The 69010-nt window shown below is 38.6% G+C and overlaps 4 protein-coding genes and 2 long non-coding RNA genes across 6 annotated transcripts in view; 4 read left to right on the plus strand and 2 right to left on the minus strand.

Moving 5' to 3' along the window:
* LOC103430706 (cystathionine beta-lyase, chloroplastic) overlaps positions 1 to 1881 on the minus strand; it is a gene marked incomplete at its 5' end in the record, with an annotated part of 18320 nt that extends 16439 nt beyond the window's left edge. Inside the window, one exon of the mRNA XM_070811714.1 lies at positions 1863 to 1881. Coding sequence (XP_070667815.1) covers positions 1863 to 1881 — 19 coding nt within the window. The remainder of the gene's footprint in view (positions 1 to 1862) is intronic.
* LOC139191152 (uncharacterized) overlaps positions 1 to 3971 on the plus strand; it is a 4010-nt gene extending 39 nt beyond the window's left edge. Inside the window, exons 1-6 of the mRNA XM_070811715.1 lie at positions 1 to 89; positions 641 to 707; positions 1532 to 1601; positions 1923 to 3361; positions 3548 to 3893; positions 3941 to 3971. The exon at positions 1 to 89 is cut by the window's left edge and continues 39 nt beyond it. Coding sequence (XP_070667816.1) covers positions 1927 to 3361; positions 3548 to 3893; positions 3941 to 3971 — 1812 coding nt within the window. The 5' untranslated portion in view covers positions 1 to 89; positions 641 to 707; positions 1532 to 1601; positions 1923 to 1926. The remainder of the gene's footprint in view (positions 90 to 640; positions 708 to 1531; positions 1602 to 1922; positions 3362 to 3547; positions 3894 to 3940) is intronic.
* Positions 3972 to 7269: 3298 nt separating this feature from the next.
* On the plus strand, positions 7270 to 9067 carry LOC139191075 (uncharacterized). Its single transcript, XR_011575211.1, has 3 exons — positions 7270 to 7397; positions 7949 to 8015; positions 8840 to 9067. It is a non-coding gene; the product is annotated as an uncharacterized lncRNA (long non-coding RNA).
* Positions 9068 to 31058: 21991 nt separating this feature from the next.
* Positions 31059 to 38862, minus strand: LOC103423742 (condensin-1 complex subunit CAP-D2). Its single transcript, XM_008361822.4, has 16 exons — positions 38602 to 38862; positions 37460 to 37782; positions 37166 to 37326; positions 35886 to 37068; positions 35546 to 35737; positions 34446 to 35084; positions 34130 to 34306; positions 33764 to 33831; positions 33451 to 33673; positions 33268 to 33367; positions 33045 to 33160; positions 32911 to 32968; positions 32134 to 32285; positions 31845 to 32046; positions 31526 to 31702; positions 31059 to 31441 (listed from the first exon to the last, which is right to left on the minus strand). Exons 1-16 carry the CDS (start codon positions 38732 to 38734, stop codon positions 31338 to 31340), a joined length of 4008 nt encoding a protein of 1335 aa, XP_008360044.4. The 5' UTR covers positions 38735 to 38862; the 3' UTR covers positions 31059 to 31337.
* A 14663-nt stretch (positions 38863 to 53525) lies between these two features.
* Positions 53526 to 54452, plus strand: LOC103414406 (uncharacterized). Its single transcript, XM_008352794.3, has one exon. The coding sequence runs from the start codon at positions 53526 to 53528 to the stop codon at positions 54450 to 54452; it is 927 nt and encodes a 308-aa protein (XP_008351016.3).
* A 4510-nt stretch (positions 54453 to 58962) lies between these two features.
* On the plus strand, positions 58963 to 60187 carry LOC139191557 (uncharacterized). The gene is made up of 4 exons (XR_011575612.1): positions 58963 to 59169; positions 59253 to 59350; positions 59434 to 59531; positions 59707 to 60187. It is a non-coding gene; the product is annotated as an uncharacterized lncRNA (long non-coding RNA).
* The last annotated feature ends 8823 nt before the right edge of the window (positions 60188 to 69010 follow it).

Here is a 69010-nt window from a genome sequence, read left to right on the forward strand (position 1 = left end):
CCTAAGGAGGCTCGGAGTGCCTCGTTTGAACAAAATGGACGTCGGGATCGTCGGGTTCGAGTTTGGCCGAAATTGAGGAATTTTGGAAGGTATGATCTAGTTGTTTTTAGGCCCTAAAACCTTTCCAACGTGATAGTACATGTTAAATGCTTCATTTTGGTATAAAATGCAAAGAAATAGGTTGAAAAACGAAGGAGAATAGTGGATTTGAAATTTTTCCAGAAACCGGCGAACAGTCGCCGGCGACCGGTGACTCGCCGGAGAAGACAGGGAATCTTCCGTCAAGTTTGACGGAATATTCCGACGCCGTTAGTTAACTTTAACGGAAACCGTTAGTTTTTAACGGAATATGCTAGGATTTGACGGAATATTCTCTAACGCCGTTCACTGTAGTCGTCAGTGTGCATGCCACGTGGCCGCGCGTGGGCCGCGCGTAGGTCCGTGCCACGTCAGGCGCGTGGGGGCGCGTGAGGACTCCAAAAATTATTTTAAAAATATGGGGATGATCCTGAGGTTGTGTAGGTCACTTTGGTATATTTATATACCCAATTTGAGCATCGTATGAAGAATTAATTACCTAGTTTGGTTTAGGTGCGTTAAATGTGCGTTAAATGATTGTTTTAAGTTATTTCACTTCTAGGTGGAACTTTTAACGAGGACGAGCACATCCAGGGGCGTCAAGGGGGTTACGACCCGGCGACATACCAGTGAGTGGGCATTTGTTTTTATATATACCTATATACTCGATTTCCCCAGAAATCAAATTTAAATGAAAAGTATATTGAAATGAAATGAAATATGATGTGATTGCCATGCATAGAATATTATGGATATTATGAACTGTCGTATGATGCATATATGTATGATGGTGCTGTGGAAGCACAGGTAAGTATTTAATTAATATTATGATGATGATGATGATATATTGAGCTCATATCCTGCACCATGGTTTAGTGCTTATAGTATTCACCGCATCGCACGCTCGCCTTGGATCCAAGTAGATGCTGGTCGTACAGTCCACGCGGAGTGGGTACGACGGGCCAGTCGTAGAGTGTTAGTGAGATTATGACTGGTGGGTGACCTTAGGTTATTGTATACAGATGATTGATGAGAGAAGCACTAGAGCGAATATTACCATGAGTCGTTCAGACTACATTAGGTAGTTCCGACTTATGTGCAGAAGGCCGGACAGGTCACGCGGAGTGACTCCGGCAGAGAGTGAGATTGATAGATGTTGAGCTCTAGGTTCAATCGTTCAGGGCTATTAGAGGGCCTCCGATTGATTATTTCTTTTACCTGATTATATTATGTTAATGCATTCATACTAAACTGTTGAAATTGGCATGGTACATTCTTTATTGAATCTGTTATAAGATTGATGATTGAGACAGTTGAGATATATATGCTATATACTATTTTTCTGGGAAAGTATACAGGTTTTCCAAAAAGGGGTTATAATTGTGGATTTATGAAATGATTTGGAAAAGATTGATTTTCGCCCACTCACGTTTTCTGTTTTTCGCCCCTCCAGGTTCTAGTTGATAGTTGAGGCGTTGGTGGCCTACGAGGACTGCTTCGGCGTTCTGACAGACTAAATAAATGTAGGATTCACCCGAGGGTGTTGTAAAATAGTTATGTTCCTACTTGACTGCACCTAGATGCTTATGCTCTGTTTATGTGTGTTTAGTACACTCTTATGCACATAGAATGCTAGGGTGTAAATAACTGAAATTAGTGGTTTTCGTTGACTCGTATTTTATTATTAAATCGTTTCCGCTTGCGTTATGGTTACGTCACACTTACGTGACGGCCAGCACGTCCTAGTCTTCGGGTTAGGGTGTGTCAGTTTGGTATCAGAGCATAGGTTGCAGTCCTGTATAACTAATGAGTTCTTCTATTGATTTTGTTATGTTTTCTGTCAGAATTATGCCGCCTCGTAGAGATCCTCGCCGTGCTGCTGAGCCTAATTTCCCCGATATAACTCAGTTAGGGGCAGCAATGGCTCAAGCTTTTCAGGCTAATATCCGTCCTCCTCAGAGAACGCCCGTAGAGACGATGTATAATCTGAAATTGGAAACCTTTGAGGGAAATGAAGGTTATGAAGGGGCAGAAAAGTGGTTGGATCGAATTGAGCAGACCTTTCAAGTGATGCAAAGTCAGGGAAACCTGCCAGCTAATAGATGGGTGGAGACTACCACCTGGTTTTTGGGCCGTGAGCCAGCTGCGTGGTGGATAAATCAGTCGAGGCACATGGCACCTGAAAGGGCAGCCGAATGGGAGGTATTTAAGGAAAATTTTATGAAGAGATTTGTTCCTCCGGAATATATAGATCGCAAGAAACAGGAATTCACCAGTCTGAAGCAGAGAAATATGTCTGCACATGAGTACTACAGGAAGTTTACTGATTTATCCCGTTATGATTCTGATTTAGCGGGTAATCAAGCAGAAATGCTTCGTCGTTTCAAGCTAGGATCTAAGAAGAAGTACAGAACGTTTGCCAATGCACTTCCCTGTGCCGATTATCATGAGTATTTTGAGATTCTGGTCCGGATGGAAGACTCTGATAATCTTCCGGACAGTGAGGATGAAGAGGATAAGGGTAATGGTCAGAAGAAAAATGAGAAAGGTAAAGGTGTTTCCATTCCAGGACCTCGTCAGATGCAGAATTTCAAGAAAAGTGGAATGAGTTCGAGTTCTTCCAGTGGTGGATTTAGTGCCACAGGTCCGAGGAGAGGAGGTGGTAGGTTTGGTAATGGACCTAGATTTTCTGGTCAGAGAGGCTTTAGTGGTACTGGTAGTTCGGGTCCTCCGTTATGTCGCCGTTGTAATTTCCGACATCATGGGGAATGTAGGAGAAGCAGTGGTGCATGCTTTACATGTGGTCAGACAGGACATAGAGCTATGTATTGTCCCCAGAATCAGCAGAGGCCCCAGCAGCCTGTTATGCCAACATCAGCACCGACTCAACAGAACTTTAATTCAGGCAGTTATGGCCAGGGTGGTCGTGGTGGTGCTTATCACTATCAGGGTGATGCTGCTCCTTATGCTCCGGGACAGTATCACTATTCCCAGGATCCTTATTTTCAGAGTGGATATTCTCAGGATCAAGGAGGTTATACTTCATATCCGTCTATGCCAGCTAGCGGATCTCAGTGGTATCAGGGGGGTCAGCCCCAACAGAGCGGAGTTGCTGCTAGTAGTACAGGGTCGTTTAGGCCGCCTGCCCAGGCAGGTCAAGGACGTACTCATCAGGGACGAGGTAACCAGAGTGGCAGAGGTCGTGGAGGACGACAGCCAGCTCAGGGACGTGTTAACCACATCTCGCTGCAAGATGCTCAGAACCATCCAGACTTGATTATGGGTACGTTGAATGTTCTTGGTCATTTTGCTAGAGTCTTGATTGATTGTGGTGCTACACACTCTGTGATTTCTCATACATTTGCTCAAATAACGCAACCTCATCCTTCACCTCTAGGGTTTGATTTAGAGTTTGCTATGCCTAGAGGGGATAAATGTTATGTTGATAGTTTTTACTCTGGGTGTCCAGTGATGGTAGATAATGTCATTATGCCTGCTAATCTTATCCCGTTAGACATCGTGGATTTTGATGTGATTTTAGGGGCGGATTGGTTGCATTATAATCGCGCCCATATAGATTGTTACGGGAAATCAGTTACTTTTCTTCGTCCTGGACTACCTGAGGTTACATTTGTGGGTGAAAGAAGTGGGGTGAGGCATGGTGTTATTTCAGCCATAAGGGCGAAGAAATTGTTATCCAAGGGTTGTCAGGGATACTTGGCACATGTGGTGTTAAATGATGTTGATTCCAGTAGTGTGGAGGAAGTCGGAGTAGTCAGACACTATCCTGATGTATTTCCAGATGATTTACCTGGGTTGCCTCCAGATAGAGATGTGGAATTTTCGATTGATTTGCTTCCAGGTACGAACCCTATCTCTTTGACTCCTTATAGAATGGCACCAGCGGAATTAAGAGAGTTGAAAATTCAATTGCAAGAGTTAATTGATAAAGGTTTCATTCAGCCTAGTTCTTCACCTTGGGGAGCTCCAGTGTTGTTTGTAAGAAAGAAAGATGGAACTTTGAGATTGTGCATTGATTACAGGCAATTGAATCGGGTGACGATTAAAAACCGTTATCCCTTGCCTCGTATAGATGATTTGTTTGATCAGCTCAAAGGTGCCTGTGTGTTTTCTAAGATCGATTTGAGGTCTGGGTATTATCAATTAAAGATTAAAGATGAGGATGTTCATAAAACAGCTTTCAGGACTCGTTATGGGCATTATGAGTTTTTGGTGATGCCATTTGGATTAACGAACGCTCCTGCAGCTTTCATGAGATTGATGAATGAAGTATTCCAGGAATATCTTGACAAGTTTGTTATTGTTTTTATTGATGACATCCTGGTATATTCTAAGTCGAAATCAGACCATATTCGACATCTTAACTTGGTGTTAAGGAAATTGAGGGAACACCGGTTATATGCCAAATTTAGTAAATGTCAATTTTGGCTGGATCAAGTGGCATTTTTGGGACATGTGGTATCAGCTCAAGGAATTCAAGTGGATCCTCAAAAGATAGCAGCAGTGGAAAATTGGGAACAACCTCGAACGGTCACTGAGGTGCGGAGTTTTCTTGGTTTGGCAGGTTATTATAGACGGTTTGTTCAAGACTTTTCTATGATTGCCTTGCCATTAACGAAGTTAACCAGGAAGGATGTTAAGTTTGAGTGGGATGAAAGTTGTGAGCAAAGTTTCCAGCAGTTGAAGTATTGCCTTACTCATGCACCTGTGTTAGTACTTCCTGATGATAATGGTAACTTCGAGATCTATAGTGATGCTTCTTTGAATGGTTTGGGTTGTGTTTTGATGCAGCATAGTAGAGTGATTGCCTATGCTTCTAGGCAGTTGAAGACTCATGAAAGAAACTATCCGACTCACGATCTTGAGTTGGCAGCTATTGTGTTTGCTTTGAAGATTTGGAGACATTATCTCTATGGCGAGAAATGTAAGATCTTTACCGATCATAAAAGCCTTCAGTACCTTTTCACTCAGCATGATCTTAATCTTCGTCAGAGAAGATGGTTGGAATTGTTAAGTGATTATGATTGCACGATTGAGTACCATCCGGGTCGTGCAAATGTGGTAGCTGATGCTCTGAGTAGAAAGCCTCAAGGGCGACTTAATGCTTTGTATGCCAGTCGTGTTTCTCTTCTGGCAGAGTTGAGATCTACTGGAGTAGAGTTAGAATTGGAAGAGCAAAGTGAAGCTTTTCTTGCCAATTTTCAAGTCAAGCCAATTTTAATTGATCGGGTGCTTGCAGCTCAATCGTTGGATGAAGAAATTCAAGAATTGATCAATTTAAGAAATGAAGGGAAGAAGAAAGATCTCAAGATCCGAGGATCAGATGGTATGCTTATGCAAGAGAACAGGATGTATGTGCCTAATAATGAGGAACTGAAGAAAGAAATCTTGGATGAAGCACATTGTTCGGCTTATGCTATGCACCCAGGAGGAACTAAAATGTATCATACCATTCGACCATTCTATTATTGGCCGGGTATGAAGAGGGAGATTGCGGAGTATGTGAGTAGGTGTATTGTCTGCCAGCAGGTTAAGGCTGAAAGAAAGAAGCCGTTTGGGAGATTGCAACCACTTCCCGTTCCCCAGTGGAAATGGGAGAATATAACGATGGATTTTGTGTATAAGCTGCCTCGTACACAAAATGGTTTTGATGGCATTTGGGTGGTTGTAGATCGACTTACCAAATCAGCACATTTTATTCCAGTAAGGGAGAAGTATTCTTTAAATAAGTTGGCTCAGTTATTCATATCGAAGGTTGTAAAGTATCATGGTGTCCCAGTGAATATTATTTCTGATCGAGATCCAAGATTTACTTCTAAGTTTTGGATAGCTTTTCAAGAAGCTTTGGGTACTAGATTGCTTTACAGTACAGCTTATCATCCACAGACAGATGGTCAGTCAGAGAGAACTATTCAGACACTCGAGGATATGTTGAGATCCTCTGTGATGCAATTTGGTGATTCTTGGCATGATCGTTTGGATTTGATGGAGTTTGCCTACAATAATAGTTTTCATTCGAGTATTGGAATGTCTCCATTTGAAGCACTTTATGGTAAAGCTTGTCGTACGCCATTATGTTGGTCAGAGGTCGGTGAAAGAATACTTGAGGGCCCAGAGATTGTGGATGAGACTACTCAGAATATTCAGGTAATTAAATCTAACCTGAAAGTGGCCCAGGATAGACAAAAGAGCCTAGCGGATCGACATACCACGGACAGAATGTATAATGTGGGCGACTATGTTTTTCTGAAATTATCGCCTTGGAGAGGTGTGGTTCGCTTCGGAAAGAAAGGAAAGCTAAGTCCCAGGTACATTGGACCTTATGAGATCACTGAGAGGATTGGTGAAGTTGCTTACAGGTTGGAGCTACCTCCAGAGTTGTCTAAGGTACATAATGTGTTCCATGTCTCGATGCTTCGGCATTATGTTTCAGATCCTTCACATGTGATTCCTCCTCAACCATTGGAAATTAATCCGGATTTGACGTACGATGAGGAACCAGTGACTATACTGGATTGGAAAGATAAGACTTTGAGGAATAAGACCGTGAGCTTAGTAAAAGTATTGTGGAGGAACCATTCAACGGAAGAAGCTACTTGGGAGACAGAAGAACGGATGAGAGATATGTATCCGAGGTTATTCTATGACTTTTGATGTTCTGGTTAGTGATTGGAATTTCGAGGACGAAATTCTATAAGGAGGGGAGATTGTCACAGCCCGTCCCGGAATTTTAATTCCGAGGATGTGAAATTACAGAAACGCCCTTAAACGGGATTAAGGTGCGTAAATTTGGTATTTGTTTTACACTAAGATCTTAAACTAGGGTTTAGATTTACATTTGTTTGGTCTAATAATTTTGTATTGGACTTAGGTGGGATCCCCACCTCCTGAAATCCTTCCCCAAAACCCGTAGGTTGTCTCTCTCCCTCTTTCTTCCTCATCTCTCCCTCAGAAACACTCTCTCTCTCTTACTCTCGAACTCTCTCAAGCTCTCGGACAAACACCAAGAACAACCACAAACGTGCACCAACGTCCAATCTAAGATCATCTTCGTGATCTTGGGAACTTCACGAGCACGGGGGTATAAGTTTCAGGTAAGTTTCATTTCTGAAATCCTAGTTTCAAAACACCCCGTGAATTGACACTGTTCACGAACTTAAATTGGTTGTGTTTTAGGCTAAAGCAAGATCACCACGAGTCTTAGGAAGTCCTAAGGAGGCTCGGAGTGCCTCGTTTGAACAAAATGGACGTCGGGATCGTCGGGTTCGAGTTTGGCCGAAATTGAGGAATTTTGGAAGGTATGATCTAGTTGTTTTTAGGCCCTAAAACCTTTCCAACGTGATAGTACATGTTAAATGCTTCATTTTGGTATAAAATGCAAAGAAATAGGTTGAAAAACGAAGGAGAATAGTGGATTTGAAATTTTTCCAGAAACCGGCGAACAGTCGCCGGCGACCGGTGACTCGCCGGAGAAGACAGGGAATCTTCCGTCAAGTTTGACGGAATATTCCGACGCCGTTAGTTAACTTTAACGGAAACCGTTAGTTTTTAACGGAATATGCTAGGATTTGACGGAATATTCTCTAACGCCGTTCACTGTAGTCGTCAGTGTGCATGCCACGTGGCCGCGCGTGGGCCGCGCGTAGGTCCGTGCCACGTCAGGCGCGTGGGGGCGCGTGAGGACTCCAAAAATTATTTTAAAAATATGGGGATGATCCTGAGGTTGTGTAGGTCACTTTGGTATATTTATATACCCAATTTGAGCATCGTATGAAGAATTAATTACCTAGTTTGGTTTAGGTGCGTTAAATGTGCGTTAAATGATTGTTTTAAGTTATTTCACTTCTAGGTGGAACTTTTAACGAGGACGAGCACATCCAGGGGCGTCAAGGGGGTTACGACCCGGCGACATACCAGTGAGTGGGCATTTGTTTTTATATATACCTATATACTCGATTTCCCCAGAAATCAAATTTAAATGAAAAGTATATTGAAATGAAATGAAATATGATGTGATTGCCATGCATAGAATATTATGGATATTATGAACTGTCGTATGATGCATATATGTATGATGGTGCTGTGGAAGCACAGGTAAGTATTTAATTAATATTATGATGATGATGATGATATATTGAGCTCATATCCTGCACCATGGTTTAGTGCTTATAGTATTCACCGCATCGCACGCTCGCCTTGGATCCAAGTAGATGCTGGTCGTACAGTCCACGCGGAGTGGGTACGACGGGCCAGTCGTAGAGTGTTAGTGAGATTATGACTGGTGGGTGACCTTAGGTTATTGTATACAGATGATTGATGAGAGAAGCACTAGAGCGAATATTACCATGAGTCGTTCAGACTACATTAGGTAGTTCCGACTTATGTGCAGAAGGCCGGACAGGTCACGCGGAGTGACTCCGGCAGAGAGTGAGATTGATAGATGTTGAGCTCTAGGTTCAATCGTTCAGGGCTATTAGAGGGCCTCCGATTGATTATTTCTTTTACCTGATTATATTATGTTAATGCATTCATACTAAACTGTTGAAATTGGCATGGTACATTCTTTATTGAATCTGTTATAAGATTGATGATTGAGACAGTTGAGATATATATGCTATATACTATTTTTCTGGGAAAGTATACAGGTTTTCCAAAAAGGGGTTATAATTGTGGATTTATGAAATGATTTGGAAAAGATTGATTTTCGCCCACTCACGTTTTCTGTTTTTCGCCCCTCCAGGTTCTAGTTGATAGTTGAGGCGTTGGTGGCCTACGAGGACTGCTTCGGCGTTCTGACAGACTAAATAAATGTAGGATTCACCCGAGGGTGTTGTAAAATAGTTATGTTCCTACTTGACTGCACCTAGATGCTTATGCTCTGTTTATGTGTGTTTAGTACACTCTTATGCACATAGAATGCTAGGGTGTAAATAACTGAAATTAGTGGTTTTCGTTGACTCGTATTTTATTATTAAATCGTTTCCGCTTGCGTTATGGTTACGTCACACTTACGTGACGGCCAGCACGTCCTAGTCTTCGGGTTAGGGTGTGTCATTTAATGTTATTTATTATTTTATTATCAAATTGGATTATTATTCATTAATATTAGGTTTTATTATTCCATATTATTTTTATAATTACTTAAATTCTTACAATCATTTTCTTTACTTCCTATTTAATATGTTTCCGTCACTACTATATTTTTTGGCCAAAAAATAATTGCCTAATTTCCATGAAAAATAAATATAGGTATATTTAAGATGTCCAGTGGAGTTACTAAACGTGATCCAGCTTGGGAACATGGAAACCCAATAGATGGAAACAAACATGGCACAATTTACAAATATTGTGGTCGGGTAATGAAGAGCGGTGGAGTGACACGACTTAAGTACCATCTTAGTGGATTAGATCCAAGAAATAATGTCCAACAATGCGATAATGTCCCCCCAGAAGTGAAGGCATTCATCACCACATTATTTAAAAATAAAAAACACCAAAAGGAAAAGAAAACACATGGAATGGAAAATATTCGAGCTGGGCTAGGAGTAGAAGTCATTGGCCAAGTGGTTGACAGTGATGATGATGACGATGAGGATGAATGTGATGATGACATGGGACCTGAAGAACAACGCAGTTTCAAACAAGCATTACGTGCCTCCAATTAGTCAGCATGGGAAAGAGAACACCTTCATAAAATTCCTAATAGAGCACAAGGTTCTGGGACAAGTGGTGGTGCACAAATGAGACAGGGAGGCAGTCTTAGAGAATCACAACCAACACCACCAATAGCCCCAAGTTTATATAAGTCATCCAAAGCACGTCAAAATAGTGTTTGGAGTTATTTCACTGGAGGTAATGTGAATGAGGGAATGGGGCATCTAATTAGCAAGTTCTTTATCAATGAAAATGTCCCTGTTGAGAAGACATCATCACATCATTTCAAAAATATGGTATTGGGATGTCAACAGGTCGGTGTTGGAGTACAACCTCCCACTTCCTATGAGGTAAGAAACAAATATTTGGAAATGGAGTATAAAGACATTGGCTAGTATGTTAACAAGTTGAGGTCAAAGTGGGAAACTAATGGTTGCACAATCATGTGTGACGGATGGACTGGCCCAACCAGATTATCTATCATAAACTTCATAGTATACTACAAGGGAAAGACAATTTTTTTAAAGTCTGTTGATGCTTCAGACCATATAAAGAACTACAAGTATATTTACAAATTATTGAGGGATGTAATCATGGAGGTGGGAGAGCATAATGTTGTCCAAGTCGTGACCGACAACGGTTCTGCATTTGTCAAAGCTGGAAAAAAGTTAATGAAGCATCATAATGTGTTTCGGACATCATGTGCAGCACATTGTATTGATCTTATGTTTGAGGCAATGAGGAAGAGAGAGAATATTGCTACTATCGTAAAAATAGCTAGAACGATCACAATCACGGTTGGTTATTGACAAAGATGCGTGAATTTTGTAAAGGAGAAATTATTCGTCCAACTACCACTCGATTCACCACCAACTATATTGCATTAGACAGCCTACTTAAGAAGAAAGCAGGGTTGAAGCAACTATTCACTAGTGACGATTGGGCCAACCACAATTTTAGCCGCTCAAATGCAGGTCGTATGGTGGAAAGTATAGTGCTTGATCATGCTTTTTGGACTCAATCAGAACATGTGTGCCAAGTGTTTGAACCTCTTTACACGGATCGTTGACACAGAAGTGTATCCTACTATGGGGGCAATATATGAGTTGATGCGTGTGGTGAAGGATGACTTGGAAAGAAAACATGGTGCAAGGTGGGTCATAAAGATAATTGATGACCAATGGTATTAAACATTATACCACGATTTACATGCAGCAAGTATAAATTATGTCATAATTTGCAATTCATTTCTTTAGTTGCATAAGTATTATTTCTCTTATTAGAGTATGTGTTTCTTTGAACATCATATTATTTGAATCCTCGATACCAATACAAACCAGGTGTTGGAGATGATGGTACCCTTATATGTGTTGTACATAATGTATACTCTAAATTAGACCCTGCATCACCAGCAGTTGGCCAATTTGGAAATGAGGTACACAATTACTTAAATTATAATAATTACATTGTTGGATTAAACTAACATGATTTATTGAATTCAGCTAACATGGTTTAAAGATGCAAGAAGACCTTTTGGAGAACCAACATCAGTTGCTGCTCGAACAAAAATGTCTCTTAGTCAGTGTAAACATATTTCACTATCAGTTTATAATAGAATTTGTTGGAGTTATTAGGCTTATCAACATTGTTTTTCATTATAGCTGAATGGTGGATCATGTATGAGACTGATGCACCAACTGTGAGAAAGTTAGCAATCAAAGTATTATCACAAACAATTTCCTCATCTGCTTGTTAAAGAAATTGGAGTACATTTGCACTCATACACACAAAGCAAAGAAATAGGTTGGCTCATAGTAGGTTGGCAAAATTAGTTTATTACTACTACAACATAAAGCTTCAAATTCAAGATAAGGAAGCAGAAATAGATCATGTCGACCGTGGTGATCCACTAGATATGTTTGATATTGTTGCTGAAGATGATGATACATAGGGTAGCCAACTTTATCAATGGATTAGACCTCTTTATTTAGATGATGATGAAGGCAACCCAGCTCTAAGAGTTGCTAAAAAAGCACGTAATAAGGGATAAATGTAGAAAGAGTTTTAGAGGAGGAGGTGGGATCTAGCAGCGCTGACTCTTTGGAAGAACTTTTGCACCCAAGAGCAAGAAACAGTAGAATTCCACCTTCTTCCAATCTTACACAACCACAAGATCCTGCTGATACTAATGATAGCTCTACTACAAGATCAGGAGACTCACCTACCACCAGAGGTGGGAATGATGAAAGATATAGTGGAGCTGGAGGTAGTGGTGGATATGGAAACTATGTTGGACCACCTCCTGGATTTATGAGTCCCTACACTGGTGAGGCAAACTTCACGCATGCAACACAGGATGAGGACCAGGGCAGTAAGCGGGTAGGACCAGGAATTGGTGCCATAGGAAAGGACTATACTCGTAGAGAAAGAGGCAGGGGGACTTTGTAAGGTCAAGAAGATGACTCGTAATCTATAACTTCGGACTATGTTGGAGTAGGAAGTAGTAACTATGGTTATACTCATAACCAACCATTTCTCTACCCTTCATATCCCATTCCTATTGAGATGGAATCGAGTGACTCATGGAAAGAATCTGAGACTCAATCTTCAAATGATTTTGCTTATGGACAACGTCAACCAATCTCGAATCCATATGGATGGCATGTTAACAATTACATGAAAAACTATTTTGGGGATTTATCATTTGATGACTACTCTTCACAATATACTTACTCGACACATAGAGATGATGAAGATAGTGAAAATTTTGAACCTCATAAGAACTCTATATAGTACTGAGTCACTCATGTATCTTACCATGCAATGTATAAAGTGTAAAATATTGTACTAATTCATTATATATAAATGATTCTGGTGTGTTTAAACTTCTTTCATTAATTACTACATATTTTCTACACTCACAGTGTTTGCCAGCTCGCTATATAATCAACTTAAATCAGTTAAATCCATCATGCAATGCATTTCCTTCCAATTTTTTGTGATAAACTAATAGATAATTAACTAAATAAACATCCTGCAAAGTTTCAATAAAAATTTCCAAGTTTTTCTTACAATTTCCGTGGTTTTTATTCAATTTTTATCGATATCGATAATATCCCGATATTTCCATCGAAATTTCCGTGTTTTTGGACTACCGATATTTTCGATATCATCAATATTTTAGACCTTGGTGTTTGGTAAAACTTTATGTAAAACAGCTGTGACTGTGTGAAATAACCAAAAAGAGTATAATACTAGATGTGCTATTAATTTAATTTTCTTAACAAATAAAAGTGAATCACTAAATATTCTTTATTTTCAAAAGAAAAATATTTATAAACTTTATCTTAAATATTAATTAGTATGACAAACTATTTCAATTGAAATATTTTAGACTCAATAGCTTTCATTAGTACAATATTGTTAACATTTGGTCATTAATCTTCTTCAATTCATTCGATCTGATGGTTGAAATTTGAAAAAGACGTGTGAAAAGTAAAAATGAATGTGTGGATAACAATATTCGAAATAACTTTGGCCTTTACTTTTCCCTTTGTTTTATTATTTTTATTCTATCATGATATTGATTAACAGTTCTAGTCTTCTAGACAAAACTAGGAACAAAGCCCGTGGAAAAATGGAGGAGGACGGAGGAAAACCACCTAGACCGCTCCATCTGACGTGCTCCGAAGCCTTATCCTTAGACCCGCTCCTCAATCCACAGTCCATGTGTCCTGATTCCACACTTTATCCCAGTGAAGACAACAGCACCGATTCGAAAACCCCTCCGATGAACCAGACCGAGATTTTTTGAGCTCTCGAAGTGGTTAAATTTAACGCGAAGAGCAAGAAATACACTCACAGTTTTAGCGGATAGAGCTCAAGATGTCGTGAGATTGCTGCGATTAGGGCTTAACAGATTCGGATTTCGATTAGGGTTCGTCGAAAAGGAACGAGAATCGCTAGGGTTTTTGGTGGAAGCTTGAATAGGGCGTGCCAGAGACGGTAGGATTGCCAGAAACTTTCATTAAAGGGTCACTGTTCACCCGTGTTTTAAAGGTTTGCACAGAAGCTGAAAGCCAGTTTTTCAAAGCTGCCTTTTGCTGCTTCTATTTTTTGGCTTTTTTTTCACCCAAAACTGTGAAAAAAAGCTGAAGTTGGAAGTTTGCCAAACACAAAAATGCCCCCAACTTTTTTTAAAATCACCTCAACCCCAAACCATACCTTAGCCTCTTAAGTTGGAAATGATATATAAGTATAGTCTGACATTGTTCATTTAAAAATAAGTTTTTGTAGGGCTATAATTCTGGATAAGGCTATATTTAGCCTTTCAGTTGGAGATGGCCTAACTCAATTAAAATAGGGAGCCTTATATATAGACACAAACATGTCATATTTCAAGGAGAGACAAAATACTGAAACAGTACAAAACGAAGCCTAAAAAAAAGATGAAGACTTGAGAAAATTACAGTCTATGCCATCGATGATAACTCTTCTTAACAGCCCACATTAACCGCTACTCGACAAAATTACTGAAACGAACCATTTGCCTTATTCAAAACACAGAACTGATGTTAGTGGCATAGTCAGAATTTTTTTTGAAGGATGGTCAACTTTAAACAACTATAAGATTAAAAGATAATAAGAAAAACTCATAGAAAAATAACAATCTTTAGTCTTAATAGGTATTCATAAAACACTCTACTAAAATTATAATTGTCCTCGACGAATTATCATAGTCTAAAATCTTCTCACAATCACATCATTGTTGTGGAGCCTAAAATAATCCTAAAAATCCTAGAGGCGGCACGTGGATTTTTGCTCAAGAAATACAAGATTGCCCTTTTTAAATAGGTAGCTTCTCAGATACTCTCATGCACAGCTCCGCACCCTTGAAAGTCCAAGCAGCTGAATATGACCCCACATCTCACCTGCCCATGGCAAGGAAAAATCAAAGATCATAAAAAATAAGGATTAGTTAACCAAACCCTATCTTTAATAAATTCCCAATTGAAGATTGACTCTATTCAAGTAAGTAATCCCTATTTAAACCAATTAGGGATATTTACACTATTATATCAAGATATTATTTCCTATTTAATATCTTGAGAATATTTCTCCATAAAATCTTAGCCAGGTGTAGGGTAAAACCTAATACCATGGCCGGCCCCTCCTCCCATAAATACCTCAATCTTCACCAAATTCGGTAAAATGTTGCTATCCCTAAAAGCCCTAAACACTTACTCTTTTTCAAATAAACTAATTTAGGCATCGGAGATCCATTGGCCTAACCCCCCCTCCCACCTCATGGGTGCATGAGGCTTAGGTCATTGATCAGAGGTGTTGATTATTTTGCAAGTGCATTTTTGTCAAAGCTATCGACAATGGAAATTTGTATCGACAATTGTCAATATTATCGAAGGTATCTTTCTCGATATATATTACCACATTGTCTTTCTCTATATATAAGCAACAAATCACAAAGAAAATTGTAAACTAAGAGTTAAGAATTACCTAATTGATTTGTTGATTAAAAAAATCCAAAGATGAATTGGCAAAGGCTTGTTGTCTAGGAGTTGGAGATGCCCGATTCTTTGAATAGAAGTTTAAAAGTTTTTAGTTGATGGAGGAAAAGTTTACAGTTTAATGCTAATTGGTTGATTACATTTTCAGTTTGTATAATTGCCTAATTTTCTAAATATTATAAATGTAGTAAATAATGAAAGAAGACAAAAAGGTAACAAATAACTCTACCATATTGGAACTCTTCTATTGACTAACAAATAAGGGTTAAATTGTTTTAGTGGCCACAAGGGTCAATATATAAGAATTTATCAAATCATTAATAAATTATATTATAATACATACTATTTTAATGATAACCTTTAAAAGGCCAAAAGGGTCAAATGACCACCCTAATGAAAAGGTGGCTCCGCCCCTGACTGATGTGATTGATTCATCACCCTCCCCAAAATTCATTGCAAAACTCTCTCATGCAAAATACCACAAAAACCTAAATGCACTCAGTAGATATTTTCATACATTTAGGAAGTAATTAATGGAGTTTAGGCAAATTTCCACAAAATTAGTTACATAAAAACTCCTGAATGTGACATTTGCTACAAAACAACAACACTTTGTTACAAAAACAAGGTAACTACTACTCAAAAACTTTTTTTTGCATGATCACTTTCAGATCTTTAGTTTATTTTTGGTGAGAACCCAAGTTTCCCCACTGCATCAGGTTTTTGAACAAAGTAATTGTCGAACTAAATGGCTCCTTCAAGGATCATATTAAACAATGATGGCTTCATGCAATATCGTCTTCGAAAATGAACAGGTGGATACATAGGAGGGTTATTGAAATAATGATGTATAAGAAGTTCATGATCAGTGTCTTCGGCTTGATGATGTACCTCTATGTTTAGCATTTGTCACTTTCTTCCTATAAAATCTTTGTCATTCCTCGTGCATAGTCATCATCATCACCATAGCTTGGTTGTCATCGTTGGAGGATGAGCTATCATACCCTTGTTGTGCCATTGTAGTTTGGTAATTGGGAAGAGTAATTTGAGTGTTTAAAAGATGTATGTAGAAAATAGCATAAATGTGAAAGAGAGAGACCTCGCTTGTATAGTGAGAGAATAAAAAGATAGATAACAATCCAACAGATGAGATTGAGATAAGAAAATCTAATCTAATAATTCCAAAGACTTGAAATCTTATCTAGATCACAAATAATTGATCTTGACACAAGCATGACATAATCTAATAAAGAAGCCATGACATAGGCATGACGTAATCCAATAATGAAGTCATTCCAGTTACATATTTTGAAGAAAAAATTTGGCGTCAGAATTTGATTTTTTTTTTTTTTTGTCAAAATGTTCGCAAAATATTTTACGACAACATAATGTTAAATTAATAATAAAAAAAAAGTTTCGCACCTAATCAAATTATCACATATAAACTATAAAATAAAATAAAAATTTCTTAGGGAGACGAAGATTCCATTTAAGTCCTTAAATGAGTACTCAAAAGTGGTGGTGGGAATCCCTAAATAGGAACTTCCATTGAAATACTTTAAAGGCAGAGAAAAAATATTTCTGAATGACATGGTGAAGAAGTAAGAACAAGAAATTTGTAAGCTAAAAAAGACATGGGTTTTATCAATGATGTTGAACCTGAAAAGAAAAATGAATCTTAGGAACCTCTTCATCATGATAAAATTGATTATGCTTCTGATTCTGAAACCAAAAGTGAAAAGCTGGACTCAGCAAACAATAATATATGTGAGAATTCACTCAATTCCTCACCGGATATACTCTCTATTTTCACATATATTTTTTTACTACACTCCTTAAACTACGTATATGTGAGAAGATTGATGTAAACATGTAGATTAGTACTCACGTATGTTATAACAAAGAAGGCACTTTCTGAATTTTATTAATACAACCATGTATATGATCTCATGAACAGAATGCCACTACTTAGAAGCGAAAACCAGGAATTCCATATGCTCATATCAATTTCAAACTCCACATATTGAAACACATAACAATCAAGATAAAAGTCTAGGATTGTAATGGGGCTAAGGTATTGGCTAACAAAGAAAGGTTAATGATAAATAAAGGTTCTTAAAGTGATAGTAAGCAAAGTAATGAAATCAACACTTAGAATTCAACTTTTGATTGCAGTACCCAACTTTAAACATAAAGGGAAGATTCGTACAACTTTAGGGTCATATTCACATTTTTGGACCCTTCTTCAACAACCAACACTTATGAACTCATTCTCACTTCTTCTCAACCTCTTATTCTTTTCTCCTTATTTTTCAACGTTTTTCTTCTTTCTTTTTTTTTAAACATAAAACATAAGCACTACTTCACCGGATTCAAAAGAACAAATCCTTCCCCCACACTTTTTTTTTCTGCAAATCGTAAATCAAAAGGAATTCCCAACAAGTCATGCTTCACTATTCTTTAAGAATAAGGGTATGGATATTCCTATACTAGGCTAGGTAGGGATAATGCATGCTAACAAAGAAAATAGGCTAAATAAGACTCAAAGGGGTTAAACCTACAATACATATGCAAGGGATAAGGCTTTTTGGCTCTGGTGGTAAACAACTTCATCTTGTTATTTGTGATGCAATCAATTTTATGCTTTGAATGAAACAGGTATGAGTTCTAGTATTTGGAACTAAAATGATGAAAAAAAAATTCCAAGTAGCAACCAAGCAAAGAAATAATGAGATAATGCAACGACTTTAGAAAGCAAGAATATCATAGATTAATAACTCTCCAAACAAAAAATAGGCTCAAGTCTCACAGGATTATAGCGTTAGATTGAGCTTCTTCCTTCAAGCATGTCACAAAAATTGATTTTTTTCTATGAGATTACATGTGAATTCGTAAATGACAACTACAACTAAGTATTAACCAAAGAGCATATCAAACTTCCACCCATGTTTGTAACTTTCTTTAACAGTCATGCAATTAAAAACCAAATCCTCATCATTATGTTAGAAGGTACCCTAAGACACAAACAAGCAACAAAAACGACTCTTTTTGGTATTTTCTCAAGCTTTTTTTATTTTTTTTTCAAATTTTTTTTATATGACACACAAGAAAACACTTTAAAACGGTGAATAATAACGTTAGTAGTGATAGGTGGTGAAATTAGAAAATAAGTCATGAAAAGCAATATGTTTACACCTCCCCCCCCCTTCACACTTAAACCAAACATTGTCCTCAATGTTTCAAAAATAAACTTAAACAAGAAAGCAATAAAAGATAACTAGCAAACAAGACAATCATGGCAAAGTAAAAACAATAAAGAGAAGGATAAAAGAGAGCAAATATGGTTGTAGGAAATGGAAATTCCAATATCTCTTTATTTGAACACATGGGTTGCCTCCTAAGAAGCGCTTGCTTTAAAGTCTTCTAGCCGGACGACACGTCCAATTAATCCTCGCAAGGACCAGCGGCATGAAGTTGATCTTTGAATGGAAGTTGATACTTGAAATGATTTGGTCATGGTTTAAATTCTAGAGTGGGTGCCTGAATCATTGAAATCAACAACATGTTAGTAGAAAACGAAATTGAAATTTGAGGAGGTGGCTTACCTGTGTTCTACGACAAGAACTCAAGGACAAAGACTACTTCGAAAGTTTCAGGAATGTTGCACTGGGCTAGATTTGGTGTGAGAGCAATGACTTGTCCCATGTCATAAAATCCAACTTCTTTGGGGATGGTTGTCTCAAATACATCCTCTTTGATGAATTCTAGATATTCCCTAGCCACTTCTTTCTCTTAAATCCTTCTTCTTGTTGTACAAAGCTCTTTAAAAAATGCAGCATGTTCTAGAACTTGCTTTATTGTTCCAAGAATCGGGATATTAACTTGGAACTTTGGAAAGGTTTCGAAGATGTCTTTCTTTCCCTTTTCTTTCTTAGATTGCAAAAACATGTGAGGAAAAGGTACATTTGGTAGAATAATGTTAGAAAGAATTGAATTCGGAATAACCTTACTAGAATTGGATGGTGGTGGAGCTAGGGTAGTTGCGGCAATAGGGTTAGAGATGATTGGGTGATGCGGCAAGGCCTTTTCTAAGCTTGTTGTGGTTGAATCTTCCTTCTCCTCTTTGGGCAATAGCTCATCTTTGTCTACTTCTATGCTATGGTTGGACACCTTCAAATCACCTGCAACCTCTATACCACTTCTCAAAGTGATTACTTCAGCGATTTCAAAATCTCTCATCAAATTGACACTGGTTGAGCTGGAAAGTTCGTGTTGTTCTCGAATTTGTCCCATGAATTTTGCAATCTGTCCAATTTGATTCTTCACGTCCCCCATCTTTTTAGCTTGGTCTTGTAAACCTTGAGTCAAAGAACTTAGTGTTTGAAGAACTTGATCGTAATCCATTGACGAACCTGAATTTGGTTGGGATTGTTATGGGAGAGGCTATGGTAGCTACATAGGTGTTGAATAGAACTCCTCAGATGGATGCCAATATCCTTCTTGTTGAACTTGTTGAGGTTCCCTCCACATAAAATTTGAATGAGCTTTCCAACCTGGATTGTAAGTGTTGGAAAACAAGTCATTCCTTGATTGATTATGGCCTTGATAACCCCAAGCATTGACACTTTTCCAACCTCCATTCTCAATTAATTGAGGATTTTGATATGTTTTATATCCTTGCCTATAGGACACACCAAATGTAGGGACACTTTGCATTGTGGACCTTTCGATATCTTGCTTCTCTAGTACTTGAATTAAAGATATAAAACTAAATCAAATATCAACAGTAAAAAAAGAAAAAAAAAACTGAGTGATTAGCAATTTTACTAATCCCCGGCAACGGCACCAAAATTTGATGTGGTAGAAACTAACACACTAATTAAACCTCATAAATTATGCAATCGTAGTATGAGTAAGTATGGATCGTTTTATTTCGGGGATTAGAAGGGATGCTAATCAACACAAATTAAACTTATAAAACTAAAAACTAAAATAAACTAACATTAAAACAATGACTGAGGGAATTTTGGACGAATTTAATGAAAACAAAAGTAAATGGCAGCAAGTAAATTAAGTTGTGAATGAAATATGGGTAAGAGGATAGCTAGAGAATTTTTCTCCACACATGAAAATATGCATACAAATCGATTTTCAGTTATTCTTTCTATAAACCATAAACGACAATGCCTGAAATTAACTGTGAACAGCACTAATTAACTCTCAAATTTTCCTAAGTTCATTGAACTCAGCGACGCAACCAAATTATTCTTCTCAAGTTCCCTAACTATGAAAAGCATGATAGAGATACATCTCAAAGATCATTAAGTTCTGTGAAAATCATAAGCATTGACAAAGCATTCGTAACTATGAAAAGTATGATACTCCTGCCAGGAATTTACTTAACTCAATCATGACTAGTGACTTTTACTACTTGCAAATATAAGTTCATAACGATTATATAAAATTCCCTTATATTCTAGCATCAAATCTCTACATGCAAACTAAGTATGCACGCTTAATAAACATACAAGAATAAGTTCTCTATAAAGTAGATAAGTAAATCGCATTCATATTTTATGAAACAATAACTGGATGTAATCAATTTATATAAAACATATGATCATGGATTCGAATTCACCTCTAGCTAAAAAGAAACTTAGTTACACATGTTCATCATAATTGGAAAGCAATCTAAAATAAACATTGAAACTTAAAACAAAGATAGAAAGAACTCCGAAAATTCTAGCAACTTTAATGGATGAATGGTAGGTATGGCACACTCCTCCCCCCTCTAATTTGCGGCAATAATGTATGTATTGGGTAATGGCACAGCTGAATCCCAGGAGGAAAAGGATTAGGTTGTTTGAATTATTTTAGGACTCTTGGAATCATATAGGAAGTGTTGGACTATGATAAGGATTTCTCCTTGCAGCTGGAGATAAGATAAGGTAAGATTGGATAAGATAGAATAAGATAAGGTTCCTTTCCAACTAGGATTCTTCTTTCTTGTGTAATTCCTTGTCTTCCAAGCCTCAACTTTAATCTCACCAAATTTTAGCACATATCTAGCACCATTTAAACACCAAAAACGTCAGCCCATATGCTATCCAAGCCTACTGTCCAATCCAAGTCCAAAAATGCTCCAAATTGCTCCATTTTGCCATTTATTGTCATCTTTACCAATTGGACCTACAATAATACGAAAATAACATAAATTACCAAAATAAATGGAAATTAACGAAGAAAATGCAAAGAAATAAGATAACAAAGTCGCATAAATATACTCCTATCAATTTTCAGTAAATAATGAAATGTTCACAATAATGATTAAACGGCTAAAAGATTTTTTGATTTTAGTGAATTTTTACAACGATAATCTATGATTGAAAAATTAAAAAATAAATGGTTCGAATTATAAAATTACTTTATGGAGTGGGTCGAAATGAGTGGTTAACACCGATTCAAATTACTAACTATTAAACATTTAAGGGTTTCTATAAGAATATGTAATATTTGTGACACACTCTAGAAAGGTGACAAAGCCATAAAGTGTAGTGAGGTGAAAAATATGAGAAAATTTAAACATAAAAGTGACTAATGCAAGAGTGCGCATGTGAGCTAAATTGAACCCATTTCACACTTGATCTAAGAGCATAAGTAAAGTACATTAAAAGTACAATAAGAATTATACCATTGGAATATCAATAATTGCCAAGAATCCTTCTTGACACGAAATCTTTGTCACTAAAATTTGGAGGGGCGAAGAACAAGGGTGAGTAGGCCTAAAAATAAAGCTTTGTAAAACCTTTTCAAAAACTTAATAACCCCTCGCCGTAAAACAATTATAGTTTCCAAAAATAGCTTACTATGTATAGTATGAAAATACTTACTGTAAATGGTAATATCTCAAGAATGCAATACTTCACAATATTTCATATATAAACAGATAACATCCGGTGCTCATCAACATATGTTGACACACGAGTTCATGTAGAGGTATTATAACATGAACATGACTGGGTGCAATAATGATCTACTCTCTAGTACTATGATCACGTGAAGACTGGCGTTATACGCATCACATACGAGTCCTAATTCCCTATAGCAATCTAGGACAAGATTGTCACCTACCATGGATCCAAGGTGAGCGTATTGGTGCGATGTGAACATACACGTAAAGGCTGACCCTGACCCCAAGCGAGTACAAACATCTGTAACATCCCACATTGCCCAAGGGAGTGGATCATGTAAGCCTTATATGTATATTCTCATCTCTACCTAGCATGAGGCCTTTTGGGAGCTCACTAGCTTCGGGTTCCATCAGAACTCCGAAGTTAAGCGAGTTCGCGCGAGAGCAATCCCATGATGGGTGACCTACTAGGAAGTTGCTCGTGAGTTCCCATAAACAAAACCGTGAGGGCTTGGTCGGGGCCCAAAGTGGACAATATCGTGCTACAGTGAAGTCGAGCCCGGGATGTGGTGGGGGCCCGGGCCGAGATGTGACAATTTGGTATCAAAGCCAATCCTTGGCATGATGTGTGCCGACGAGGACATCAGGCCCCTAAGAGGGGTGGATTGTAACATCTCACATCGCCCAGGGGAGTGGATCCTATAAGCCTTATATGTATATTCTCATCCCTACCTAGCACGAGGCCTATTAGGAGCTCACTGGCTTCGGGCTCCATCAGAACTCCGATGTTAAGCGAGTTCAGCCGAGAGCAATCCCATTATGGGTGACCTACTGGGAAGTTACTTGTGAGTTCCCAGAAACAAAACCATGAGGGCGTGGTCGAGGCCCAAAGCGTACAATATCGTGCTACGGCGGAGTCGAGCCCGGGATGTAGTGGGGGCCCGGGCCAGGATGTGACACATCAATGTAAGCAAGTATGATGAGCAGTAAGTATGATCATGGCACAGTAAATCGATAGTCCATACAATACTTTTCTTGACTATAAATATAATTAAGGTATCCTGCAATAATATGCATACATGTGCATCACGTAAGATTTATAATGATCCTAAAATTCTCATCATTACAACAGTTCTTATAACGTTAATTTAATTATGGCATCACGTAGAAAATGCATTATTAACTCTATATGGAAACTAAGTATAATATATATATATATATAATATTTAAAACGTAGAAAATGCATTATTAACTCTATGTGGAAACTAAGTATAATATATATATATATATAATATTTAAAAGAAAATACCCACTCACAGTTATTTGCGATGTCACATCCATTCGAGTTAGGAAAGCCAAAGTCTCCGTTAGTAATCGCACCTAAGCATAATATTAGAACCCATTAGTAAAACACAAATAAAATGTTCGAATTTGAAAAAACTGATGGCGGATACGGAATCAATGCGTCAAAATACGCTAAGAAGGGTCCCGGACAAATTTTGTAAAAAATCAACTATCTACCCAAAAAGTCATCCGAGACACCAAGCCAGTAACAACGTTAAAACTTTCAAATTTCGCTAAAAAAATGCTAAAAATGGATTCAAGGCATCAAAATTAGTTTAGGAGGATTCCCGAAAGAATGTCAACGCAGAGAATATTTTAGGGAAATATTCCAGAGAATATTCCAATTGAATCTGGGTCGGGATATGACAAATGGGTTGGGTCAACGGATCTAGGTTTGGATCTGGATATTTTGTTATCAGGTTGGGTCGACCCGATTTGCAAGAAAACTCATCAGAAATTGGATAAACTCGCAAAATGTTTTGGGAAATTTTCAAATGGCCATATCTCTGTCATTTCTCATCCAAATTTGACCCATAATATATCAAAACAAAGCTAACGAATAGTAGAATAAGATTATATCTATTTGGAAGCCAAATGGTGGCCAGCAAAGTCTGCAAAGTGTCAGAGGTCGCCAGAAACTAGGGAAAGTTCTAATGGTTATAACTTCTTCAATACTCAACGAAATTGGGTGATTCAAAAGTGAAAATCATACCTCTCGACGAAACGAAAAGAATGGTACCTTTCTCGATGGCTAATTCGCTATGGTTTGGCCAGAAAATGACTGGAAAAGTTGCGGCCCATTTGAGTTTTGATCCCAACGATCCGGAAAGAAGTTCGAGGCAAGGTTGGGTTTTCTAAGCACGTGAGGACGAGACAAAGCTTGTGGTGCTCTTGGTTTGGGCATTGGTGGTTGGAAAATTTGTGCATTGTGTGTGCACAGTGACAAGGGGAGAAAGAGAGATAGATGAAAGTGAGACTAAGAGAGAGTTCAAGAGTCACCCAGTGAATGGGAAAGAAGATGACACGCGGAAGAGAGGGTGATGAGAGTTAAGTAGGGTGTGGGCCCGACATGCCATAAAAGTCACCAAAAATATTTAAAAAATAATATAATAATTATAATATAAATAATTTCTACTAATTAATAAAACACTGATTGTCAACCAAAACCCTATGAAATTATCAGTTTAACTTTCTAATTAAAACAGAATATGAATGAGAAATATGGGGCAGAAATGTAATTTCACACAACCAAATTTTGCTGTTTTTTTTCTTTTCAAAACCTCACCTACATGTAATCCTAACATATCTCTAACATAATCTCTATCACTCTCTTCCTCTCTCCTATTTCAAAAATAAAAAAAAAAAATTTCTCACACACTTTGTGTGTGCGCCCATATGCTAGTAAATAATAATATAATTATTGAGTAAAATATAGAAAATAGTAACTTTACAAAAGTATCTTTCAAATTCGTATTCTATAAAATCTTCATCCTAACTCCGAATTCGATTCCATTTGCACCCACATGTTCATAGAAACGAGTACTACACGAATAAGGTAACATAGTAGCTCATACGTGTCACGAAACAATGGTCAACATCTTCACCTCTTGGGGTATTGTGATCAATTCACACTTTTAGTATTAAAATATCGTAAAATCAAGGACGAGTCCTAACAATTTGTCACTTAAGAATACAATTTAGTAGTTTGAGAAAAAAAAATTACTACAATTTAGTGGTGGAATTATGGATGATGTTCCGACAAATCAAATCAAAACGAGGTTTCAAATTTATATTTCAAAACTTTTAATTCAAATCGAACTTTCCAAAGCCAAAATTTTCTAAAATAATGAAAATAATTACTAAACAAGTTTCCACTCTTAAAAACACGTGAAAACAAAATGATTATTAAACAGCCCCTTAGTTCGTTAAATCAAGTGAAGTTTTGCTATCAGATTGAGTATCCCACACCCCAAAAAATATCTATATAAAAAAAAAATTCTGCCATCCATTTTGTTTAATTTCTCTAGAGAATGATAAATATACACCCTTTTTAGCCTTCATACACTTCTATTTAAGCTCTAGAGATTCTGGGGGGCCTAAAAGTCGTCAAACTGCAAAACCGCATTGAACCGTATGAAAAAAAACTGAAATAACCGTGTTGACCAGAAAAGTCAACTTTGAGTGAAAAGCCGAACCAAACCGAACTGTTCAAACCGGTTCCGGTTCCGGTTTCGAATGATCAAGAACCGGCTAAACCGAACCGAACAATTTTATTAATAATAAATAAATAAATTTTATATATACACACATGTCATGGTATAATAGGTTGAAAATTTGGTTTCACTAAATTGCAAAGTAAAGGATCCTATCCCAATTAGGGTTCACATTCCATCACACTGTCACACATACGACTTCACACACACACACCCCATTCCTGAATCATGATTCTCCCATTTCACACAAACACAGTAGACCCCGCCGACCCCTACTCACGACCTCTCATCCTCAACTGCGACGGCCCTCATCTCATCCCTCGTCCGCGACAGCTCACGACACTTCGTCCTCCTTCGTCCCTCCTTGGTATTTTCTCTATCTATATCTAAATGTACATGCTTAAAATACTTGGTGAAATTGAAAAGATCATGTGCGTTTTTGGGTCATCTGTGCATATGCTGGTTTATGGTTAATCGAGTTTGCGATTTGCAGCCCAATATAGAGATTTTTTCTCTTACATTACATGCCTACATGCGAATGTGTAACATGTCGTATCCTATGAGCTAATGTTTGTTGACGATGTTAGGGCATTTGCATTTGGAAGACAAGAGAGTGTTGTGATGCCATTTTTGTTACTGCTATTTGAGATGTGGATTCTTTGTCTATAGTAATAATAGTTTCTTTTGCTAGCTTTCTATGTGACTGTTTAGGCCAAGATTCTACATTTCTGGTATTCTGGTTGTGAACTGTTGATGCTCTCTGCTTGTAATGTGTAATCTTTTTTCGTCAAATGAATTGGAATATGACGCTTTTGTAGAGTGGTAATTGCTCATCTTCCCCTCTATCTCAAACTCGTTAGCTATTGTTCCCTTAGTTGATGTCTTTTATGTTGAAAATTAGTAATATCTTGACAAGCCAAAAAGGAATTTGATGCATTTGACGAACATGAACCAACTAACCAAGTGTAGAAGACAAAATTAAGGATAATGTTAGACCTACTTCTACTTGAGCTTGCTGACAGATAATTGACTTTGTATGTGCAACTTATCAATGGCATGGGCTCGTATATTCTTTCAAATTGCTTATAGATGTCTCTACCGCTAAATAGGAGGTTTTGTGAAGAACTGCATTCACTGAATTTGTGAACATGCATTGAATTTCAGGGTAACAAATATAGGTATAGCGCACCTGGTGAAGAATTGCAAACATATAGTTTATCTGAATGTAAGTGGCTGTAAGGTACTTGTCACTTGGTCTCATCCTATTTTAGTGCTTTGTGAGTTGCAAACTATACATTTTGAAACATATATGCATAATCTGTATAGTTTCTATTCAACCTTATCTCTGCAAAAAATTGGTTTTTATTGTCCTGAAGTAGGTTATGGTATGCTTCAGATGTATCCCTTATTTAATTAGGTACCGTAGGTGACTGACTGATATGTTATATCGGCTAGTCAACCTTTAAGTTTTAATAATTATTTGTTAAGAATTTATTTCAATTGTTTATTTTGATGTGGAAATCACATAACCTTTCAGACAAATGCTTGCAATTAATTATTAAAGACAAGGTAATAGATTTGAAAGTCCAGCAGTAATAGATTCTGATTGCATTGCATGAACATTCAAACTGCTTAAACATGTATTTTTTGCTTAGACATACATGTATGTTTTTGTTGATGCTTCACAGTAGCATTTTTATTTTTGTCTATTTTAGGGATGACGAACCAATCAACATCACATGGTTTTTGTTCTTCTGTTGCATCTGTTTCTTCATCATCGCCTTCGTCATTACCAGGTCCAACACCATCACCACCAACTCAAACCCAATTCCAAACACCAACTCCACCACAACCCAAACCACCAATCCCACCCCAAGCACAATCACCAACTCAACCGAGTGGTATTCCTCCATTGCCTCCTCTTGGGAACAGTAAGCGTAGGGCAAAAGTGTGGGAGCATTTTGTTGAATACGATGACATAGAAAACATTGTGAAGCCGGATGGGACCAAAGAAAAAATAATTAGAAGGAGAGCTAGGTGTAAGTATTGTTCTACTACCTTTTCTGCTAACCCTTCTAGAAATGGTACTTCAACCGTTACAAAACATATTGAGGGAGGAAGATGTAAGAGTTACCCAAGAAAAAATCAGGATAAAAGGCAAAAGACTTTGTCTTTTGATGATGGTGTTGGTACTCTTATGGCTAGGGGGAATACGAAAAAGGATTGCATAAAGGCGTTTGTACAAATGGTTGTCTTAGATGAGTTGCCGTTTACACATGTTGAAGGGAGAGGCTTTAGGTTTTTCTGTAGTGTTGTTTGCCCCCATTTTTATCCACCATCTCGTAGGACACTTGCGAGACATTTTGTCCTCATGTCTGATGAAATGAAAGTAAAATTGAAAACAGAGTTAGCCTCACAACCGACACCTGGACAAGTCTTCAAAAGGTAAACTACATGGTGATAACGGTACATTTCATAGATGGTAATTGGAAGTTGCACAAAAGAATACTAAACTTTTGTGTCATAGCTAATCACAAGGGGAACTCCATTGGAAAACCTCTTGAGGTTTGTTTGCTAGAATAGGGTTTGGAGAATGTTCTAACCATCACGGTTGAGGATGCTTCTTCAAACAAGGTGGCAGTAGAGTATTTGAAGACAAAGATGCGTCATTGGCAAAATTCACGAATGATACTTGAGGGAACGCACATGCATGTTAGGTGTTGTGCTCATATTGTTAACTTGATAGTTCAAGATGGTTTGAGGACGTTAGATAAATCCATCTTAGCTATTAGGAATGCGTTGGTGTATGTAACATCTTCTCCACAAAGGGTGGAAGCTTTTAGGAGTTGTGTTAAGAAGGAAAAAATTGAATGCAAGGGTCTTGTTTTTTAGATGTGCCAACTAGGTGGAATTCCACCTATTTGATGTTAACGAATGCTTTGAAATTTGAAAAAGCTTTTGTGAGAATGGGAGATGATGAGATTGCATACTTGTCATGGTTTGGTGAAGATTTGCCAGGAGAAGAAGAACGGGTGGGTAGACCTTCCAATGGTAAAAAGAGTTATGGGTCGCCAAATATGGAAGATTGGAGCAATGTTGCTATCTTTGTCAATTTTTTGAAAGTGTTTTATCATATGACATTGAAGATGAGTGTTACTTGGCATCCGGCTTGTCATAGTACTTTTTCTGATTTGCTTGCAATTGATGAAGATATAGTTGATTTGTTCGTCGAAGAAGATATGTTATTAACTCAAACCTACACAAGCTTGATATTGCATGAAATGGCACGAAGCATGAAGGTAAAATTTGATAAGTATTGAGGTGATCTTGTTAAAGTGAATTCTTTTCTATTTGTGGGACTTGTGCTTGATCTAAGATATAAACTGGGCTATGTGCCACATATTTTGAAGCATCGCGGGTGTAGTATTGATGAAGCCATGGCTAAGAAGGATGAGATAAAAAGCCTAATCTTCAAACTATACGATGAATATGTTCCTTCTTCCAACCAACCAAGTGGTCATAGTGCTAATAGTTGTTCTAATACTACTAGTACTACAACTACTATTGGTGGGGCTAATCCAAATCAACATGGAAGGAGGGGAAAACAAGCGGAAATGGACAAAAGTTGGATAAAAGAAGTTGAAGCAAGTAATTCCGTGCTCTCGGACCATGAGTTTGATAGGTACTTGTTAGATCGCAATGAAAAAGTGGAAGTGGGTCAAGATTTTGATATTTTAAATTGGTGAAAATTGAATGGTGTTAAATACCCAATGTTGGCACTAATTGCAAAGGAAGTTCTTGCAATTCCGGTCTCAACGGTAGCTTCAGAATCTACCTTTAGCACGGGAGGAAGGATTGTGAACCCATATCGTTCTTCATTGACTCCTCTAATGGTAGAGAGGTTAATTTGTACTCAAAATTGGTTAATGTCAGATAACATCTCAATTTTAGATGATAAGACAATCTTGGAAGATATAGAGTTTTATGAAGCACTTGAAACATGTATGAATATTTATTTTTCATTACTTTGTTTTTGTTTTTTCTCTTGTTTTATTGCATGCTTACTTTCTTATTTTCTAATGAGTTCTTAATTTTTATATGTTCTAGAAAAAAGGAATGGTGGCACATCTAGCATTGGGGATTCATTAACTATTCAGTCCTAACTTATCACCTTTTACTAGTGATGGTATGTATGTAACTTTAATTTTTTAGCACCTTCCTTATCACCTTTTCTCCTTAATCTTTCACTTTAATATGTTCCCTTTTGTTACTTAGTGGAATTTATAATTTACCCTTTCAATCAGTGGCAGTCAAAATGCATACTTTAAACCTGCAGATGGTCAAAATGCATAAGATTCTATTTAAATCTATGTGTGGCAGCAAGTTGAAATTTGTCAACAGATTCTGTTTAAATCTGTGGCAGCAAGTTGAAATTTGGAGCATAATGGCAGTCAAAATGTGTTTAAATGCTTTAAAATTTGGGATTGAGTAAGTATAACATCTGTAGGTATGACTAGAAAGGAACACTGCAAATGCATAAGATGTGTAGAAAAGGTGGGTTATGACTCTAATTTCTGGATGTATTTGGAGCTTGTAAGAATGTACACCTTTTATATTGAAGTTTCGGCAAGAATGAGATGAGCATGAGATGGTTTTTTATTTTTCTTGAGGTTTTTTTCTTGATGCTTCTTCAAACTTTAAAACTGGGGAAGCCCATGCTTCCTCTCTGAAATAAGTTGTTTGATTCTGCTTACTCTCTGGAATAAGTTTTTTTATTTGATTATATGTTGTTTGATTAATTGATTGTGTAGAAGAGGGGAGCTGCTGCTTCTTGCTTGCTCTCTAAAGTCTGAAAACCTACAATTTGCTTCATCATCTTTTTGTTTGTTAACTAATAACTGTTTGACCAATGCATACGTATTTTAGTTGTCTCTTTTTGTTGACTTGGTGCCACTACCAAAGACATTTGCATTAAAAAAGATGTGTTGTATGCAACTTTATATAATCAATTTTAGATGTATTTGAATGCATGATGGTTTGATGTTCAAATAATTTAGTATTCAGAACCGTAAACCAACAAGAACCGAGTCGGAACCGGTGTAGACCGAACCGTAAGGTTCTAGTAATAAATTTAAACGGAACCGCACCAAACCAAACCGTTGATATATTCCGGTTTCGGTTCTAGTTTAGGGATGGAACCGCACCGAACCGCACCGTGCCGACCCCTACTAGATAAGTTAAAACAAAGCGTGAAAATCACCTCCCATTCTCAAATGCCACATTACAATTAAATCATCTAAATAAGAGTAGAACTAGCAGTGTTAATTGAGACAGGACTATATAATTAAACAAAAATTTTACAAGCAAAACAAATGTAAGCTTGGGTCGTAACAGAAATCAAGTCTCCACTTGGATAACTCTTCTCCTTGAACCAATACAATATTTGGTTTCAGTTTTTCTTCATGGTTGTGATAAAAAGCAGTCAAAATATTACCCTTAAACATTACAAACACTTGAAGCAACTCAGCCGCAAAAGAGATTCTTGCTTCTACTCGGTAAAAGTGATTAACCCCAACCCACTCTTTACAACTCTTACCTTTGCTTTGACCTGATTCTTTTTCCTGTGGATGCAGAAATCTTACTTTGTTCATCTTTCTCTTTCATGTTGCTTTTCTTGGCTTTCGATTTCGACGCTCCTGTCACATATCAGTAGTTTAGCGCAAATGCACAGTACACAATTAACGTTACAAAAAGCTATGGTGCTTAAAGCCTTAAACTACCTCTTATGTTAGTTTTTGCCGATTGAACTTCAACGTCACCTGGTTCTGATTCTGTCAACTCACTCAAAGCACCAGAACGTTCTTCTGACTCAGACGATACAGATTTTGAGACGTCATTCACATGCTCAGTCATCCCTTCGACAGATGAATCAATGACTTCGCTGTCGGTTTCTACACCTAATACCCAAAAGGTTAACAGTAACTCAGAAGCATAACACATGCGTGAAACAAAATTCTTTAGTAAACACAAGCTCATGTAATGTTTTCCACATTTGATTGGTTATAACAACTGGCTTCAGCATAAGTTGATTACACTAACCTTCGGTAATATCAGATTCTGAACTAGCGTCACTAGCTTTCCCGGTATCCCCAAAACCTTCCATGCTGCTGATCTTCTGCTTATGAATTTCGGCATTTCTTGCTGTCACTTCTTGTTCCTTCTTTTCCAAGTGTAACTTATTCAGCTTATCCTCAAATTCCTCAATGCACGATTTAAGTTCTGGTTTTGCAAACTTCTTTGCCTGTTTCAGAGTAACTGTAAGAAAACAGAATACACATTTTGGCTTATATAAATTTGAAAAATTCTACAAGAGGAGATAAACCGATACCTTGTTTATTATGTTTCTAAAGTGGTCCATCACAGAATCCTCCGAGAGGACTTGTTTATACGTCTTGAATGACTCTATAAGCTTTTTCATTCCCTTTTCAGTGAATGCCAGCTGAGAGAGGCAATAAGAAATATATTCCCATTGTCTGATATCTGCGGAAATAGACTAGCTCAAGACCGATTCCAACTTGAATTATAAGAGATGGAAGACATCAGCATTAACCAATCTTATTTTCTTAAGACAACATTAGGAACAAATTGACTCTGAAAATTCACAAACATGATTTGAGGCAGATAAAAAGCTTCCGTATCCCAGGCATGATGTTGCATTTAACAAACTGCATCAGCTAAACTAGGAAATAAATGATAATAGCCTTCGTGGATCACTTTTAACATGTGGAAATAAGACTCAAATAGACATGAACTTATAACAGTGTTCTCCCATTAACTCACGATAGATGATGAACCAATATGTAAGTAACAATGGCTCTGTGAAACAAAGCAAGCTACTCATAGGAGAAACACCAAAAGCAGGTTCACAAATCACTATAGCAATAAACAGAAAACAACTGTCTCACCAAAAACACTCAATGAGGTCAAACTGAAAACTTGTAATGATCAGGTAATACTTTACTCTGGTAAATGCTTAACCCAAATAAACGTCATTGGGACTCTATGAATTGCATGACTGCCATAAATTCAGAATTGACAAAATAAAACATCTATCAAACCATAATATTTTTCAGAGACAACAGGAGAAAATTAAAGGAATTGTTACCTGTATCTCCACTAAACCTATTGCAAAGCTTTTCAACAAGGGCTTCCATTTGTTTGTCCTGAGTATGCAAATAACATAAGAGCTTACTAGGAAATGAATAATTGCTAAAGGAACCGAATTGAAATATATTGTACCTTCTTGATGGAACCAATTAAAAACTGCATGATGTTGCAAAAAGACTCTCTCTTCAAATTCTGGTTGGATAACTTTCCAAGTATATCTGGAAGCAGATTATATATCGGATTGCTCCCTGTAGGCATATTTGGGAAGAAAAAAGTTTTAATTTCATTAAGAAGGAAGACTAGAAGAAAAATGATAGTACCAAAACAAAGTAACCGGATGGATACCAAAGTTTACCTTTCTTAGATAACTCATTAAAAAAAAGTTTAGCCAGATTTGAAATCCTCTCATCCTCATCTTCTAGTCTTATAGCCATTTCATTTATGTAACCTTTAACCTGAACACGCAATAAACATAATTAGAGGCCCCGTATCATAACAAAATAAAAGGGAACAAGCAGCATTTCCCAGCCTCTCAAACCTTCATCATGTCATTTAGTATAAGGTGTGAGAGCACCAGAACAGCATTCTTCCTAACCGAAGCTGAAGCGTCCTTTAACCTGGAATACATATTCTCTGTCCATGGTTCTAGCAGATTGGGGAACCGAACTGCCAAGTCTCCAAGACTAATAGTACAATTAGAACGAACGATTTCTGATGGTGCACTCTCCACAACTGTAAAGAGAAGCTGGAGATTGGCATCACTGCAAGTTACACAGAAAGTCAGTGTTCAAATGTTATAAATACATGCTTGCACACATACAGAGAAATAGAGACAGAGAGACAGATCTCACCAGAAACTTGCATCAATAATCATAAACCGACATAAAGCAAGCATTGCAGACACTTGTAGCTCCGGGTACTGAAAGGATATGGTAGTCAGTCAATCTATTGAATTAGTTTTTCATAATTTTTCTGTTGATATATCAGGGTACACACATACATTACTATTGTAACTTCATGCATGACATCACTCCTAAGTTTTTGGAATTCAAATATAACATAATATATTTATGTATGTATATGTATATATGATGTCATATTTTCAATCACCTCAAGAAAGGTCTAGAAGCTAATTCCACTTTTTTTTCTCTCTTTTTGGGTGGGAAGGGTGTTGACCGAATTATAAAGAATTCCATCACTCAAATTAGGGGAATTACCTTCTGCATCAAACTAAAATTTCTACAAAGTTTTGACAAGAATGGTGCACAGTGTCCAATCAAGTTCTTTTCGGTGGAACCGCCACCAACTATTTCTTTTTCTGCCTTTTCAGAGAGTGTATCAAGTACTGCATCTTCAGAGGCTGCAAGGCCAAGCTCAGTATTGATACCATTTTCCTGCATCATAGCATCACAGAAGAAAAATGTTACAATATATTTAAAGTTTTAAACACAGATCAATTAGTATACATACGGAAAGATTTATAATAAACTACCCGATGTCATTGATGGTTACTTATCCAATATCCAATCTCACCTTTGGGGTATTGTTAGCATTCTGGTCAGAATCCATCTTCTCTTTCCAAATTTTTTGTTTCTGGACCTTCTTAAGGCAGGATTCAATATATACCAGTTGGTTCATGGCAACATGGCTTACGACAAAGAGATATCTACTAAGTTTTCCGACCTGAACAGTGGTAAGCATGCCAGCACTAACACTAGTGATTTGATCCTGCAACTCCTCACCTCCACTAAAATCAAAAACAGAACTCAGGGATTTTTTCACTAGATTGGAAGCTGAAGTTTCCGGGGTTGGATGAATTGCATATATAGCAGCTATGGCTTTATCAGCAGCAGCATACCATATGTTTGCTGGAAGCCCAAACCCAGTAACCAAACTCTCTAAAATACCAAAAACCCGCCGTCCATTATTAGACAACAATTTTTTCCTATCTTCCACGGACAATCTCTGAAGAGCAATGCATGCTGTCCTAGCAAGCAGAGGTTCCATTTTAGCCCAACGACCAAACCCAATATCAATAATATCCTGTAAATGAGAGCCAAGAACTGCGGTGGATGATTTTGCAGCCATGCAAACGACGGACAACGCACCACGGCTTTGCTCCGCAGTAGTTCCACTTATGTTGAAGCAAAAGAAATCCCATAAGGCTGATATCTGCAAAAACAAACACCTTGTAACTGGAACATTTATGAAAGGAAACACTGAGGTGACTAAAAAGCACCACTGGAACATATGAAAGGAAACATAGACCCATGTCCTAACGCCAACATTCTGATTGCTTCTTGGTATGAATCTTTTTCACCTTTCCTGTACTAACTGTGGTAATCACAATCAGATTCAACTTTATATACTTGCTTTTTTAGACTTATACGTGATATCAAACATACTACAAACTGTTTATAGAAACCCACATGGTGAGGGGGAACGGAAACCTCATCTCTCAACTCTCAACTCTCAACTTTAAACTGATAAATTAAGATCCATAGTAGAGTCCATTTTGGCAACCTGATCTTTGCATGCAAAATATGAAATACTTTCCATTGACTCTCACAAAATTAGAAGCTTTCAACAAACTTAAACAAAAGACTACAGTGAGAGTCAAAAGATGGACGTACCACACCAGTGGATATATCACCTTTGGACACCAAGGCAGCAACTATAAACTCAAGAGCAGCTAGATCTCCAATATTTGATTCTACCGCAAGATTCATAAGATTCTTGGCTGTTTCTACTGGGTTTTTCTTTATGTAAATTGTGATGAAGGCATTTTCGACAGCTTCATAGATGGATTTTTCCTGAGAAAATACCTACAAGAGCCGAGACACATTTAGCTCATGTACTAGTCAACAATGAAATCCAGAGTTGTTACTCAAGATTGAACAGATAGGAAAAGTTTTGACCCAAATGAAACATTGCATCGTTAGTTTTAGAGCATGAAGGAAAATAAAAACATACCAGTGGCAACATCTTATGAAGACATGCCTCTGAGGCATCAATTTGAAACTGTTTGCACCTCATCAGCAAATGTATCGTATTCTCAACATCAGTGACAGAAGATGATGCCATCAATTGAACAAGTGTTGGGATTGTGGCAGATATACCCTTTGAAAACCTTAACCCAGCCTCAAGTGATGCTACCAAGGCCCTGGTCTGCTCTAAGTTACCTACATCCGGCACAGAGCCATCCTTTTGAACTATATTTTCTTCCATATGAGGCAAGCAACTATCAGATAAACTCTCCTGCTGCTCCTTATTCACACCTGCATTTGCATCATCAACCTCACTATCCGCAGAGGTATTATCATCAGATGGCACCCTGTTCTTATCACTTTCTGAAGAGGTATCTGGATCGAGCTCTTTCAGCTTTTTCTTGTACTGATGTAAGGTTGCTTCAAAGGAAGCTATTCGAAGTTGTGGGCCGAATGGGTTGTGTTGCAACATCATGATAAGTAGATTTAGAGCAGATTTTCTAACCATTGCACTCTTATCCTCCAACCTCCCTGCAGCAACTTCTGCAAGCTCATTCCACAAGCCAATTGAAACAGAATGTTCCTCGCATAGTTCAGCCCAAACCTGAAGAACACGACTCCTTGTATATGCTGAAACATCTCGACACCGCTCAAGCAAAATATCCAACATGGCTTGCTTGGTTCTAAGACGAACACATTTAGAACTCACTTCACCTTCAACATCCTTAAAAGCCTTTGCAACCAGCTTTCCCAAGACACCGGCAAGAGCATTCCTTATCTTATAAGATTCCCCACCAAAATGTGGGACAAGAAGGCCAATGTTGGTAGACATCAGTTTAGGCAGCCGATCAGAAAGTTCCACCAAAAACCGACCAACATTTTCAGCCCCAACAGTATCCTTGATGTAGTCTTTTGGATTTGTCCTCCCTATCTCTCTGATAAGAGAGCTGGCTAGACTTCCGTCAGCATACTTCTTCTCAGCCCTAGCCACTGCATCGGCAATGTGGGTAGCAGCAAAATCATATTTGTGAAGTAGATGCATGATCGATGCACAAGATTGTGCCATGTACTGGTATTTCGTGGCACAAGCCCCAATTATACGGCACAGAGCATCTTTTGTGTCAGAGTCTTTTAAAAGTGTGCCGTTCTCAAACAGCGAAAATGCATTTCTACAAGACCACAAATCAGAAAAGATCAGTTTATAGTTAACACTAAAGAAAAGAGATAAACCGGAGCTGATTGAATTGTACTAGTAATCCAACTTACTTGGCAATGAAAGAAATATAATTTTCTTCCAGGCCTGATGAGCCAAAGAGCAAGGAAAGCTTGATCTCTAATGAATTAGCAATCAAATTAAGTATGCGACCTCTTTGTGGCTCCCAATTCCATGTGTTTTTAGGATGCTTCTTCCTGGTACTAGCTGTCACCTAAATCCGAGCACAAGGTTTCAGAATATTGTTGGGCGAAAAACTGGTACTATCACACCCACTGTAATTACAAAGACACATATCTGTAACATTTTAATTTTATGTATGAATAACATATAGAGAAATGTAACACCTTCACATTGTTGTTGGAAGTGATGTTGGACTCCTCACTGAGAACAACAGTGAGGAGAAAGAATGTGTAGATTTTAAAAGCATTGCGATGTGATGCAACCCGATCTGGCATTTGAGTGACATCATCCTGGCCTTGAGAAACCCGGGAGAGTGAATCAACATTTGGGAGGAGAACGCTGAGATTGGACCGAAGACTCTCTAGAAGATTGACTTTACAAGATGGGGGTAGAATATTGTAACCCCGAATCAGTGAGTACACACGGTCGAACACATCTTGCTCTTCAATACAAAATAGCTCTTTATCGGAGAGTTCAAAGGATGTGCCTGTTGGTACCAAAAACAAAAGACAAATTAAAAAATTACAATTAACAGATGAATTTCAAAAGCCGAGGATGCCAGAAGTTTAATATTTTTGTATTCAATTGTTCTTGTAATTACAGTATTCATTTCAATTAAGATGAAATTATTTGTTGGGATCAAAATATGCACATTTTCAGTCCTACTTCCCTGTTGCACTTAAATTTTAGAACAATAAATAAAAGAAAGAAAAAAAGAAAAGCTAATAGAAACAAAATTCAAATCCCGTAAGACAATACACAGAATGTTTTTTTTCTTAAAAATCAAGACAAAATATATGTGCTCGAAAAATAAATCAGCTAATGAACACAGAATTCAGCTAAAATCCATTGCCCTTTTTTTTTTTTGTCAAACCGTAAATTTTGTTAGTTTAGATGCTAAAACCCATTACCGTTGGCTCAACGTTCTTAAACACAGTTTAGATTTTTACAATTTCTGCCATTTCACTAATCCCAATCGCCACCAAAGCTAAATTTTTAGTTGATATAGGGTTTCCATAACAGTAAAGTCCACCTCTACCCCAATTGAGGCAAACAAATGCTAAATATTCGAACTTAACTGAACCAGAGAAGTGTAGGGGAGGAATCACCTTCTTGTGCATTTCAATTTAGGATTTGGCTACAATACGTAGATGTATTCAACAGTGAAATAGTATACTTTGGAACTCGGAATTTTTCCTTTACTGTAGATTTAGTGAATTTTCTCGCGAACCAAACAGAGCGTTGGAATTGGAAAATGCTATGGATTTAGTTGAATTTCGTGAGGGAGGGGGAGGAAGGGAGGTACCTTTGACGAACTCTTCGAGTTCGGAGGGACGAAGAGCGGCGATGTCTATCGGGTTCTGGGCGCGGATACGGTTGTCTTCCTGTTCTTCTTCCAAGGCTCTCAGGCTCGGGGGGAACACAAAGACGGGAGCCATTTCACCACATTCACTGGTTCACAGATTCACAGAGAGAGAGAGAGAGAGAGAGAGAGAGAAAGAGAGAGAGAGGTTGTCTGCTTTCTTACTATTTCCTTTTCTCCCCGTACAGATTTGAAATGTAAAACTTGAAATTTTTTAACGAGCGGGAACCATGACCTTTCGATTTGCCGGGCCACAACGAATGGATGCAGAGTTTTGAACCGAGCCCACAAAGAGAGAGACCCAGCCCAAACCAACTGGTCCAATAACTAATTAAAGACTTATATGTCACAATGGTCCCTGTGTTTTAATCGTTGGGTTTACTCGGTCCTCTTATTTTTAATTTGGACTATTTGATCCTCGTATCTATCTTTGTCGGCCAATTAAGAACATTTCATCCAATTTTTATTAAAAAAAAATCATAAATTATTATAAACTTATGTACAATTTTATCTATTTGATTTTAAAATGAAATAAAATTAAAAATTAAAAGACAAATTACTCTCCTCCCTAACGTTCTATCATCTCCTAATTTTCTTGCACCCCTCCCCTCCTTTCTTTCCTTATCACACCTTAATAATTTTTCAAATTGAAAGTTTTATCTCTTACATGTGTTCTTTCTCATTAATTTGTATTTTTCTGTAAAATTAAAATAAGGATTAATTAAGTCTTAATTAAAATAAGGATTAAGTACCTAAAAAATCCCCAACCTTTTAGTGCATTCAAAAATGGTCTCAACCTTTCTTAAACATTCCAAACAAGTACCCAACTTATTGAAAATGTCACATCCATTAAGCCCCAATTAATTTTGGAAAATTGCCAAAAATGATCTATTTTCTTAATCTTAGGACTGAAATAGGACAAACCGGCCATGCACACGCCATGTGCAACAATAGGACAAAAATAGGATTTTTTCTAAAACTTATAATTACCAAATTGCCCTTTTATATAAATGGTTACCAGAAATTCCAACCCTCATTTCTCATTTTGTAGAAAGAGAAACATAGAGGGGAAAGAGAGAGAGAGAGAGAGAGAGAGAGAGAGAGAGAGAGAGAGAGAGAGAGAGAGAAACATCACTAACAAAAACACACCAACCTAGTTGCTAATCTTCAATGAGATAAAGAACCCAGTTTCAAAAATGGCATCAAACTGAGCTCAAATAGAAGAAGATTCATGGGTTCTCTATGGTTTCTTCACCTCCAATCCGAAACTTGAAATAATGGAGACCTAGTTCAGATTATAGTAAATTGTAGCAATGATCCTTTAACTTTAACTCAATTGGAGCAATGTTCCCTCAACTAAAAATTTATTACCATCAGCCTCTCAACTCATCAAAATGTGCAGCTATGGTCCCTCAACTTTAATCCAACTGAAGAAATAGTCCCTTAACTTTAACCCAATTGGGGCAATGGTCCCTCAACTTTAACCCAATTTTAGCAATAATCTTTCCAACATAACTCATTTTGACAAAACTAACGAAGTTGACGAAAAGGATCATAGCTACACGTTGTGATGAGTTAAGAGACCTCAAATGTAGCAATGGTCCTTCCAACATAACTTATTTTGACAAAATTCTAACGAAGTTGACGAAAATGACCATAACTACACATTTTCATGAGTTGAGAGAGACCCATGGTAATGAATTTTTAGTTGATGGACCATTACTCTCATTTGATTAAAGTTGAAGAATCATTGCTACAATTTACTCTTGAGATTATGATCTTGAAAGATATAAGCAAGTATGAGGATTGCAATTGATAAGACAGAGTCAAAGGAATTGATTGATGAATCTCTCTCTCTCTAATAACTGCTCTTCTTTTTCCTTTGCTTGTATAATAAGTGCAGTCAATTACTTTCTTATTTGATAGGTAAAACAACATATTAACATTCTACTTTGATCTCCTTCTTCTTCACCTTCACATTTTCTCTCTCCCTCTCTCTCCCTCCCTCCCTCCCTCCCTCCCTCCCTCTATTCTATTATTTTTCTTAGCCCTTGTCTCCCTCCCTCCCTCTAGTCTATTATTTTTCTTAGCCCTTGTCTTATTGTTACAATGGATCATTTTCTGATGTCGCGGTAAAGATCGAAGCTTTCAATTTCTTAATTTGGGATTTTTATTTCTACTATGAGAAATTAGGGTTCTTGATGCAATATTTGGAACGTATATCGATTTTGTTGTGGATGTGTATCGTGCAATTAACGGCGTTGGGGGATATGCAGGGGCCTAGATGCTGGAAATCCCTTAAAGATTTGTAGTTTACAAATCTTTTACATGAACCTAGATTATGGAAATCCCATTAAAAATCATCTATTTCCAGTGACATGCACATGATATGTTGGAGTAAATGTAGAAATATAGAGAATAAATTGAAGGATGACTTTGAGGTATGACTTGAATCGTTTCCTTAAAAGTGTTACTTGCTCCCACTCGAATGAGTTTGCTAAAGCGTTCTTGGCAAATCACTTCCAGGATACAACAAAGTATGAAATATTCGATTAACAAAACTGAATTATATTCTCTTAGAAATAACTAGAAAGAAATTGTATGAATGTATGGAGAGTAAAGAGAGCAAGGAAATTATGTAGACAACAAATTTCTGAATGAATCTTCTCTTCTTCCAATGTTATCAATATATAGAGAGAATTGCACCTGTTCAAGTTAATTGAAAGTACATAACTTTTGAAATCATATTGGTTCAAATAGGTCAGGTCTACTTGAATATATACAAAGCATTATCCATAAGGCATTTCAATGGGTATACTTAATGGATAGCACCAATTACCTAATGGTCATATTTGCTAGGAGAAGGAATACAGTTGTTGACCATAAATTATGTCTTTTCAGGAACCATGAAAAAGATGCAATGTTTAAATTTGAAGAGTTATGATTGTTGGGCAATAACCCAACTCTATTATCTGCCAATGCAAAATGCACGCATACATACATATATATATATATATATATATATATATATATATAGAAATATTCAACATGATATTCTCACAGATTTGAGCCAACCCAAAAATCCAGAGCTCATGGTTATCTCTTCAAAATAAGAAAAATGGCGTCATCACCTGTGAGTTTGTACATTTTATATGTGGGTATTTTTGTCATTTCACCTTTTGATGGTGTGCATGGCTTTGTGCATGTTGTACATGCCCGGTTTGTCCTATTTTAGTCCTAAGATTAAGAAAATAAGCCATTTTTGGCAATTTCCCATTAATTTTTTTCATAAATATACATGTGACAACAATGGGTCCCACTTTTTAGCTTAGTTGAACACTAAATTAGCTTCAAAAAAAAAACATGAAGATAAAAAATAAGAATAAATACACAAATTCACATATAAAATAGAAAACAAAAATGAAATGAAATCGGGAAATATCAAGCCCCCGCCATGTCCAAACTCAATTTACGACCACTGAAACCCCATCCCAATTTTTATATTCAAAATCCACCAACTGGGTATGTCATGCTCAACATTAATATTAATTGCCTCAAAATTAATTTAAATTTCAAACATAGATTATACAACGAGGGTAATCTCCTAATAAAGAAGAGGGTTAAGAATTCAGATAGGGTTTCAAGCAGCTTGCTTATGTTCATGTAAGTTCCTCATTTGGCAATTCTTGGCTCTTAAAGTTTCCAATTCTTCTTTGTGGGTAGTGAAGATGGTGGTGGCAGCATCATGGCAGTCCGTGCCATTTCAGTAATCTCCATGACTTTCTTTTCAATGTTAGCGGCTTGAGTTGTAGTGTATAGTTGATGGTAGTGTGTTGCGTTTGGAGGTGATGGCTTGATGGGATTGGTGGTGACTATTAGTTGATGGAAGCTATTATGTTACCATGACCTTCTAATGATTTTGGAGACAAAGTAAGCTCAAGTTAATCTAACAAAAATTTAACCAGGGCTTAACGGATGTGACATTTTCAATAGGTTGAATATTTGTTTGGAATGTTTCAAAAGTTTGAGACCAATTTAGATAATAATAAAAAATTTGGAGGTTTTTGATACTTAATCCTTAAAATAATAAGAGTTTTATGTTTTGCAAAGTCATTTCTTTCCAACAAGTTTGATATGAAGGACATAGGTATATATATTGCACTATGTTCTGTGAGAACAACTTGTTAGTGTTTGAATGGAATTTTAACTCAAATATGCGGTACTGTTGGAGTTTTTTAGTGAAAATTTCCTTTCATCTCATTTGTCCCACATTGGTCAAGTTGAGAAGTTTCACACACCTTATAAAATCAAGTCCATCAAGTGATTTGAAAGATAGACTATTAGGAAGAAAATTGGGCTTGAGTCTTGAGTTTGGGCTTTTGCTTTTAATATTTATTTAATTATCAAAATATGGGCCTTGGGGCTCTGCTCTAATAATGAAATTCAATAATTAATTTATTAAATTTTGTTTCGAATTTAATTAACCTTTTTACTCTCAAAAGACTCATCTTTTCGGATAAAGTCTAAGAATGTTGTAAAACACTGAGAAAAAGATGAAGTCGTACATCCCTATTGAACGAACAGTCACCTCTCAATCTTATAGTTGTTGTGAACAGGCATATGCATATTATATATACATGGATGGATTTGTATTGCATTCATCACTCAGGAAAAAGACACATCTCTACTAAATTCCAAAACCTTCTTACTGATAGAACCACAAGGAAATTCGTCATAAGGCAAGTTTTCTGGTGCTGAAATCTTAACTTAGATTGTTGAATCCTAGTGAAGCAAATGTCCATCGAACTACAAAACACAGAGTAGAAACGAATTTCTATGCATTAATCTTCACTTCGTTTGTTTGAATATTAGTCTTATTTATTCAATATATAGCGTTGCTATTTATTTGTTTATTAACATATTTAAATTTATTTCTATATATTTTTCATTGATTGTTGATACATATCCAATACGACTTTAAAAAAGGCACTCTTCAAATAGAAGTTCATTTCTCTCTCTACGGTTTACGATTGTCTCTCACTCTAGATTCTTTTCTTCTTCAATTTTTGCTATTAAGAGCCACTTCATTTTCAACTCCTTATTCGAAACACTCTCTCTTCCTCCCTCCATCCCTCACTCACTGACCCCATTCTTTTTCATGGTCTTTGTCGTCTTCTCTTCCTCCATCTCCCCGCCCTCCTATTGCACGTCACTTTCATATTCCATCAGACAGACACAATTCACTATTTGACTCATTTTATTGTCTCACTTGTTAGTGTAAATATATCATTATCATAAAAAAAAATCTAAATTCACTTTAACGAGAAATTTTTCAGTATGTTTGAAACACATATACATATATTATATGTCATTATACAAGTAGAGAGACACTTGAAAAAAAAAACAAAAAGGTAAATTACACAAAACTACCTCAACTATAGGTCGAACAACAATCTCATACCTCATGTTTTAAAAATTACAATGTCATACCTCATCTTACGAATTTGTTGCAATGTTAGACCTTCGTTAAAAATTCTGTTAATTTGTCTATTAACTGTTGACGTGGCAGACAGAGGTCCCACTCTCTTGCCCAATTGAACTAAAAAATTAATTAAATATTAAAAAAATTAAAAATTCTCTTTCAATTTTCTCTCTTTTGACCAAAAACAAAAAAAAAACAAAAATTTGTCTCTCTCCTCCCTCCAGCTCTTGTTTCTCCCAATCCGTTATTCTCTCGAGCCACCAATGAAACCTGACCCCTAGAACCTGCTAACTCGCCACTGCAAATTGTCGCAGACTCGCACCTACTCATTATCGAACCATTTGCATCCCCCCATCACTTGCATGACCCACTGCCGCCGCACTTGATCTGTGATGCCCACAACCTGCACCTTCGCCAGAACGCAGTCAATCTCAAACAACCATGACCCGCACCTACTGCTGCTTGATCCATTGCAAACCCGCGCCTGCCTGACCACTTGTTGTCTGCAATCTATACCCCCTATTTGAAAGACAAACACGATGTGTCTTCTCCGTTGAATCTAAGGCACTTTAATGATCAATCTCAAGATCCGACGTTGTACATCGATTGATTGATCGATCCCATTTCTCCATTGAAATCCCAATTCCATTTTTATTTCCTTGATTTGTTAGATTTAGATTGTGTTTGTTATCGACTAGCGTTGGTTGCATTGAATAACGCCACCGCCAGGATCTGCATCACACCGTCGTCTAAGTTCGCGGGGGGGGGGGGGGGTGTTGGGCTTACCCTTCTACACAACGGAAAACTGTCAAATAGTTACCGCCGGTGAGGTTTCAGTTTGTTCTTCGAGTTCGCAGTCGATAGGAGGGAGGAGGAGGGGGGAGAGAGATAAGAAAGAGAATTGGAATAGATTTTTTAATATTTAATTTATATTTTAATTTTCTAATATTTAATATTTTTTATTTTTTAATATTTTTTTTAATTCAATTGGGCAAGAGAGAGTGTCCTCTGACTGCCATGTCAGCAATTAGCAGACAAATTAATAGATTATTTAACGGAGGTCAAACATTACAAAAAATTCGTAAGATGAGGTATGATATTGTCATTTTAAAACATAAGGTATGAGATTGTAGTTTGACTCGTAGTCAGTGGCGGGTCCATATAGGGACCTGGGAGGTCCCGAGACCCTTCGAAAGTCTGAAGAAACACTTGTGATCGACCTTCGGGACCCTCCAACAATTTGGGCAGGTGCAGAGGGACGCATCTGTTAAGGGGCCTGGGTTGTCCTAGCACCACCAAAAGCCGGGGTAGATTTCTGTGAGGACCTCCGAAGATCACCCAAGTCTGGGCAAACGGTGGATGAGAGTGTCCTCTGACTGCTACGTCAGCAATTAGTAGACAAATTAATAGATTATTTAACGGAGGTCAAACATTACAAAAAATTCGTAAGATGAGGTATGATATTGTCATTTTAAAACATAAGGTATGAGATTGTAGTTTGACTCATAGTCAGTGGCGGATCCATATAGGGACCTGGGAGGTCCCGGGACCCTTCGAAAGTCTGAAGAAACACTTGTGATCGACCTTCGGGACCCTCCAACAATTTGGGCAGGTGCAGAGGGACGCATCTGTTAAGGGGCCTAGGTTGTCCTAGCACCACCAAAAGTCGGGGTAGATTTCTGTGAGGACCTCCGAGGATCACCCAAGTTTGGGCAAACGGTGGAGGAGAATAGGAGTGGAGCTACAGAGTGTTCTGGTATTCTACAAACCAGAAAAAAGAAAGAACACGGCTTTTTATTCAAATGACTTAGGAAAACGGTGCGTTTGATGTATGATTTGAAAAAACCTTCTAAGTAAAACGGTGCGTCGATACAACGTTCTTTAATATATAGTTTTTGCAATTTTTTATTAAACAAAATGGTTCAACTTTCAAACAGAGTTAGAACTTTTCCAATTCCATTTCTAACTCCTAATTGGCTAATCCCATTATCCAATCACCTCCCCACCCACCGGCACAACCCCAATCTCCTCCCCCGTCTTCACAAACTAAGTAGTTCAATTCCAATTTTAGATAATTTCAATTATATTTTGGATATTTTCGCTCTAGTTTACAATAAATCTATAATGACACATTTTTTAGTATGAAACTTCATCATGGACAAATTTAGTTTTTGTAATTTATATTTTCGTCTAATATTTTTTTGAACTTTTATATTAAGACCACCCAATCTTAAAATTCTGCATCTGCCATTTGGTGCAATGGAGAGGCTTGTTGCCTCCGTGGATGTGCAAGCAACAGTGGAGAAGACATTTTTCGCTATGAATATTATTGAGGGTCTACTCCGCAACAAAATGAGAGATCAATAGTTCTGTGGAGAGGACATTTTTCACTATAAATTTTTTTTATCTTTATTATTGGGATCCCTCGAGTCTAAAATCCTAGATCCTTCACTGCCCATAGTTGAGGTAGTTTATCCAAAATAATAATAATTTCCTCCCCTTGAATAATGACATATTGTGTACCAACCTGTGTTCTGGGCATATTGAAAAATCTCTATAGAATAACGCTAAAATTTAATGAAAAATACATCTTTTCTGAGGACGAAGGTCTACCTTTTTTTTCCAGTCGTGGAGTGCCACATGAACGTCAAGCATATTAATACTTTTCTAATGAAAGTGGGATTTTTTTTCCATACACCATATCATTAAATGATACGACTTTTAATGCTATTTGATTAAAGTTCTCTAATCAGATTTTCCAATCCAGGCCGTCAACTACTCGTATGATTTAATGATATAGAGTATGAAAAGAAAATCCGTAAAAGTGTTGAAGACTTTTTTTTTAGTTAAAAAAACACAGTAGAAGCCAAAATGTTAAGATTCTTTCCGAATTCTCTTTGTGGGGAGTCTAGGGATTCTCACATCTTAGCCGTTCATCGTATATCGTACGGTCAAGTTTAATTAGACACTATTTGATAGAACTTTAATAATTTGAATATTAGTATTATTAATATTTAAATATTAAATATTCAAGTGAATGAAAATTAATGTGGAGAAGTGGGTTAGTCTTGAATTGCCTATATATTGCAGTTTGCAATTGTTCCTTTTAATTTTATTTTGTTATGAAAGTAGTCATGGGATGGGTTTGATCGATAGCTTTTCACAAGGTTATATATGTTTGAACAAAGGTTGCAGCCTTTGTCTTTTGGAAACAGATGCAACTTTGAACAAATGTTGCATCATTTGTGTTTTGGAAAAGCAGACAACCTTTGGAAAAGAGGCATGTCAATACCTATAAATAGACTACCTAGTCAAGCATTTTAGATATAGTTTTGCATCCAGAAATCAAATAGAAATTAGAGTAGTTTTAGTGTCTGAGAAAGAGAAAGTTTAAACAATTTTGGTTCGCTGTTCTTTGTGAATTGGAGTGCTACTTCCACAAAGAGAAAGATCGTTGTATCCTAGGAGACATTTGCCAACGCAAACCTTGAGGCACCAATGAGGGGCAATTTTGTCTTAAGGCTATAGAATCAAATTCTAGGCTCAATCTCTTAAGGTTATTCTATTCCTTGTTCTTCTTACATTTGTAGAAATTTTATTGTGTATTATTTAATAGTTTATAATAAAATATATAGCAGTTTTTTCAAAGCTTTTTCCAACAACTTAGGACAAGATTTGGTTTTGTTAAATTGTTATATTTTATTAGCCTAGTTTAATTAAATAATCTTGTGGGTTAAGGTGTTAAGAAACTAAAGTCTGTTTGTTTCATAATATTTTGTTGTTTTTCACTTTAATTACAATATATTTAAATTGTGTGATCTTAATTTCTTAAGGGAAAGTGGATGATACTAGTAATTCTTCTAGTAAACTGGGCAGCATGTCAGTTGCGAATGTTGTGCCCGTGGTGATCCCAACTTCTACCAATCATGGTGAGAAGCCTGAAAAGTTCAATGGGACAAACTTCAAGAGGTGGCAACATAAAATGTTATTTTACCTCACCACTCTGAACTTGGCTAAGTTTCTGATTGAAGATGTACCTGTGTCTGGAACTACCCTAGAAGAAGTGGTTGCAGTAGATGCATGAAATCATTCTAATTTTCTTTGCAAGAATTACATCCTCAATGCATTAGATAATGCACTATACAATGTGTATAGTCCAATTAAAAGTGCAAAAGCCTTATGGAACTCTCTTGACAAGAAATATAAGACTGAAGATGCCGGCATGAAGAAATTTGTGGTCGGTCGATTTCTTGACTACAAGATGACAGACTCCAAGAAGGTTATCAATCAAGTCCAAAAGCTACAACTTATTCTTCATGAAATAAATGTTGAAGGGATATCGCTAAGTGAGACCTTTCAAGTAGCTGCAGTAATTGAAAAATTACTCTTGCTTGGAAAGATTTCAAAAACTATCTCAAGCATAAGCGCAAAGAGATGGGACTTGACGATTTAATAGTAAGATTAAAGGATTGAGAAGGAAAATCATGGCTCTGAAAAGAAGTTTAACAGTCAACTTATGCAAGCCAAGGCACACATTGTGGATGGTGGGTCAAAGAATAACAAAAAGAGGAAGCACATTGGTGAAAGGTCAAGCCAAGGGGGAATTCTAAGAAGTTCAAAGGCAAGTGCTTTGTTTGCAACAAGACAAGACACCGTGCTAGCGAATGTTGAAACCGCAAAGACCAAGACAATTCCGAAAAGAAGAGTAATGAAGTACACATAACCGAGGAAGAGAGGTTGTCCAATGAGATCTCTGACATAAATCTCGCGGCCGTAGTATCTGAAGTTAACATGGTAAGAAACACTAAGGAATGATGGGTTGACACTGGGGCTACTCGCCACATCTGCTCAGATAGAAAATTGTTTACCACCTATCAAGAAGTTACTCATTGAGAGCAACTGTTCATGGTGAATTCTTCTACATCCAAGGTTCAAGGCCTAGGAAAGGTAATTCTAAAGATGACTTCGGGAAAGGAACTCACTCTTAACGATGTGCTTCATGTGCCTGCCATCAGAAAGAACTTAGTCTCTGGACCATTGTTGAGCAATAATGGTTTCCGTTTGGTTTTTTAGTCTGATAAATTTGTACTAACAAAGAGTATAATATATGTTGGAAAATGATATCTCAGTGATGGCCTTTTCAAAATGAATGTAATGATTGTTGTACCCAAAATTATCAATAATGTTAATTCTTCTGCTTATATTGTGGAATTGCCAAATATATGGTATGAGAGGTTAGGACATGTGAATTATGATACTATACGTAGCCTAATTAACATGGACCTATTACCTAAGTTTCATATTGATATAAGTCATAAATGTGAAACTTGTGTGGAAGAAAAGTAAACTAAAGCACCTTTTCACTCTGTTGAAAGAAGTACAGAACCTCTAGAATTAATTCATAGTGATATATGTGATTTAAAGTTTGTGCAAACTAGAGGAGGCAAGAAATATTTTATTACTTTCATAGACGATTGCACAAGGTACTATTATGTGTATTTGCTAAAAAGCAAAGATGAAGCCTTAGAAGCGTTCACAAGTTATAAGAATGAAGTTGAGAATCAACTTAGCAAAAAGATAAAGGTTAGAAGAAGCGATAGCGGAGGTGAATATGTTGCACCCTTTTCTAAATTTTGTACTCAGCATGGGATTATTCACCAAACTACTGATCCTTACTTACCCTAACAAAATGGAGTTGCTAAACATAAAAATCCTACATTAAAAGAAATGATGAATGCTATGTTGATAAGTTCTGGGGAGGCCCATAATTTTTGGGGAGAAGCATTGCTTTCAGCAAACCACATTCTCAATAATTTACTTCACAAGAAGTTAGATAAGACACCTTATGAATTATGGAAAGGCAGAAAGCCTTCTTATAAATTTCACAAAGTTAGGTGTCTAGCTAAGGCAACAATCCTTGATCCTAAGAAGTTAAAATAAGACCTAAAACCATTGATTGTGTTTTAATTGGTTATGCCATAAATAGTAGTGCATGAGACACCCTTATCCTAATGTCCCCCGGACATCAGGATCGGGGCTCCATTCCCAATGTTTTGGGGACATCGGGATGGGGGCGTGTCCATATCGATTTCTTGTACATAAATCGGATAATCCCGAAGTACATGTTAATACAATAATTGAATCAAGGACTGCCACACTTTTTGAAAACGTATTTCCATGGAAAATTGCACAAGAACAAAGTTCTTTGAAAAGAACTTATGATGACTTTAATAGTAGTCAAAAGAAAGTAATGATAATTCCGTACACCAAGAACATGTGCAAGAAATTGAACCAAGACGTAGTAAGAGGGCTAAGATATCAACATCTTTTAGCCCTGATTTTCTTACTTATTAGAAAATGAGCCTCACACGTATAAGGAAGCTATATCATCTCTAGAAGCTCCATTTTGGAAAAAGGCTATTAATGCTGAAATTGAATCCATCATGAAAAATCATACATGGGAATTGGTGGATCTTCCTCCTGGAAACAAACCTTTAGGTTTTAAATGGATTTTCAAAAGGAAGATGAAAGCAGATGGATCTATTAACAAGTACAAGGCAAGACTTGTCGCCAAAGGTTATAAGCAAAGAGAAGGCTTAGACTATTTTGATACATATTCGCCAGTCACGAGGATAACATCGATCCATATGTTGATTGCTATTGCAGCAATTCATAATCTTGAGATTCATCAAATGGATGTCAAGACTGCCTTTCTAAATGGTGAGTTGGACGAGGAGATTTATATGGAACAACCTGAAGGTTTCATAGTGCATGTCCAATAAAGAAAGGTATGTAGACTTGTTAAATCACTTTATGGTTTAAAGCAAGCACCTAAGCAATGACACCATAAGTTTGACACTGCAATGTTGTCATATGGATTAAAAATAAATAAGTGTGACAAATGTGTTTACACTAAACCACACAAGAGGGATATGTCATTAGGTGTCTATATGTAGATGATATGCTAATTATTGGTAGTAATCATGAGATTATTTAATATACCAAAAGAATGTTGGCTAGTAAGTTTGATATGAAAGATATGGGAGTTGTAGATGTTATACTAGGAATCAAGATTTCTAAAACATCTGAAGGACTAATTCTATCTCAATCACATTATATTGAGAAAGTACTTAAAAATTTAGTAATTATGTAAGTAGTCCTACAAAAACACTATATGATGTCAATTTGAATTTATCAAAGAATATTGGTCAATGTATATCTCAAAGTGAATATGCATGAATAATTGGTAGCTTTATGTACATTACAAATTGTACACATCCGGACATTGCATATTCAGTTAATAGATTTAGTAGATATACAAGTAATCCTGGAAAGGATCATTGGAAGGCAATTATAAGGGTTCTTGGTTATTTAAAACTTAGGCAGAACTATGGATTGCACTTCACAAGATATCCAACAGTACTTGAAGACTATTGTGATGCTAACTGGATATCTGATACAATGGACTCAAAGCACATGAGTGGATATGTTTTTACGCTAGGAGGCGGAGCCATTTCATGGAAATCTTCTAAACAAACATGTATAGCTATATCCACTATGGAATCTGAGTTCTTCGCTTTAGACAAAGCAGGGGAAAAAGCTGATGGGCTTCGTAATTTCTTAGAGGATATTCCCAATTGGCCGAAGCAAGTGCCCGCCATATGTATACATTGTGATAGCCAATCAGCAATTGGAAGGGCACAAAATCATATGTATAACGGTAAGTCCCCACACATACGTTGTAGACATAATACCGTTAGGTAACTTCTCTCAAGTGGTATAATTACCATAGATTACATAAGGTCAAAAAAAAAAAAATATAACGGATCCGTTTACTAAAGGTTTGACTAAAGAGCAAGTTTATAAATCATCGAGGGAAATGGGTTTAAAGCCTTTGTCTTAAGAATCTTCATAATGGCAACCCAACCTAGCTAACTGGAGATCCTAAGATCTAGGTTCAAAGGGACAACCGAATTGTGGATGATTCAATGGGAGCATTGCGGAGATAATCTCCTACCCATGTCTTATGATGAAAACAGTGTTATCTGCAACGTGTTTAGGATAAGCTTTGCTTTTAAGGATTCATATACTTGGAAATAACAAGTGGGGTATTGTGCAGGATACTCTTCATGGGATATCACCTACAAGAGTGTGAAAAGTGGCCATTTCTATGAGAATTATAAGGCTGAATTCTCTAAAGCATTCAGGATTACCGGGAACTGTTCAAGGTTAAAATGAATACAACTGTAGAATCATATGTGTTCGAAGGAATACCATGTGAGTATTATTGTCTTGGTTTACATTAACAGCTGAGCAATTCAAGACATCGCGTTCACTGATTAGCTAGTAAATCCGATAATATTTCACTAAGGAAACTTCAAAGCCAAAAGCTACCTATCCCCATACGGTTTTTGTCCCATTAAACTCTCTCTTAGTGTTTGCACCTTCATTTGCATTAATTTTTAGTAATTTTCATTCATGTGGGGATTGTTAGAAATTTAATAATTTGAATATTAGTATTATTAATATTTAAATATTAAATATTCAAGTGAATGAAAATTAAAGTGGAAAAGTGGGTTAGTCTGTAACTGCCTATATATTGCAGTTTGCAATTGTTCCTTTTAATTTTATTTTGTTATGAAAGTAGTCATGGGATGAGTTTGACCTGCAGTTTTTCACAAGGTTATGTATGTTTGAACAAAGGTTGTAGCCTTTGTCTTTTGGAAACAAATGCAACTTTGAACAAATGTTGCATCCTTTATCTTTTGGAAAAGCAGACACAACCTTTATCTTTTGGAAGCAGACGCAACTTTGAACAAAGGTTGCATCCTTTGTCTTTTGGAAGAAGATGCAACCTTTGGAAATGAGGCATGTTAATACCTATAAGACCAACTCCAATAGTTGGGCTAAAAGCCAAATTTTTTAGCCCGGAAAATTTAGCTTTTAGCCCAGAAACAACTTTTCTGCTCCAACCTTTCTGGCCTAAAATTTTAGCCCGAGATTATTAAAGAATGAACTTAGGCTTTTTTTTCTTAAATTAATTTAAAAAAAAAATAAATATGTAGACTATCGTAAATTAATTTTATGAACATTTTAATCTAAAAATATTTAAATTCCAATAAATATTGAAAAATCACTCAATTTTCCACAAAGCAAGCCTTCAACTTTCACCAATCTTTTAACCTGGGCTAACTTTTAATTCACCTACCGTTCAATACCAAACTTTCAACTTTCACCAACCGTTCAACTTTCATCAATCATCCTCTATATAAACATATGTCCAATATTAGTTGATCACACAACCTTTCAACTTTCAAAGAGTTTTTGTTTTCTAAAAATCTTCAATATCTCATTAATGAGTGATAGAATAAGGCATAGCAGGGTAATGCAGATGACACAAAACCAAGCAAGGATTGAGATTGAGGATGCAAAATTGTTCAATGCCAAAGTTGAACTTGTAAACTCGTTTATGCAATCTGAGCACCATGACGAATCTAACCATCGTGGTTCTATCACGGGGCGTTCATTTGTGCAGCGTGATAGAGAAGAGTGTCATGATCGAATGATGAAAGATTATTTCATCGAGCGTTCGAGATTTCCTGCTCATGATTTTCGGAGGCAGTTTCGAATGAGGAGAGAGCTTTTTGAAAGCATCTTAAACGCAGTTGTCAATCATGATCACTATTTTGCAAGGAGTATAGATGCCACAGGCCGACAAGGTCTATCACCTCATCAGAAGCTCACATCTGCTTTTTGCATGCTAGCTAATAGGTGCTCTACAGACTCAATTGATAAGTATTGCCGACTTGCAGAAAGTACTGTTATTGAGAACCTGAAGCGCTTCTATAAGGCAATTCAAGGCATATATGGAGCCACATACCTCCACAAGCCAAATCGTGAAGATTTGAAGAGGCTTCTACGCAAGGCAAACAAAAGAGGCTTCCCTGGCATGATAGGAAGTCTCGATTGTATGTATTGGGAGTGGAAGAATTGTCTTACTGCTTGGGCTGGCCAATTGAAGGGCCGTCATAACAAGCCAACCATCATACTCGAGGCTGTGGCGTCTTACGACACATGGATTTGGCATGCTTTCTTCGGCACTCCCGGATCAAACAACGATATCAACGTTATTTGGTCTTCTCTTCTGTTCGATAATGTTGTCAATGGATGGGCACCTGAATTTCGGTACAAGGTAAATGGTAATAGGTATGAGCTAGGTTACTACCTAACTGATGGTATTTATCCTAGTTGGTCTACCTTTGTCAAAAGTTTTTCTCATCCCGATAATGTAAAGAAGAAATTATTTTCGTAGAGGCAAGACTCTTACAGGAAGGATGTGGAAAGAGCGTTCGGGATCCTACAAGCTCGATGGGCTATTGTTAGAGGGCTTACACGATTTTGGCAGACCGAAGACCTCCATTCACATGATGACGTGCATAATTTTGCACAACATGATTGTGGAAGATGAGTACATCGAAATTGAAGAAGATTAAGACGAAGATGTGGATGATGACCAACCAACACATGCGAAAGCTATTGCAAGAGATGTTGAATATCTCGCTCCAACCACATATGATACCCGACAGGATAGGGTCACCTTGAGTAAGTATATGAGACGTTTAAATAGAATTCAAGCTCCTCAATGTCATGACACACTCCGCAATGATTTGGTTGAGCATGTATGGCGCCGAGAAGGTGAACGTTGATGATGTTGGTTAAGCATTTATGTAATAATTTTAAGTGTACTATGTTGTTATTTTCTAGAAATAAATTTAAGTGTCTCCTTGTGCAAAGTATTTTGTCTAGTAATAAATTATTGAATGGAGGTTGAATTATTGAAGGTGTTGATGCACAAAATCAGCGAAGACTTTGGTACAACAGAAAGTGTCAGGTTTTGTGACCTTCGCTTGGTTGCTTGGTTGCTTCAGTCACTAGTGAGGATAAGTACGTAAATGAATAGAGACAGAGAAGCAAACACAGGATGTACGTGGTTCACCCAGATTGGCTACGTCCACGGAGTAGAGGAGTTCTTATTAGTAGTGAAGGGCTTACACAAGTACAAAGGATCAAGCTCTCAATTTAGTGAGTTCTTGTGAATGATTTAACACAAATGGCATTAGGCCATATTGTGGGGGAATGACCCCTATTTATAGAAAAACTTGTAGCTTTGTCACATTGACATGTGTCATGTTATGATTGGTTCTTGATGTTGACACGTGCTGCGCTCTGATTGGCTTCTAATCTTGACACGTGTCGAGTAGTGATTGGCCTCCTGGTCGGAGGGGAACTCTTCTGGGTCCTTGACAGTATAGCGTTGGCCGGTGCTCGGTAGTTTCGGGATTGGTCAAGTATGGTACAAACAGTGCTCCCCTAAGTTCCCGAGTGAGGGAAACTCCTCGGTTGGGGACTTGCAAGATCCAATCCCTTGAGTAATCACGAAACTTCTAAGTACCGAAGTGTGGTCTGATCTTCATCTGCCCTTCTCTGGAAGTACTTTTCCTCCATCCAGGAATGGTGTATTTAGCTGATGTTGACGCACAAGGTAATGTATCAATTTCACTTGAAGCTTAGTTGTAGTTTCGGGCTTAGTCAAGTGTGATACAAACCCTATAGTAGGAGTCCCCCAAGTCGCCGAGCTAGGAGATCTGCCGAAAGAGGTGACAGACAAGGTAAGCAGTCAAACTTCCAAGTAAGCAACCCAGGATCAGAGGTTTGACTTCGGCTTCCGGTTGATTGTTCTCATTCTCCTTGTCTCTCATTCAACTGCCAGGATAAGGAGAAGCAAATGGATAAGAGATGATATGAGATACTTTTGCTTTTGAAGAAGTAACTTTCCACAGGCTTATTCTTGAACTGTGCTGGAGGGTTTTCTGGTGCCCTTCAGAGTATAAGGCCGACTCAAAAATTTGAGGGTCAAAACAAGTCCATCAAATCTAGAGTACGTTCGACCTTGATGATATGGGATACTTTTGCTGTTGACGGAATAATGAATGTGGTATGGAAAGGTGTCGTGCTGTAGTGATCTGTTTCAGCTCACCGTTGAACCTTCTGCTTCAATCTTTTGCATGGCAGAAGTGGTGTGCAACCTTTGCATTTAAATGGTCCTTCAGAACATTCCTTCATAGTGACTCATCCACGCTTGGCAGCTTCAGTGTAAAGAGCCAATATCTGATCAACTGTCATGAGGTATTTGCCGGTGGAATTCGTGACCTTGACAGCAGTTGAGGATGAGTACTCGAGAGCAATGCTAAGTAAGCAACCAGGCAAAGGCTCCAGGCAGTCAGTTCCAAATTGGAGGTTTGATTTCAGGTTCCGACTGACTGCTCTCTTTCTCCTTGTCCTGCAGGTGTGGACAAGGACAAAGACAAAGATAGGGAGAAAGCATGATATGGGATACTCTTGCTTTCGACCCTGATGATATGAGATACTCTTGTTCTTGGTGTGGCTTATTTGCTGAGGTATTATCGGGGGGAAATAAAGCTGAGTATTTCGAGAGGTTATGTTGAGGGTGCCTTTTCGAATGCGAGAAAAGGTTGAGCATTTTTGCAGGTTTGCCTGTCCGTTGAGGAGGGAGGTCAATGTATATAGGGATTTCCCAATAACAAGTAGTAATGTTATTCCTTTACCCTTCTTGGTCACAGCAATGTAGTGGGAGCTGCCAGCTTCACGTGTTTTAATTTTGTCAGAGCACTTTGAAAAAGTGGTATGTGGTATCTGGAAAGCTGATGTTACGTGTGAAGATTACAGACAAGCTTTATCTAAGGAAATCTGGCTCTCGAAGTTCTGAGAGTTGTGCCTCTTTGGTTTTCGAACAAGCAATCCCGTCGAGGATCTGACTCTCGAGATTCGGAAAGCGGTGCTACTCCGGTTTTTTAGAAAGTAATTATGTTGGGAGTCTTTTCTCGAATGTGAGTAAAGGTTGGACGTTCTTGCCAACCTGTCTTGCCGCAAAACCCGGAGGTCGACACACATAGGGACTTTCCAGTTGTCAAGCAGTGGTGCTGTTCCTTTACCCTTATGGGTAATAGTAGGGTAGCTGGAACTTCGAAATTCTCGTGCCTAAACTTTGTCAGAGATCTTTGACAAAGTTATATGTGGTACCCGAGGAGTTGATGGTGCATATGGAGAGCGGTGATTGAACAGTAAGATTCACGTGCTTTCTACTTCACCAGAAATCTTCGACAGATTGCCCGTAATTTCCGCAAAGCTGAGTGTGCATGTGACAGGTGCTGACGAGGCTGAAAAAGCAGGTGCTTCTTCGATTTCTGAGATCGGCCCTCGTGGTCTCTGAGCAGCCCAGCTTTTGAGAAAGCAAACGCCTCTTCGATTTCTGAAGCTCCGTCGAGTGCAGATTTTTATAGAGGCTGGCATTAAGTTCCACAGCACACTTGAATCTCTACCAGTAGAAGCTCATTTCTTGCACTTCTAAGATCTTGATTTGTCTGACCTCTTCCCTCTTCAACACATTTGAAAATGTCTGGACCCTCCGACCGTCGTTTTGACTTGAACCTTGGAGAAGAGACAGCCACGCCTTCTCCAGACAACATATGGCGCCCATCCTTCATATCCCCTACCGGTCCTCTTACCGTTGGGGATTCTGTGATGAAGAATGATATGACCGCTGCGGTGGTGGCCAGGAACCTTCTCACTCCCAAAGATAACAGACTACTTTCCAAACGGTCTGATGAATTGGCTGTTAAGGACTCTTTGGCTCTTAGTGTTCAGTGTGCAGGTTCTGTGTCTAATATGGCCCAACGCCTATTTGCTAGAACCCGCCAAGTTGAATCATTGGCTGCTGAAGTGATGAGTCTCAAACAGGAGATTAGAGGGCTCAAGCATGAGAATAAGCAGTTGCACCGGCTCGCCCATGACTATGCTACAAACATGAAGAGGAAGCTTGACCAGATGAAGGAATCTGATGGTAAGGTTTTACTTGATCATCAGCGGTTTGTGGGTTTGTTCCAAAGGCATTTATTGCCTTCGTCCTCTAGGGTTGTACCTGGTAATGAAGCTTCAAATGATGAACCTCCAATGCCTCCTCCTTCTGGGGTTTTGTCAAGTACTGAGGCTCCGGATAACCACCCTCCGGTGCTTTCTCTTTCTGGGGCTCTACCGACTGCTGAGACTTCCCCTAAGCAACCTTTGTGAAGGCTCCCTTTTGTTTGTTTATTTTGACTCATGTATATGTACATATTTGTGGCTTATCGAAAATATTAATAAATAAGCTTTGCTTCATTTCAACATATTGTGTTAAATACACCAAAGCCTTCTTCATAAAGTTCTTTGAATTTTTGCTTTTGTTGAAACCTGTATTGTTGAAGCTTTGTGAGTGAAGCATGTAGTTTGAGGTAGTGTTCCCTTAATTTCCCGAGTGAGGAAAACTTCTCGGTTGGAGACTTGAAAAATCCAAGTCACTGAGTGGTTGTGAGACTGCCGAGTATCAAGGTGCAGTAGCATATGGTGGGAGTCCCCCAAGTCTTCAGGCGAAGAGAGTTGCCGAATGAGGTGTCTCGCGTGTTACTAATTTGTCAAAGTAACGAATCCTTGTTTCGATGTCACACATTCGTATATGCTTTATCTAAAAATATTTCCAACTTTTGTGTGTTTGATGCTGCATGCTATTGACTAGACAAGATCAAGTGCAATTAGTAGCTTTTCTCTCTTTTTCATCTTTTCTTTGGTGGAATTGCTTTTCGTTTCCACTAATCAGCCTGAGTGGATGCAAGATAACACCATTCTCTATAGCTCAGATTGCAAAGTCGTCTTCATGAAAGTTTTTCCTTATCTTGTGAACTACAACATATCCAAATTTAAGATCCATCGGAGTAGTACAACTTCAGAAATTCAAGTATGATGAGTAACTGTTCATCAATGTTCTGTTAATCCGTCAGACTTGTTGTGAGCTTCGAAACTCCATTTTCTCTTGTTCAGATCAACATACTTTCTTCATCGAAGTTGTTCCTTAACTTGTGAACTACAACATATCCAAATTTGAGGTCCCTCGGAGCAGTATAACTCCAGAAATCCAGGTATGATGAGTGACTGTTTATCATTTGTCTGTCAACCCGTCAGATTTGTTGTGAGCTTTGAAACTCTATTTTCTCTTGCTCAGATCAGCATGCTTTCTTCATTGAAGTTGTTCCTCAGCTTGTGAACTACAACATATCCAAATTTGAGATCCCTCGGAGCAGTATAACTCCAGAAATCCAGGTATGATGAATGACTGGTTATTATTTTTCTGTCAACCCGTCAGATTTGTTGTGAGCTTCGAAACTCCATTTTCTCTTGTTCAGATCGGTATGCTTTCTTCATTGAAGTTGTTCCTCAGCTCGTGAACTACAACATATCCAAATTTGAGATCCCTCGGAGCAGTATAACTCCAGAAATCCAGGTATGATGAATGACTGGTTATTATTTTTCTGTCAACCCGTCAGATTTGTTGTGAGCTTCGAAACTCCATTTTCTATTCTTCAGATCGGCATGCTTTCTTCATTGAAGTTGTTCCTCATCGACTCTTTCATAACATATCAAAAATTCAGGATGAACTAACGGTTAAATATTTCCAGATCTTCGAAACATCACAACAGCTTCGAAATCTGCAAGAAGCCGACTATCATGTTTGGAGCTTCAACACTTTAATTTCCGTCGCTCAAACAGAAACGATTCCTTCTTGAAAGTTGTTCATCTGCTCAAGAACTAGAGGGTGTCCAAAATTCAGCTCCATTGGAGAAAAGCAGCAGCTGCAAAAATTTGATAGAGGAAAGGAGGCGAAGCTTTGTTGGATTTCTAGGCTGGGGAAGATTCCAGTTTTTGTAGCAACTTCAGTACTGGTGAATTGCTTGTATTTTTGTCCATAACTAAATTTTGGACTTTGAATTATTATTTGATCTATTATAATATGTTTGGGAACATATATAAGTGAATAAATAAGAAGGAAGATTTTGGGCCCTTGTGGGTGTAAAACAAAAAATGTTTATGTTTACCCAAGTGTTTTTGTACAAGTTCAAGGGCATCTTGGGTTTTGTGAACAAAATTTGTTTATTTGGAGCAAGGTTTTGTGTTGAAGCTTTGTAGGTGAAGCTTTGGTGTTGAAGCTTTCTAGGTGAAGCTTTGATGGTGAAGCTTTGTAGACGAAGCTTTCTAGGTGAAGCTTTGATGGTGAAGCTTTGTAGATGAAGCTTTGTAGATGAAGCTTTTTTAGGTGAAGCTTTTTTAAGTGAAGCTTTTCGGGTGAAGTTTTTTTTGGGTGAAGCTTTGTGGGTGAAGCTTTTTAGGTGAAGCTTTGTGGGTGAAGCTTTGGAGGTGAAGCTTTTCGGGTGAACCTTTTTGGGTGAAGCTTTTTAGGTGAAGCTTTGTGGGTGAAGCTTTGGAGGTGAAGCTTTTCGGGTGAAGCTTTTTGGATGAAGCCGTTTTTTTTTTTTTTTTTTTTTTTTTTTTTTTTTTTTTTGGCGCTTGACACGGTCTTCATTTGCTTGTTTTGTAGTGACTGTGGAAGACGGATTGCTTTCTGATTGAGAAGGGTTCCGGCATCGCTTTGCACCATCTTCATGTGGGTAATATAGGAACTTCCTTATGTTTTGATCATGCATGTAGTGATAGAATTTGTTTCTTCTTATTGTAGATGTCAGAGCCTGGAAGTTCTAGTGATGAGGGCTCTTCTAGCTTTAGCTCTAAGTCTGAGTCTGCAATGTCGGAGTCTTCAGGGTCTTTGTTAGAGTCCGGTACTAGGGAAACATTGGATGATCTTCCCAACCGTCAAACTTTAGCTATTGCTAGTTCTTCCTCCATGGCGTTGGGTGAGGGGGTTGTTTTTGATGCCATACCCATAGTTCGCTCTGAGTTCACAGCAGACCATCTAAAGAATAACTTGTTAGATAATGAGAAGCAGGTTGAGGCGCTAAGGCAGTCATGTAATATCCCTCGTAGTGTAGGGATACGTTTGGTACATGATGAAGAATGGCCTTCTGAGCCTCCCCAGGGTCATGTTATGTTCTACACCCAGATATTACTGACTTTAGGGGTGAGACTACCTTTACATCCGTGGTTGCAAAAGATGTTATCTTTGATCGGATATGCACCTGGGCAACTCAATCCTGGTTTCTGGGATACTTTGATTGGATTTTATATCATTTGGATGGAGTGTGGGTTGTGTGAGCCTTCCTTCCATCAGTGGCGTTACTGTTACAAGATGCGCCCAGCAAAATCATGCACTGGTTATGCCGAGTGTGCATGTCGGAGTGAGAGAGAGCGTATTGTGTATGGTAAGAAAAAGGCATACTACACATGGAAAAACCGTTGGTGCTTTCTGTATAATGATTGGGAGTATGATAAGGGTGTCACGCCTGAGCGACGTGTGCTTACTCACTTCCAGACTGTAGGTTGTAACGTATCAACCGTTCGTACTATTTGCTATTTGTTGTGGTCTTTTCTTGCTTCTAACACTTTGCTTCATGTAGTGACGCGGGGCACCATCAAACTGTTTGGGCAGGAGCTATCTGACATAGAGAAGGTGTTGAGGGTGCCCAAAGAGGATAGACACTTAAGCAAGCTACGACCCTTATTTCGTCGGTACGGTTTCCAACCCTTAGTTTCCGAGAGCCAGGGACGATCGAGTAAGTTGTATCCTTCATGTAAACTTTGCTCTTTTCCTTACTTTATTTGGAAAGTTGTATTTCTTATTTTGATTTTCCTTATGCAGTGGAGAAGGTAAGCAAGAAAACAGGGACTAGCACCCATAAAAGGAAAGCACCAGTGTTAGTTCCTTCGGAAGACATCCTACCGCATAAGAAAATTCATAAGTTCCGAGGGGAACCATCCGTTAGACCTAAGTCCCAAGATGGGGTCCTTAAGGGGCCTGCCTTTAGGAAGACTGGAGTCGAGGCCGTTGAAAATGCTGCTGCCGTAGTTGCAGGAGAAGGGAGCCGACTGTTGCCTCCTCCTCTTACTATGGAGCACACTGTCCAGGAAAGTGATCCTGGCTCCCGCCATGAGGGGAAAGGCAAGGAAAGAGCTGGCAGTGTCCCGTGGAAGGACTTGAGGGTTGCCACGCGGCCAAAGGATTTTGGGGATATCAACAATTGCTTGGCAGGGCGTCGATTCGCCTTCGATGAGCTCGGAGAGCCCTTAGCTAAGGATGAATCAGATTGCGACCGGATGTTGAAGCTGTCTTCATATGTGAGTGTTACTTTGTCATTTCCTTACTTTTTTCTCTTTATTGTCATTATTTAGGTAGTGATGATCGTCTTGCCATGCAGGTCATGGCCGAGTATCACGACAGACTGCAAGAGGTTGAGCGGTACAAGGCAAAACTGAAGGAGAATAAGCAGCTTGTGGACGAGGCCCGAAGGAATAAGGGACTTTTGACTCAGGCTCTCCAACTGAAGGACGAAACCATGGAGAGCTTGAAAAGGCGAAATGGTGAGAACCTAAGGCTTAAGAAATTGTTTGAGGCAACTAAAAAACAGTTGGAGGTGGCTACCTTGGAGGTATCCAAGGTTAGGGGAGAATTGGATGGTGCCTTAGTTGAGATTTCTGAACTGGAGAAGAGCATTCCGACTGAAAGGGAGGCTGCTGTGCAAGAATACTTAAGTTCTTCGACCTTTCATCTTGCTATTAAACCCTACTGTGCTCAAGAAGCTCGCTTTGAAAAAAGGAAATGGATGGCCGTCCTTGATCGTTATGATGATGGGAGCATTCTTCGAAAATACCACGAAGATATAGATGAGCATCATCGAAAGGGCGAGACATTTGTCCTTGCTGTTGATCCTAGCAGCGAAGATGAGTCTGATAATGAAGGTAATGCTGATGCACAGACTCAGCATGGTGAAGAGGATCTTGGGAATGCAGAGGATGATGGTAGGACGCGGAGTGATACTGCCAGGGGTTCGGCTTCAGATGAGAATGAATAGCAGTGTCTTTACTATCTGCATGTATTCTGGATGTAGTAGTCTGATGTGTGTATAACATGTGCCCATGTTATAAGCTTGAGAGTTTTGGATTTTAGGTGTTTATGAGTGTTTGCACTATTATTAATGCATGTTTGGCTATGTATGAATAGATCTATTGCTTGGATATAAGCCATTGTTTGGTTGTTCCTTTCTTTGTATAGTCTTGTCGACACATACTTAGATTTTGTTTCGTGTTGGATATATCTGCTTTGAGGTTTCAACACTTGAGTGTTCCCTTGCTATGAATGTAAAAGAGTGAGGGCTGAGTTGGCTAAATTACCTCTTTATTGAATTCATTGCCAAATGGCCTTCATTACATAGGATGCCGAACGGCTATAGCTCAACACTTGTACATCGTGAGTCTATTTGTAGTAGTACTTCAAGTGATCAGCGTTCCATGGATGGCCAAGGGTCTTGCCATCGGAGCTTCTAAGTGTGTAAGAGCCAGGGCGACTGATGCCAATGACTTCATACGGTCCATCCCAGTTTGGACTAAGTGTGCCTTCACTCGGGACTCTGTCGCAGAGTAATCTTTTCTTTAAGACCCAGTCTCCTATTTTGAAAGAACGAGGCTTGACCCTAGAGTCATAATAGTTGGAGATGCGCTGCTTGTAGGCGACATTCCTCAAGTGAGCTTGGTTTCTGTGTTCCTCAACTAAATCCAAGTTGAGGGTGAGTTGTTTGTCATTTTCACTTTGAATGTAGTTCTGGACTCGGAATGTTGCTTGCTCGAGCTCAACAGGGACAACCGCCTCTGTGCCAAAGGCAAGTGAGAATGGAGTTTCTCCTGTTGAAGTCCGATATGAAGTGCGATATGACCAAAGAACTTGGGGTACAAATTCTGGCCAACAGCCTTTAGCTTTGTCCAAGCTGGTTTTCAAAGTGCGCTTGATTATTTTGTTGATGGCCTCAACTTGTCCATTAGACTGGGGATGAGCTGGAGAGGCAAAGCATAAGTTGATGTTGAACTTAGAGCAGAACAACCTGAACTTCTTGTTGTCAAACTGTCGCCCATTGTCAGTGACTATCGCATTGGGAATGCCGAATCTACAAAGGATGTTCTTCCACACGAAGTCTTCTATCTTTGCCTCAGTAATGGTTGCCAAGGGTTCTACTTCGGCCCACTTTGTGAAGTAGTCCACTGCAACGACTGCGTAACAGACTTTGCCCTTCCCTGCCGGCATTGGGCCGATCAAATCAAGTCCCCACTGGGCGAAGGGCCAAGGGCTGATCATAGGAGTAAGAGGCTCTGGAGGGGAATGAGGAATAGTTGCATATCGTTGACATTTGTCACATGAGCGGGATACTTTGATGGCATCCTGGTGGAGTGTTGGCCAGTAATATCCTTGGCGAAAAGTCTTGTGTGCTAGGGACCGAGATCCAGCATGATCTCCACAGACTCCCTCATGTATTTCCCGAAGGACGATTTCCACCTCGGCAGGCGTAAGACACCTTAAGTATGGCAGGCTAAAACCTCGCTTATAGAGTTGATCATTGATGATCAGGTAGCGGGTAGACTTGTATCGAATTTGCTTAGCCTGGACTTTATCATTTGGGAGGGTGCCATGAGCAAGGAAATTATAGATCGGGGTGATCCAACTATCCCCCTGTTGTAAGTTGCATACTTCTGCGGCCATGGTGCTTGGTGTTGCCAACAGTTCGACATGAATTTTTCTTCCAATCTTGTCTTCCACAGCTGAGGCGAGGCGAGCCAGGGCGTCTGCATGACTGTTTGCCGCTCGAGGAACTTGGGTGATCTGGTAGTGGAAGTGCTTGAGCAAAAGTTGTGTTTGCGCAAGATATGCTGCCATGGAGCTGTCCTTAGCATCAAAGTTGTTGGTAACCTGGTTGACCACTAATTGGGAGTCACTGAAAATATCAATTTGTTTAACCCCGAGGTGTTTGGCCAAACGTAATCCTGCTAGAAGAGCTTCATACTCGGCCTCATTGTTTGATGCCTTGAATTTGAAACGAAGAGCATACTCCATTGCTACTTTGTCGGGCGTAGTCAAGACTAGTCCCGCTCCACAGCCCTGTTGGTTGGATGAGCCATCAACATACAGACTCCATGCTGAGGTCGTTGATTCTACTTTCTGAGCTTCCGATGGTAATGAAGCTACTGCTTCAGGTGTAGAAGCAATGTCAACAGGATATGTGAAGTCGGCGATGAAATCTGCTACTGCTTGACCTTTTTCGGCTGGTTTTGGTTGGTAGGAGATGTCAAACTCACCCAATGCTATCGCCCACTTGATCATTCGCCCAGACGTGTCAGGACTCTGGAGTATCTGTCGAAGAGGGTGATTGGTAAGCACGATGATGGCGTGTGCTTGGAAATAAGGGCGAAGTTTCCGAGCAGACATGACCAATGCTAGAGCTAATTTCTCAATGTTGGAGTATCGTGTCTCCGCATCTTGTAGGGCCTTGCTAGCGTAGTAGACGGGCCGTTCGACACCACTGTCCATTCGAATAAGAACAGAACTGACTGCTGAAGCCGAAACCGATAGATAGATGATGAGAGTGTCACCAACTTCTGGTTTGGAGAGCAGAGGGGCTTTACTCATGTACTCTTTGAGGTTCCTGAATGCCTTGGCACATTCCTCCGTCCATGTAATGTACTTCTTATTTCCCTTGAGTGCTTTGAAGAAAGGAGCACATCTGTCTGTGGCCTTAGAGATGAATCTGGTTAAGGCTGCCACCTTGCCAGTAAGGCTTTGGATGTCTTTTGAAGTTATTGGCTCTTTCATGTCGAGGATTGCTTTGATCTTTTCAGGGTTAGCTTCAATGCCTCGTTGGCTAATCATGAAGCCTAAGAATTTGCCAGAGCCCACACCGAAGGCACATTTGTTGGGGTTCAACCTCATTCGATACCTCTTTAGAATGGTGAAAGTTTCAGATAGGTCGGTGATGTGTTGGTCAGCATGTTTGCTTTTGGCTAGCATATCATCAACGTAAACTTCCATGTTCTTCCCAATTTGTTCGGCGAACATTGAATTGACCAGTCTCTGATAAGTTGCTCCTGCATTCTTTAGGCCGAAAGGCATGACTTTATAGCAATATAGTCCCCTGTCAGTAGTGAAGGCCGTGTGTTCTTGGTCTGAGGGGTTCATGAGGATTTGGTTGTATCCTGAATAAGCGTCCATAAAGCTCAAGAGCTCACACCCTGCCTTAGAGTCTATAAGCCTGTCAATAAGAGGAAGAGGGAAACTATCTTTTGGACACCCTTTGTTTAGGTCGGTGTAGTCAACACACATCCTCCACAAGACCTTTTGAAGCGAAAGACTTTCTTTGGTCGGATTTTTCCTAACAAGGACCACATTTGCTTCCCATGTCAGGTAATTGACTTCGCGGACAAAGCCTATGCCTTTGAGTTTTTCAACTTCTGCTTTCATTGCCTCGTATCGTTCAGCGTCATAAGATCTTCGCTTCTGTCTCACCGGCTTGATCTTGGGGTCAATACTCAAACGATGACAGATGACATCGGGAGAGATGCCTGGCATGTCCTCGTATGACCAGGCGAAGACTTCAGTGTTCTCTTTCAAAAAAGATATCAATGCTAACCGAAGGGGTGGTGACAATGTGGTGCCAATATTCACCATGCGGTCTGGATGATCTCTTGAGATAGGTACCTTCTCCAACTCTTCAGCAGGTTGGGCTTGCTGGGTGAAAGAGTCATCTCGAGGATCATCGGGTTGATTGTTGCTATCAGGAAGATCCAAGGTCGCTTCATCTAGGCTGGTCTTTGTGACTTGGTCATGTACAGACAAGGTTTCCTTGGGTCCGGGCAAGTGTTGTTGCTTAACTGAAGTGTTGTAACATGATCGTGCACTAAGCTGATCTCCTCTGATGTAGCCGTTGCCATGGGGGGTTGGAAATTTCATCAACAGCATATGCGTGGATACCATAGCCTTGAGATCATTGATGCCTGTGCGCCCAAAGATGACATTGTATGCCGTTGGGCAGTCAACCACTAGGAAGTTAGTGGTAATGGTAGCCGTGTAAGGGCCTGTACCAATAGTAAAGGGTAAATGTATGCTCCCTAAGGGTTGCACGATATCACCGGAGAAGCTTATCAGAGGAGAAATCGAGCGATCGAGCAAGTGTTCAGCTACACTGAGTGCCCTGAAAGCTTCGGCAAACATGATATTGACCGAAGCCCCCGTGTCTACGAGGATTCGTCGAACATCAAAGTTGGCTATATGAGCCTCCACGATCAATGGGTCGTTATGAGGGTAGATGATACCTCTTTCTTCCTCAGGGTAGAAACATATCGGATCCCAGTTAGGTTTTTGATACTTCCCTCCCCTGATGTCTTCCACGTGAAACACTTGGTGACCAGGCCTCAGACTTCGTTCACTGTTTTTCATGGCCCTATTGGAAGATTCAGATATGGGTGTGCCGCCGCTTATGGAATATATGACATTCACCTGGCGTTGGTTACGGTTATCCCTTTGAGGGTGAAGAAGGAATTGATCAATTTTTCCTTCTCGTGCCAAAGCTTCAATACGATCACGGAGGATGATACATTTCTCGCTATCATGGCCGTTATGCTCATGGTAGCAACAAAACATGCCCGCGTTATTCGGGGGCGTGTAATCTGGGTGCCTCGGCTTTGGCTTTGGTATCAGGTAAGCTATGCTGGGGTAAATGGCCGCACATGTGGCATTCAAGGGCGTGTATGTCTCATACCTTGGGGTAGGGGGTATCTTGACGCGGGTTTGACCCACTGCATTGACTGCCTGGGGGCGAGCGTTATTGTGGCGATACCCTTGGTTATCGGGATAGTGTCCCTTACTCTTTTTACTGAAAGGAGAGTGGTGAGGATGGAAATCCTTCCTCTTGCCTTGAAATTGATATGTCTGTTGATTCGGTGAAGCATTATGCAAGGCATGGGGAGGTGCCACTGCTATTTGGAAAGTCGAGGTCTTCTCATTTAGGTGAGTCTGGCTTCCACCTCCCACTTGTTGATAAAGGATGGTTGTAGGGGGTTTCTCCTGATATGTCTTTGCCTCGGCGGAGGCATGGTTATAAGCCTGCGCCATCACCTCAGAGTAAGTCTTCCAAGTATTGGCATTGATCATGTATTTAAAGAAACAATCACGTAGGCCTGCCGTGAAGGCTTTGAGGGCAGTCTTGTCGTCTGCCTCGGCACACCGGGAGTATTCATGGCTGAAGCGGCCAGCATACATACGTAATGACTCGTCTGGCTTCTGGCGGATAGTGTACAAGTCATCTGCAGAGTGCAAGCGATCGGTTTGGAAAATGTGTTGGGAAACAAATAGTTTCCTCAATTCCTCAAATGAGTCTACCGTCTCAGGTGTAAGACGACAATACCAATTTAGAGCTCCACTAGAGAGGGTGGAGGGGAAGAGAAGACATCGCTCTTCGTCGGTGTGCATCCGGTATGCCATGGTGGACTCAAAGAGGTTAAGGTGCTCAATCGGGTCCTCTTTTCCAGTATAAAGTTGTAAGCCAAGCTTTTGCTTTGTCTTTGCTTGAAGGGGGGTGTTGAGGATCCTCCTTGTAAGAGGGCCAGGCCTGGGTTGGTTCCAGTCAGGTATTTCAGCCTGACGTTCAGCCTTCAACTTGTTTACTTCCTCAAGAAGTTGTAGGACAAGGGGGTCCTGAGCGGAGTTATGTGTCACTGGAGCTTTCTTTCGTAAATCTCCATCTCCTATTGGAATTAGGAAGGTTTGATCAAGGGCATGTGATTTTTCCCTGGACTTGCTGTACTGGCTTCCAGGGTATGTCTGTCGGAACACCTCTGAGTCCCCTGTACCCTCATGTCTCTCTAGGACTTGTTGCCCCTTCCCCAAATTGGTGGCCGGCTTGGGCCGTGGCAGGGGACCGAGTCTCTCAGAAATCCTTGGGTCATTAATCTTTGAGCTTATATGGATGGAATTCTCTCGACGTTGCTTCAGGAAAT

Source organism: Malus domestica, chromosome 14 (assembly GCF_042453785.1).
Source record: "Malus domestica chromosome 14, GDT2T_hap1".
Classification (NCBI taxonomy): domain Eukaryota; kingdom Viridiplantae; phylum Streptophyta; class Magnoliopsida; order Rosales; family Rosaceae; genus Malus; species Malus domestica.

Coding starts and splice junctions, on each gene's coding strand:
- LOC103423742 (XM_008361822.4), bottom strand. CDS start 38,734: ATGGCTCCCGTCTTTGTGTTCCCCCCGAGCCTGAGAGCCTTGGAAGAA. Junction 35,738..35,885: donor TTCATAAGATGTTGCCACTG/GTATGTTTTTAT, acceptor CGGCTCTTGTAG/GTATTTTCTCAGGAAAAATC. Junction 33,161..33,267: donor TAATGAGTTATCTAAGAAAG/GTAAACTTTGGT, acceptor ATATGCCTACAG/GGAGCAATCCGATATATAAT.
- LOC103414406 (XM_008352794.3), top strand. CDS start 53,526: ATGCAGATGACACAAAACCAAGCAAGGATTGAGATTGAGGATGCAAAA.